The sequence below is a fragment of the Diospyros lotus genome, chromosome 14 (assembly GCF_014633365.1).
Source record: "Diospyros lotus cultivar Yz01 chromosome 14, ASM1463336v1, whole genome shotgun sequence".
In the NCBI taxonomy this organism is placed as follows: Eukaryota; Viridiplantae; Streptophyta; class Magnoliopsida; order Ericales; family Ebenaceae; genus Diospyros; species Diospyros lotus.
Window position 1 is genome coordinate 11,276,530 of NC_068351.1, and position 71,854 is coordinate 11,348,383.

The 71,854-nt window shown below is 35.2% G+C and overlaps 2 protein-coding genes across 3 annotated transcripts; one reads left to right on the plus strand and one right to left on the minus strand.

Moving 5' to 3' along the window:
- The first annotated feature begins 3,148 nt into the window (after positions 1-3,148).
- On the plus strand, positions 3,149-8,119 carry LOC127790901 (protein STRUBBELIG-RECEPTOR FAMILY 2). Its single transcript, XM_052320631.1, has 15 exons — positions 3,149-3,279; positions 3,369-3,440; positions 3,532-3,597; positions 3,700-3,771; positions 3,846-3,917; positions 4,632-4,703; positions 4,797-4,862; positions 4,948-5,013; positions 5,104-5,438; positions 5,827-6,083; positions 6,160-6,422; positions 6,617-6,764; positions 6,941-7,080; positions 7,195-7,351; positions 7,728-8,119. The coding sequence occupies exons 1-15, from the start codon at positions 3,149-3,151 to the stop codon at positions 7,932-7,934; spliced, it is 2,124 nt and encodes a 707-aa protein (XP_052176591.1). The 3' UTR covers positions 7,935-8,119.
- Positions 8,120-9,429: 1,310 nt separating this feature from the next.
- LOC127789927 (uncharacterized) lies at positions 9,430-39,697 on the minus strand. 2 transcript variants are annotated; one of them, XM_052319029.1, is made up of 9 exons: positions 39,084-39,696; positions 31,636-31,782; positions 28,664-29,044; positions 26,994-27,098; positions 24,504-24,644; positions 23,061-23,264; positions 19,356-19,448; positions 19,085-19,196; positions 9,430-11,257 (listed from the first exon to the last, which is right to left on the minus strand). In XM_052319029.1, the coding sequence occupies exons 1-9, from the start codon at positions 39,558-39,560 to the stop codon at positions 11,214-11,216; spliced, it is 1,704 nt and encodes a 567-aa protein (XP_052174989.1). In that variant the 5' UTR covers positions 39,561-39,696; the 3' UTR covers positions 9,430-11,213. The 2 variants fall into 2 exon arrangements, with proteins under 2 accessions (XP_052174989.1, XP_052174988.1); XM_052319028.1 differs by lacking the exon at positions 9,430-11,257 and adding an exon at positions 11,483-11,547 and having other exon boundaries at positions 39,084-39,697.
- Between the last annotated feature and the right edge of the window lie 32,157 nt (positions 39,698-71,854).

The window sequence follows — 71,854 nt, forward strand, 5'->3', positions numbered from 1 at the left end:
ATTATATTATTGATTTTTCCTTGGAAATGATTGGCCATGAAGTGATTTGGCCAAGCATCTTGACGATTTGCATTATTTTCGAGGTTGACACACAAATCGAGGCGGTGCACATTTTTTGAGGTATTCCGAACTTCATGCTAAAGGTGAGTGGTTTTATCTTGAGAACCTATATATGACAGGTTTGCTTCATTATGCACGATATTTATTGAAGTTATGATCATTTTGTCATATTGCATGGAAAGTTATGATTTTTGCATGGCACGATATTATTGGCATATTGATACTCATGCATGGGATTGAGATGTCACCCTGATAGTGTAACCGTAAAATTCCCCAAGGGCGAATGATAGAACAACATTAGAATTATCCTGAAAGTAAGTTGGGATTCTGCTTAGGGTTCCGTGCCGAACTGATGGGGTAGGGAAGTTACACTAAGGCATATGATTGTTTATGTTATTACATAACGTATGCATGTATCATGTTTCTAAACCCTCACTAGAAGATTTATCTTCTAATTGGGTTATGCCCTTGGAACATTCAAACGTTCTAGTTAGGATTTTATGCTATGGCAAGGGAATGATTGATGACATGGCCGATGGGTTCGACGAGTTGTTCGGATATATGCTCCTTCGTTAGGATTTAGGATACGTCTTTAGCCATAGTTAGAAGATTATACTATATTGAAGATCATGTATAATTATGTATTTCTGATGAATCATTAGATTGTACAGATAAGTCTCCATATATTTCAGTATTTGAAGATATGATTGTACAGATTCTTATGCTATGATTAAGTAAATTCAGTTATGTACCATATCAGGTTTCGATTTTAAACTTCGTATTTATGATGATTACCTGTCTTATCTTATTGATTTTTGTTTAGTATACTGGGAAGGTAAAACGGAATTGTCGGGAAATGATTTATATTGAAAAAAAAAATTATTCCCGAAATTCTTAAGTTATTTAATGCTCAAAAAAGCAGGACGTTACAAAGAGAGTAAATAGGTAGAGTATCAGTAGGTTAGAGAATAACATACATTGACTCTGGAGAGAACTGGTTTATATAGGAGGAGATGTTTCTTTCTATATGCATGTGTCGTGCATTTGCAGGGTGATGGGACTAGATATCCAATGTCGATGAAGCTCCCTAAGAGTGGTATGGTACCGATGAGACCCTCGTTAATGTAGATGGAATCTGCGAGGATGAGATCTGTTATTAATAAGGATTGGATCTTGAGTGGACATGGAGAACCTAGCATGTGGCTGTAATAATGTTGTTATAGATTGGCGCAAGACCAGGATCAAGACATGGGCCAAAGGTCTAGATCGGCCAATGGCCGAGGGTCAGGATTGGGTTGGTATGATCCACAATGCAATGGAGATGTACATATATGTTCCATAATTAGTTGGATGTGGAGACTCGACAATGATATTTACACGCTTTCAGTGATTCATTTTTGTAAACTCTCCTAAATTTTATTCTTTGTAAATTGTTAGTCGTTATTTGTTTTAAATGCAAATTTTTATTTGTTAAAATTTGGACAAAACAAAAATAAATTGATATATTATTCAATCGTTTAGTATAACCATATAAACTTTCTTTGGAATTTCGTATATTATATTTACAATTCCTTATTTCTCAATATTTTTGGATTGTAAAACTAATTTGAGATATTAGTCAATACATATATTATAATGCATCATGTGAAATAGTGTATGATTTTTCATCTTCTTTCAAAGAAAAAACAAGTAATATGGGTTGTGCTTCCATCGTCTAAGTTTATATGATTTATTTTACATTTCTAAGTATTAGGCACATTAAATATAAAATTATATTGAATTATTATAATTTGATTAGATTCATGTGATTCGGTTAAATGAAAAATAAGCTTGAGTACGTTATTATTTATTATTAAAATATATAAACAATTGTCTCGTGATAAAATGAGTTAATTAGTTAAAAATAAAAATATAATTCCCAAATAATAGAAATAATTAATAGTACCGAGAGTCGTGACAATCAATCCAAAAAAATAATTAAAAATTTTATTTATTTCCTTTTACCAAGGAAAGATTAAAATAAAAAAAACAGAAAGCAACCTCGAGCTCGCGTGAGCTCTGTAACGACTTCAACCGTTTGAGCTCACGTGGCCGCTGACTCAGCTCTCTCTCGCTCTCTCTCTCTCTCTCTCCCCTTCACTACTTCAGTTCAGAAGAGAGCATTCCCTTCAAAAGCCACTGCTCCCTCTAAAAACACTACTCTCTCTCTCTCTCTCTCTCTCTCTCTCTTATCTCAGGGGCACTAACAGAGAGTATCTTCTTCAAAAGGTATACCAAAAACCCTATCTAATTCTCTTTCTCTACTTCAGTCTATCAATCCGCGCGATTATTTGTTCATGATGTTTGAGTTAATTTCCTCATTCCTGATAGTATCTATCTATATGTTCATTATCCTAGGGTTGCACAAGTCACTACTCCGCCTCTCGCAGAGAATGAAGTCGTCGTACGTATGGTTGGATTTCGCTGTGCTTGCCTTCTTGGCGTTTCTGGTTCCGCAGGCCTTCGCACTTACTGATTATCTCGACGGTATTTCCATCAATCTTGTCTTCTTCTTCTTCTTCTTCTTCTTCTTCTTCTTCTTCTTCTTTTCTTTCTTTCTTTAGTAATTTGTTCTGGCAATCTTTGATTCATCATTATCTTGATCTTCTTGTACTTCCTGATCACATCTGTTTTGGCGGGAAATGGAACCTATTGTTAGTGGATTGAGAGATCAACAGAGTGTACTACCAGATCATAACCCTCATTTTTGGATATTCCAAGGACTTGCATAGCCTTATCTCCTCTCTCTCTCTCTCTCTATATATATATATAGAGAGAGAGTATATATATATAGAGAGAGAGAGATAGCTTGCCTATTAAACCAAAATCATCAGCAGCAGTAAAAAATGGTTATACATTTGATTCTTTCACTTTTCACATTTCCTTCTTTTAACCATCAACTTAAAAAAGAAAAATAAAAATAAAATGAATGCTGATCAATTTTGGTCTTAGTGAATATCCAAGTATGCATTTATTCCGCATTTTCTGGAGATAGAAGCAGAAGGAAAATGCGTCCGCTAAAGGATTTTGTGCATTACCTCCTGCAGTCATGGCTCTTCAAGATCTGTACGCAGCACTGAATATGCCACCACAACTCAAGGGATGGAAACTGAGTGATGGTGACCCTTGCAGAGAATCATGGAAAGGAGTTTCTTGCTCTGGATCATCAGTCATACTCCTGTAAACTACAACTAGTTACACTAACCACGTAAGCTTTGACATAACAATTGCCAATTTGCCGAAACTGACCTGCTTCCTTAACCCTGCAGCGAACTTCATGGGCTTGAGTTGTCTGGACATCTAGGGTTCCAGCTCTCCAATCTCCACAGCTTGAAGAAGCTGTAAGTGGTCAGTCCTGCAAAGTCTCAATTTAAAGTTTGAGAAAGTTTATATTGTACTTGATTTTTTTTTTTCTTGTGGTTCTCTTTGTAGAGATGTCAGTTTCAATAACCTTCAGGGTGAAATTCCTTACAGCTTACCTTCAAATGCCACACACATGTAAGATTCATGTTTTCATCAATTTATGCTGTACAGCCAACAGTTCCTTCAATATGTATACGAAAGATTGATTCTCTCTCTCTCTCTCTCTCTTAACTACAGAAATTTAGCATGCAACAATTTTACTGCAAATATCCCATCTACAGTTACCTCTTTGGAAAATCTGTGGCATCTGTAAGTTACTTGACCCTTGTTGCTAATTTGCTAGTTTGGCCCATGATTATTTATCATAATCAATTTTCTTGTAGGAACTTGAGCCACAATTTTTTATCTGGGCCTGTGGGGAATGTATTCGAGGGGCTACAAAATCTTAAAGAACTGTATGATATTTAATTACCTTCTTTATTTGCTCTTGAAATAAATTGCCTAGTTCATCAGTTAGTATCTGACATTTTGTGGATTAGAGAGACTTGCATTACCTGAAAAGCTGTATAAAGCAGTTATGCAGCCTTGGTATTGTTAATTTATATATTCAATCCCACCTTCATGATGGTTTTACAGAAATGATGATATTTTGAACCTCAAGGCAGTTTTTTTATAAAATTTGAAAAAAGAAAAAAACAAAACAAAAGGGGATGATACAACCATAAGGTAGTTGCAACCTGAGGAAAGATACGACAGAACTCATTATCCTGATCTTTGTTTCTAACGAAGTTCTTCTACTAAATAATTGGAAATCAACTTGTAGAAAGCCTCTGATGCTTTATCATTTTTTGCAAATTGATTTTATTATTCATACTTGACTGACTCCCAACGTTTTCATAAGGAAGCATGACATCAAAGAAGTCTTAGTAAATTCAGAAGCTTCGGAAAATGTAAAACAAAGAGCAATTAGGAATACTGTAGCAGAAGAATAAAATTTGCCTTCTGAGATTATGTTAACATCACTTTTTAGAAAATTTAGATTGCATCTGTTATTCCTTCTTATTCTTCTTTTTTAATCTAAGCTTGTTTTTTCGCTTCACCTTCTAGACTATGCTAAGATTGCATTTTGTTAAGTCATTCCCTTACTAATATTCAAGCTAATGCTACAGGGATCTGTCATACAATAACTTCACTGGAGATCTACCTAGTTGCTTTGGATCTTTGACAAATCTTAGTAGATTGTGAGTTCATTTCTCTTCTTTTATTAGACAATCATGCATCTGCAGTAATTTCATTCTGTTGTTTCCCTTGCAGTATTTGACATGTATATTCAGGTTCTTGCAGAATAATAGATTTACTGGATCGGTAATGCTGTTGGCTGGTCTACCTCTCCATGACCTGTAGGGTTTTCCTTTTTATGGGAAGTTTTGGGCTTTCTTTCCACTTGCTTCATTTAATGGTTTACTCACCTACATCTGTTTTCAGGAACATTCAAGATAATCATTTTAGCGGTGTTCTTCCTAACCAATTCCAATATATACACAACTTGTGGTTAGTTAGCAAAATCCATATTTGCATTTTTTAAATCCTAAGACTGGCCACACATCCTGTTGTTGATTTCACCTCTTAATCTACGTTCAGGTTTTGGGGCAACACTCTCAAGCCAAGCGAAAATGATCCACCATGGAATTTCACGTTAGGAACCATCCCAACTGGGAAGAATGCTAGTCATCCACCAACTAATAAGTCGAGCGCTATTGAGAATTTTTCTTATCCTCGTGAAGGAGCTATCCACAAGAAGAAAGGACTTGGTCCAGCCGGAGTAGCCGGCATGGTTGTTGGTGGAACTCTACTGGTGACCTGTGCAGCACTGATCATTGTGGTCCACATTCATCGATCTCTAGCGATAAAACGTTTGAGTGTGGAGATCCGCAGCGATTGCTCACATCACTCTCTTCCACTCAATACCATCAGAGGTTAGATTTTGCTCACAAATATATTCTCTCATCTGGAAATTACATTCTTACTGTTGAAATTGTAAATGGCTGGATTGTGATGTGGAGACTCAACAGGAGTGAAAAAATTACTATGAAAATAATGTAAAAAAAAATTGATATTTTTACAGAACTTTTTGCAGAAGATGTGCCAACAGAATGATATTATTTATATATGTTTCTGCGTATGCTTTTAGCATTGGAGTTTCAAGTGGCCTTCCAAATTTGAAATTCTTGGTGTTTGTTTGATATAAGGTTCCTCTCGTTGTTTAAACCCATTTCAAAACAGCAAAGGTTATTCTGCATATTAATAAACAATATTTCCAACTGAATGTTATTTATCATTTATTTGTTGTTGTACGTGGAATAGATTATTGTTCTCATGCAAAAAAGAGCCTACAATCCTCGGCTCCTCCTGTGGCTGCTGCATGGCATGTACCCCCCACTTGCTCCAGAGGGAGTGGGAAGTCTGTGCGAAGTTTCTCCGAGACGCAGAAATTTCCAGTGGCTGCTAAAGTTTATTCAGTGGCAGAGCTTCAATTAGCAACAAACAACTTCAATGAGAAGAACCTTCTGGGAGAGGGATCTCTTGGTTCTGTTTATAAAGCAGAGTTTCCCAATGGTCAGGTAAAGAAGGTGAAACACAATGACAGATCAATCAAGATATAGAATTTATTGAACTCCTTTTCTTTTGTTTGGCAAGGTTTTGGCAGTGAAGAATGTCAATACGGTGCCACTGTCTCTCCATGAAGAACAATTCTTGCAAGTGATTCAGAACGCAGCCTGCTTGAGGCATCCAAACATTATAGCACTTCTGGGCTATTGTCTTGAGCGTGGACAGCATCTACTTGTCTATGAGTATGTCAGAAATTTCAGTCTTGACGATGCTCTGCATATCAAAGCACATAATACTCTCTCTTGGGGCCTGCGACTCAGAATTTCTTTTGGCATAGCACAAGCCTTGGAGTAAGTACTCAAAATGCTTTTAGCACTTAATCCAGCCACTGATTGCCACATTCTTTTGCAGAGATGCAATTTAAGATGGCAAAAAATGTGGATACTTGCATTGCCTCATATCTTCTCCTGTTTTTGTAATTGTTTCAAGACATGGTCCTTTTGGTCATGCATGCTCCACTTTCTACTTTCATGCAATGTTTCAGCTATCTGCATTCAAAATGCTTGCCTCCTGTTGCTCACAACAATTTAAAGGCTGCTAACATATTACTTGATGAGGAGCTCAAGCCCTGTATCTCTGACTGTGGGCTTAGCATTTTGAGGCCCCTTAAGAGCAACAGTGTTAAACTCAAGGTACAAATTGTTAAAACTCAGTTTTGTATTGCATCTACTGCTGAGAAACTGTTCCTTTGGTGATGCCAAGGGATAGACAATACAACAGCCGCCCACCACCTTCACTACATGGCGTCCTAACCAAATTATATTGACAATTTTGCACTAGTAGTAACACGTTACTGTTGTTAAAACAGGCTTCTGAAATGGCTATTTGGGATACCAGTTACATTGCACCTGAATCCATTCAAAATGGAGTTGATGGCATAAAGGGTGACATCTATGCCTTCGGGGTATTGCTTTTAGAGCTGTTAACAGGAAAGAGGCCTTTTGATAGGTCTTATATTTTACTGATTACCTGATTTTATTTATTTATTTATTTATTTTTAATTTTTGGCTATTGTTTTCTGTTAGGTTTCTCACTAAGCTTTTCTGTTCCTTCAAAAAGCAGTTCAAGACCAAGGGAAGAGAGATATCTGGTGAATTGGGCATCTTCCCGGCTTCACGATAAGGTGTCTCTGCAAGGGATGGTTGATCCAAGCATGAAAGGAACATTCTCTTCCAGGGTGCTCTCTCGGTTTGCTGACATTGTCTCCCTCTGCATTCAGGTAATACCAGATTGATTGTGCACAGTGGCATTTTAATGAATTTAACTTCCGTTTGAGAGTGAAAAGGTGACATGTGTTTAACTTTCACTCTCAAACAGCCTTGAATATTGGCCATTATTTATTAACTTTCACTAAGCCTTTTTTACTGCTTCTTGAAGAAACTATTCTTCCAACAGTAAATTTGATGTTCTTGCTAGCGGTTCAACCTCTCTAATGTCGGAGTGTGACAGCTCATTTTCCTCTGCTTCCCTAAAACATGTTAACGTGTATTTGAACCACTATAATATGCTTGTCATCATGTCATAATAATTGTAAAGCCAAAAAACTGACTGTTTATGCATCTGGCGATCTCTGGATCTTGGATTTCTTCAAACAGCCCGAGAAGGAATTCCGTCCACCAATATCAGAAATGGTGGAATCGCTCGCACATCTGATACACGACGAGGTCTCAACAGGAACTGAAAAATGCTCCACCACTGCAGATGACAACGAACTCGATCTCTTTGATGACAAGTCCTTCAGATCAACACACACGAGATTCTTTGGCTCGCCTTCGATGAGCTGCTATTCATCAGCCCCTTGAGGATTTTTGACGGGCTGCTTCTTGCATTTGAGAAACAAGGCCTGTGCAATTCCTGTTTGCACGTATGAACATGATTGACCATTATTCTTTCTCAACTCCACAGTGATATAATTTGCTGCTTGCAATTCCACCAGCGACTATTCTTCTATGAGTTACAACTACTGATAAACAAAGAATCAAATCTCCCCAATTATACGCATCACAGTCTAGTCTACTTTCTTGAATCTTGATTGGAACATTAACATATAGATTATATTCGTGGGGTCAAATGAAGAAATAAAGAAGGGGTTAGAGTGTCATTATTTCTGAAATCAAAGAGAAGTTACACCCTAGATTTCAAAATTTTATATCTAGAAATATTGCAGAATTGGCAGTTGTAACTAACTCATGGTGCCAGAATAAGTTGAAAAACAATATAACTATGATGAGGAGACACGTGTTAATAAATAACTAAAGGGCCGAACCAAGAAAAAATGTGTGTCTATTATTATTCAGCAAAATGCTAGATTTGCCCTGAATTTCTGAATTTTCTTTATATATTCTATTTAAAGGAAATAAAATAGATCAAAATAGACATGAGAGCAACCTTACACAGCATTACATTTTCTTTTTATTTAAAATTTGGACAAACAAAAATAAACATTGAACTACAAAAGTTATATGTCACCCTTAAAGATGAGCCTCTGATTTAAATCTTATGTATTTTGAATAAATTGTCCCAAGATCCTTTTCTTTGACTCATTTGTACAGAAATCCTATATAATTTAAAAATATATCTTAATCTTAATCCCTTAAAAAAATAAAAAAATAAAACCAACCTCTAGTCATTATCAATAGCTCTTCCACACCTACTCGTCACTAGTTATAGATAATTAATGATCATTGTATCTTGATTGGTGTGTCTTCATCGTAATCGTTGATTACAGATAAATTTTACTCACTCAAATTCATCTAGAATAAATTCTAGTAATTAAAACTTAAGATAGGAAGCATAATTCATTATTTATTAGGTTTTAGACACTTAAATCCATTGTCAATAGATTCTAGTAATACTTTATTTTTTTACATTGAGCTTATTTTTAAAAACTTCTATGAATGTTTGCTAATTAATTAAAGAAATAACATAATTTATATTTATCCAGTAAATATCTTATGTCAATTATTAGCACCTTATTAACATTTTTTGTTTGTCTAGATATTAGTTTCAATCAGATAATTATATTTACAATTCCACTGTGCCTATCAACTTGAGGAAGAGTTCATGCCTTGATCTGATTCTAGTAGTTACAATCCTTGTCTATGTTAAAGAGAATTTGCCATTTGTGATGGGTAAGCAAACTTCTACATAAGCTTGAACTTAAGTTTCGTCTTAAATCATATCAAAACCTACATTTTTATTTTTTTTCTTTTATTTTTTATGAAAATAATTTACATAATTTGAATCTAACTATTCAGACACTCTCATTATGCAATTTTACATAAATAAAAAGGCTAATTACAGAAACATAAAGTGGCATCATATTAGATTTTTAGTAATAGACATTAAAAGATCTTACAAACACATGGCGATTGAAACTTGAAAGGGGGAGATGCAGCTACAAAAGAGGGAGATTTGAACGCACAGGGAAGTGTGGAACAACAATAACAGAAGGAGCTTCAGCTTTTGCTTCAACAATGACTGGTTTTCTGGCTAAGAAACCAACACTTGCAGCATCTCTAGAGACCACCTTGGAAGGGCGATAGAAGCAGCAACATATTGTTGACAGGAACCCCATGCCTTTTTCGTCCTCTCTGTCTCTCTTGATGTGCTTCGAAACTTTGCTTTGAGTTACAATAGAAGATGATGATGAAGAGCATTTGCTAAAGACTTCCGTGTAGACTTTGAAGACTTCCATTATTTTATTTTATTTTTTATTTGATTTGAGTTGCTGCTTTCTTGTGCTCGGTTGGTAGAGTGTTGACTTATGGGGGATTTGTATGGTACGAAAACCATCTGAGGTTGCGTTTGGATAAAAGGAGCCTTCTGCTCCAATCTTTTCAATTTTTGTATTTTCTTTTAATCAATTTCTCAGAAAAGGCTGATGGGCTAATGCTACTGCGGATGGTAACTTCTGAATTGAGCAAATTGGGCTGCTCCGAGTGTTAGTAGTTCAATTTTTCGATGTTTATCAGAGATACCATCAGCCAAGCACTTGTCTTGCGACATCCCATCCCTTCTTATTGGCCAAGCACACGTGCATCCCATGCAAGCCGCCAAGATCAATAAGTCAATGAAACCAATCAACCCTGTAAATCAAGGGAGTCCACTGCCTAGATCTTTAATCGTAGGCCCTAAACCTTCAACTTGTCCCGTTGCATCATCCCATTTAAGACCATGATACCGTAAACCAACACAAGCACGCCCAACTAATTAAATTCCCTAACATACACCCGAGGGCCATGGCCATCCAAGCAAAGCCACGAGGCCGGCCCATGCGAGGCCAAAAATGCCTTTCCAATTTTTACTTGCTACATGCAAAGGACCCTAATGCATAAATGAGCTTCGGATGATGAACACAGATCAAGGGTCTCAAAAGGGCTATTATCTTATAATCTCCAAAAAGGAAAGAAAATAACTAGCCGCATCAGAAGGAAAAATATCTCTTCATCTAGTTCTCCCTTTAATGCCAAGATGATTTCGAGATCAAAATGCGCATAACAGGGACTCAAAAAACAAAGTTGCATGCTAAAAGCAATTAATCAAAAGCCAATATCCTCACCAGAAATTAATTCTCCCAAAAATCCAGATGACCTGGTCACTTTAGTTTGCAAATACAGAGGATTTGCACCCTATTGAACCTTCCCCACTACAAAAATTCCCATTTCAATAACTAGTAAAAAAATATCAATAAAGAAAACCAAAAAAAAATCCTAAAATGGGAAAAAGACTCATAAAAAGCTAAAAACTAAAAGTTCCAAGAATAACTATATCTAAATTCACAATGACACAGAACAGGCTGTAAACTAAGTATTGCAGTAAGCTACTAGTCATTGTAATAGGAGAAAAGAACAAACAAATACAGGGAGTTATTTAGCAACAGCATTCTGCACAACAATTTCAGTGCATAAATAGGCTAGGCTCCCCACAGTGAAATAATTGATGTTGATTCTCAGTTATCTGCAATACTGACGGGAGGCAAGAGGAATTTGCACGTGTTGGAACTAGAAATATACAAAAAGCTGGAAAGCTCCATGATTCTTCTTCTATCCTTTATTCATAGCACGTCACTGACACATATTTCAATCACCTTGTAAGCAATAAAGCTGCCGGATATTCCCTGAAGCTGTTAACACATTGAAAAAGAATTAATATAACAGAAACTTGTCAAACTTTTATCAAATCCTTCAGGGACTCATACAGAATAATAGCTGTGCAATCATCCAAAAGCACCTTATTGAATAGAAGGGAATCTTAAACATCAATTTTTATCGAAGGGCAGGAGTAGCAGTCATTTCAATAAATTGTTGTTTTGATCAGGGACACAACGATTTGAAGCCCAATACAAATTTAAGAAATGAGATATTTAAAGTTCACCTTTTGGCTTTAAAAGACGGGCAAGGATTGCAACTTCCCCTAAGAATTAAATAGAGGAACTGTAAGGACACAAATGTATGTGAAAATCTTCTTGTATATTCTGTTTCTGTTAAATTAAAAGAGTAATGAACAATGCCTATAGGGCAGTCATCCCCCAACAAGTGTGGTTGAGATTTCAATGTAGGATAGTTCAAATTTAATTTTTTATGCACAAAATCACTTGAAAGCTAAAAGGGTTTTATTGGATTATCCTACCTTGATTCTGAGTATCATCATCCTCAATCTCCCATCTTTTTGAGCAGTTAATCCATGATATCTAATTATTGATCTTTTCTTGTAAAAACTTGATCTCCATGTCTCATAATGGCATCATGCACACTTCTATTTTATTGTACGTATTCAGTTTTCAACCTACTCACTTAAAAACTTCAGATTTTAAGATATTTTTCTTAAATTCAAAGTTATTATTTATGCCTTCTTTTGTCTTATCCTGTAGAACAAGACTGAAAAACTTGGTATCTCTCTCATTTACATCACTAGGATTGATTACAGTATATAATAGGAGAAAGAAAACAATGAAATCCCTATAACTAAGGAAAAAAAGAAAGGAATTCCAATTACATCAATTACTAATTTACATCAATCAATCAATCCCAACAATTAAGGTTGATTATAATAAGTCACATAAATTGTGAGATAAGATTGATTATAATCAATCCCATAGATTATAGGATAATTGGGATTGATAATCAATCCTATTGATTGTGGAATCTTTTCAACAATATTAATACTACTTTCATGCTCATGCACACATATTCACAACCCCTCAAGCTATTGTGGAGTGGATGTCAATCATACTCAATTTGCTTACTAGAGTTTCAAATTGAATACTAGGCAACCCGTTGGTAAGAATATCTGCTACTTGATGATTGGAGAGAACATAGGAAATTTGGAGAAGAACGGAATCTAATTTTTCCTTAAGAAATTGCCAGTCAATTTCAATATACTTTGTCCTGTCATGCTGTACGGAATTATGAGCAATACTAATAGCCAATTGATTGTTCCCCAAAAGTTCAATAGGTCTTTGCACCAAAACTTTTAAATCTTCTAGGATAATCTGTAACCACAAAAGCTCACACACACCAAGGGTCATGACTCGATATTCAGCCTCTGCACTGGATCTAACCACCACCCCTTGCTTCTTACTTCTCCAAGACACCAAAGTCCCCCCTAGGAAGACACAATACCCGATTTTGGATCTCATGTCCACAAGGGAACCACCATAGTTAGCATTTGTATATCCTTGGATCTTCAAACCAACTCCTTGAGTAAATAAAATTCCCTTACTTGATGTAGCTTTACGATAGCTTAGGATCCTTCTCACAGTATTCATATGATCTTCAGTCGGGTTATGCATAAAGTGACTCACTAGGCTGACAACAAATGCTATGTCAGGCCTAGTATAAGAAAGATAAATTAATCTTTCTACTAAATGCTGAAATCTCCCTTTATCCATTACCTTTCCACTAGAATTCCCCTACAATTTTGTGTTAGGATCTACAAGTATCCTTGCTCCTTTTCCCCCTAGCAAACCAGTTTCAGCAAGTAAGTCCTAAACACATATTTTCATTGGGACAAGAAAATCCCTTCCTGTGAGTAAGCTACTTCAATGTTTAAGAAATATTTTTGTGGTCCAAGATCATTTCTTTCAAATTCCCGAGTCAAATTCTATTTTAGAAGACCTTATTCATCTAAATCATTCCCAATTACTACAATATCATCAACATAGACAAGTAAGACAACATTCTCTTCTATGTGGTTGATGAAGAGGGTATGATCCCCTTTACTTTGACGATAACTCATAGATGTCATAGCCTTTGAGAATCTACCAAACCAGGCCCATGGGGATTGCTTGAGCCCATACAAGGCCTTCTTAAGTTTACACACTTGCTCATGCCCTGCTCCCTCATGCTAAAATCTTGGTGGTATTTCCATAAAAACATATTCCGCTAAATCTCTATGTAAAAAAGCATTTTTAATATCATATTGTTGTAACTTCCACCCATAATTGGCTGCCAATGCTAGGAGAACCCAAACAGTAGTCATTTTGGTCACGAGAGCAAATGTTTTAAGATAGTCTATGCCATAGGACTATGTATAGCCCTTGGCAATAAGACGTACCTTATACCTGTCAAGTGTACCATTGGCTTTGTATTTCACATTAAAGATCCACCTGCAGCCTACTGGTTTTATCCCCTTGGGTCTAAATACCAATTCCCAGGTATGATTCTTTTTAAGAGCTCTCATCTCCTCTAACATGGTCTCCTTCCATTTGAGATATTTCAAAGTCTCTTCCACTGATTTAGGAATAACAATTGCATCCAATGAAGTGAGAAAGCCTCTATGGTTTGGTGACAGGCGATGGTAGGATAAATAATAGGCCAATGGGTGTTTTGTACAAGTTCTAACCCCTTTCTAGATACCAATGGGTAGGTCTAAATTTGTAGGTTTAGTCTGAGGAAGATATGGGTTAGAAATGCTGGGAGAATCCTCACGATGTGCTACTTCCAAACCAGGATAGGGGGTTGATGTTGGTGTTGGATGTGGCTCATCAATGGGTTGTCTTCTCTTGTACACATAAGGAGAACCCTTGTATCTAATGGGAGATAACAACTTAGTTTCTACATGTTCCTTGCTGGGAAAAACAGAATGCATCGAAGAAGCATGCATGGGGAAAGTAGAAAGAATAGAATCAACAGGCTGATTAGATTGACTAGGACCCAATGGTGTTGCTTCAAGGATAGGGACTAGATGCTCAAGTTCTAATCATCATGTCTAAGAAATTCCTCCTGATGTCTAGATGGAGGACCAAAGAATGATTGGAATTCAATAAAGGTCACATCTTTTGAGACATTGAACTAGCAAGTGGTAGGGTGATAACATTTATAGCCATTTTGAGTAGGAGAATACCCCAAGAAAACACATCTAAGAGCCCTAAGATCTAATTTGTCCCTATTTACTTTGGGTATGAGGACAAAACATACACACCCAAACACTCTAAGAGGTAAGGGAGTATGAAGATTAAGATTAGGGAAAAAAAAATGCTAAATACTAGAAAGGGCTTTGATTATTGAGCACCCTAGAGGGAAACCCTATTGATAACATAGGTGGCTGTTAACATAGCTTCACCCCAAAAATGTTTTGGGACATGGTGATGATGGAGAAGGGTTCAGGTGACATTGAGAAGATGTCTCATATTCCCTTCAGCTACTCCATTCTATTGTGGAGTATCAATGCAAGTGGATTTATGAATAATGCCCTCTTGTTGGAAGTAATGATGCAACTGATTATTGAAATAATATCTTGCATTATTAGTCCTAAACTTCCTAATAGGAGTGCCAAATTGAGTGTAAATCATTTTGCAAAAAGAGAGTAAAACAGACCCAATGGTAGCCTTATCTTTTAGAAGAAACACCCAACACATACAAGTACAATCATCAATAAAAGATATGAACCATTTTGCCCCGGAACAGTTTGATATCTTAGATGGCCCCCAAACATCAGAATGAATCAGATTAAATGGTTTTGAAGAAAATTTATTGCTAATTGGATAAGAGACTCGATGATGTTTAGCCATAATACATTCATCACATTGAAAGCTACTAGGATCTAGAGTATTGAACAAAGTGGGAAACATTTGTTTTAACAAAACAAATGGGGGATGACCTAATCTAAAATGATGCAACCAAATAGTAGAGGGATCAAAAGCTGATTGGGAGGAATAAGCCATTCTATGTTGTCTCCTTTTAGAACAGTTTTCTTTCCTTCCAAGATATAGAGCCCATTGTATTCCTTAGCCACACCAATCATCCTTCTTGTATCTTGGCCTGAAACTTACACATGTGAGGAGAGAAAATAGCAAAGCAATTCAAGTCTTTAGTCAGTTTATGAATAGAAATCAGAAGACTTGTTAAACTTGGAACATAAAGGACTTGATTAAGTGGTAGCCAAGGGTTAAAAAGAACGTTGCCTTTTCTGGAAGGACTTTAGTACATTGCCCGAGGGCTTCACATTCAGCTTCACACACACGTGCAATGACGAAAATACCCCTCACCCTTAGCCACCTCCTCTCTTCTCCCCTTCCCATGGCCGCTACTAGCCGCCTTCTTCGTCATCGCCTCGCCTCACGCCGACCACTGCTACATCCTCCCTTTTCATGGTGGAGAGGGAGGATGCAGCGGCGGTTGACGCGAGGCGAGGCGGTAATGAGGAAGGTGATGAGTGGCAGCCATGGGAAGAGGAGAAGAGAGAGCAAAGAGGAGGTGGCCAAGGAAAGGGGTGGGGGGTATTTTCGTAATTTGATTGTAAAAATATTGCATTCAATCATCCTCTCGGTCATGGAGTCAAGCAATGTAGTAAAGTCCCTTCCAAAAATAGGAAGAGAAGCTCCGTTTGCAATAATAATATGCTTGGTATTATCATTTGGTGGTTTCAAGGGTTTCATAAGTTTCAAAAACATGGAGATGAGGGTCATATGGTCAATGGCTCCTAAATCAAGGATACACATATTATTCCTATTAGATTTAGAAGCTAAAAAAGTCTCATTAGTTAGGGTTTTATCTTACTGCACCAGTGAGCAGGATGCTCCATCTTGGAATGTCTGAAGAAAGACCTTTAGCTTGCCTAGCTCCTTTGGATTTAGCTGACAAGGATCAGCCTCAATTGGGTCTCCTTTATCAGCTACTTCCTCTGGATCCTTATTGGAGAGATAACTTCGATGCTTTATGTTTTTGAAGCCTCATATCTTACTCGAGACTATTTCTTTCCCATGTAATTTGAAGCATGTTTCCCTAGTATGTCGTGGCTTCTTGCAATAAGCATATCATTGCCCCTTACGATTAGAACTACAATTTTGGATTGCTAGTTTTCCAAATTTGACTCCCCCTCCTTCTTTGTTGCTAATCATCAGTGCTGATCCTTTAGAGCTATGCTCTGTAAGCATGCCACATCTTTGATTTTCCTCACTCCTAATGATTGCAAAAATCTCATTTAAATTAGGAAGTTTGTTTCTACTAAGAACTTGAATCCTTACTTGATCAAACTCAGGATTTAGACCTACTAGAAACTCAACAATCTGGTCTCTTTCGAAGATTTGATTGAGGGTGGTAGCATCCTCACAACACACCATCTTTATAGCTTGATAGCGATCAAGCTCCAACCATAACCCTTTCATCTTATTGTAGTACTCAGTGATTGTTGACTGACCTTGTTTAGTAGAGCTTATCTTAGTTTTTACCTCAAAAATCATCAAAGCATCCTTGACCTTGGAGTATGTTTGTTGAACTGTCTCCCATATCTCCCTTGTCGTGCTCAAGAACATAAAATTCTTGCTGATTTCTAGTTGTATAGCACTCCACAACCAAGACATGATATGGGAGTCTTCCACATCCCAGGCTATGAAGGTTGGATCTACCTCCTTTGGTGGAAGTCCTGTTAGGCTGTTGCCTTTCCCACGACCTTTGAGAAACATCTTGATAAGTTGAGCCCATTGAAGATCATTTCTACCGTCTAACCGATAGGACTGATGAACACTAGGTAATTCACCAGCTACATTGGATTGATCAACTGGAACTACATCTCCAGATGTTATGGTAGGGGCAACAACTTCAAAGGTTTCAGACACAATCTCCATACAAGTTGAAAGAAGCAATAAAGGCTTTGATGAAAGGAGAGGAGCTTTAGAAAGAACAAAGAAAGGGTTGTGCAATAAAGGCACTAGGGTTTTAGGCGTATCAGGCTGAGATCGAGGGCTCTAATACCATGTAGAACAAAACTGAAAAATGTAGAACAAGACTGAAAAACTTGGTATCTCTCTCATTTACATCACTAGGATTGATTACAATATATATAGGAGAAAGAAAACAATCAAATCCCTATAACTAAGGAAAAAATGAAGGAATCCTAATTACATAAATTATTAATTTATATCAATCAATCAATCCCAATAATTAAGATTAATTATAATCAATCTTATCCCACAATCAATCCCATAGATTGCGGAATAATTGAGATTGATAATCAATCCCATAGATTGTGGGATCTTTCCACAATCTTAATACTACTTTCATGCACATGCACACATATTCACAACATATCCACTAAGACAATATTGTTCGTAGATAGCATACACAATGCACTTATTTTTGTACATGTTTTATGAGTCCACTGATGGCAAGAGTAAAGAGGCAAAAGCTTAACGCAAATCCTCAATCTAATCTACTTGCAATTTGATGTGTCTCAATACTTCTCCACTAGTCCCAACATTCTAACACACTTTTCTGCTTGATGATGCATGTCCTTAATAAACATACATATAAGTAATCCGGACTTCTTTCTTCTTTAACAATAATAATAGAGAAATATAACATCTACACTCCTAGTAAGGCAACAATTTGAAGTGCCACCAAGTACTTCCCACTTTGTGAAGCTCGAGGAAGAATCATCTTTGTATGCAACCTTAACCTTGCTTTATATAAAGGATGTTTTGCCAACTCGAACCCATGACGTTCCAATCATAAAGGAACAACCCTACCATTGCTACCAAAGCATGCCCCCAACATATACAATGAATAAAGAAAAACAAAACTAAAAACATAGATAAGAAAATTTCATCTATTAATTAAACTAGAAAATTGATCTAATAGGTCGACTGAAAGATATGAAAATGGACCAAAATGGAGTGAAGTTGATTGGAATCAATAGCGTGCCTAGGTGCTAGGATGTGCCTCACCTTGAAGTGCAAGGCGCATGCCTTTTGCTCTGTAATTTGTTTTGTTTGTTTTTTGATGGACTTGTTAGAAAAGAATCAAAAGAAATTTGAGAAAACAATAAAACACCCCATTGTTTAGTTAAATACTGTTCGTTATTTGTTATTTATGATTTTATAAGTTTGCATTTACCACTTTAGAGGTATATATTAAAAATAACGAGGTATTAAGTATATTGATAGAGATTTCTTAAATGTGTGCCCTGCGTCCAAAAGGCTTGGCCCTGCACCTTGAGCCTTGTGCCTAGGCTCCAAGCACTCTTGCGCCTTGAGCCTTTGAGAACTATGGGTTGGATCTAGTTGACACTTAGTGTTGACTCTTTGAGTCAGGTAAACTATGTCCTCTTCCATAAAAGTTGGCTGTAGATCTTTGCTCACCCAGTTGGATGCTTTAATGAACACATAAATTAGTGTAAGCATCTCAGGTTGATCCCAAACTCTCTCATATGAGAGAGATTCTCTATCATGAGAAAGGTGATAAGATCAAGTTGGGTCAATTCAACACATCCAAACTCAATTAAGTAGTTCAGCAACATAAATATGCCACCTCCAGTTGTCCACATCTTCAGCAGGTGAAAGACAGTATTACATTAAGAAAAACGGTGAAAAATAGAACCTAACAGCTTGGAATTCAATTTAGAATTTTCACACTACTCTAGTTCCACTATATAGATATTAGAATAAGAAGCTGATTCATGCATCAACATACAGTATGTGGTCTGTAGAAAATATGGGAGCAACAAAGATTACCATATAACCAATCCTTGAAGTATATGTGGAGTGCACTTGATAATTCACGCTTCCGGTTTTCTTCAAGCTGTGTTTCCCTCAGCATTTGTTTAATCTCCCCCAAGTTATTGTGCTGAAATACATAATTTTGTTTAATTAAATACTTTTCCAATGTAACTAGGAATAATTTAAAATTCTATAGCATTATTTCAAAAGAAAAATATGAAATCTGTTGCTAGAAACAGAAATTAAATGAGCAAATATAAAGATCAGCATGTCTCAATGAACATACATTTTTTTGCTGAGATGACATATAAACATCTGGTAATGGAAAAGGATTGTTTTTTGTGGACCCAGAGTTTTCACTTTCAAACCAGTTCGGAATCTGTGCATAATGAACAAATAAACAGGAGATCAATACAAAATAGGACAAAGCATTTAGGTTAAGATTGAACTCAAAATAAAAAAATAAAATAAAAGGTGTAACATAATAGGCAGATATCACGGTTCATGCATGTCACAGCCCTAGGGTTTGGCTAGGGTTGTGATAGGAATTTGGAGGGATTTAGGAAAGAGAAAGCAGAAAGGGAGGGAGATATAGAACTGAAACAGAGAGAAATGGGGAGAAAAGAGAAGAACCGAGAGAGAGAATTAAGAGAGAATAGAGTTTGAAATTCATTCTTCAATTCAAGCATCCCAACAAACTCCTAACAACAGCCTTATATAGGCGTCATTGCCTTCTAACAGCCTAACCACTTGCTAACAAAATATCCTAACAGTTATTATAAACCTATTACAAGATTACCCGCTTTATTATATTCCTATTACATCATTGACCATTCTATACTCCTAGGTACATGACAATTCCCCCCGCCTTAAAATGTTTCTTGTCCCCAAGAAACTTATTATCATTGAGCTGCTCTTTCTTCATCCCACTCCTACCTTCATTTTCTGTTCAATCTCTTTTTCCCTCTTTCTCCTTCTAGGCTTCTTCTTCTTTGTTCTTAGGATTCCAAGAATCGTCACCGGCATAACTTGGACTAGCACTTCAATAGGGGTAACCAGATTGACCTCAATGGCTTTAGATTCAAATCTAAGTGCTTGAATAGCAGACCGAAACTTAGAGTCCTCAACATTGTTGTCTATGTTTCTTATGAATAGAGTTTGAAATGGTTGTTCCCCATGAGGATGTTCTCCATAAATCAAACTAATAGATCCTCCAGAATGACAATAAGGGAAGCTATCTTTTCCCAAGTCCAAATCGCCAATACTGCCCAAAAAATCCAAATCTTTAGTATCATCTCCAGCCTTGAATTGGGGCACATAGTCAACCCCATCAGTCACCCCCGACAATAAGTCATTGCCATTAGGGGAAGGTTTTCCAATAGTTTGTGCCTCAATTCCCTCAAGGGATTCAAAAGGTTCCTTGTCCTCATAGTGAGATGTTGCAGCACCAATAGAATGGCTACCTGAATCAGAAAGTTTAAAGAACTTCACTATCTAGGATTCCACTAGCCTCGGTTTCTCTAGGGTCGATGAAGCAATTGAGTTTCTGTATTCTGTTCCTATTCTTCCATCCATTTTCACACCAAGCTTCTGACAAGATAAGGAAGGAGTTCCAACAGAGTCATGATAACCAGGCTTTGATGCCTCAATGTTGTAATTCCTATCATTGTATTGAGGTTCCCCAATAATTAAACCATCTGCCCCTGTCAGTAATTCTGCCACATCTTCATCTCGTTCATCGAAATTTTTCTGAATCTCACTCTCAACATTTTTCTCCTCCACATCAGCAACATCTTCTTCTTTTAGCTTACTGGGATTCACTCCTGCTGAATGGTTGTCGGAATCCATCCTCTTCTGGTTAGAATTTTCAGAATGATCATCTGCCACATTCCTTCTCGGTTTGTCGAAGAATTTTGCTGGAAACTTGTAGTTGTACTCCTTCTTTGGCTGCTCTATGTTAAGGAAATCCTCTTTGTTAAAACTCCCATGATAATCCTCAAAATATTCGGTGCGAAAATTGTAATGATACTCCTCAGATAGTATCATTGCAAACTCTTGCAACTTTTCACTTATCATTTGGCCGAATTCTTTGCTTGATTCATGTACCACACTTCTTGTTCCTTTGTCCAATTGGCGGATCCCCATCTCCAACTTCTTTTCCCATGCATAAGACTTCTGGCCAAACTTCCCCTGATGTCTATCTCCAGCTGAACATGCAACATCCTTCTGTTGTAAGTTAGGCTCCCATGGTCTCATGCAAGCTTTGCTCGTCATGGCAGAAATTTCACGAATTGGACAAGCCACAGGCCACAAAATCGAAGTGTTGTCCATCCTAAATCCCCACACTTCCGTTTTGTAACTGTCTCACCCAATCACCTCTAAAATTGATCCAATAAGTGGCAAATTGCAACCACTGTTATGCTTCAAGGTAAGTCTATTGTAGCAGCGGAAGAAATCGCACACTTATAGCGATTCAATCGGCCTTCTAGAGTTCCCTAGATCTCCATCCGAAGTGTGAATCAATCGCTACAATGGTCACCTTCACAACTAAGATTGACGAAGTCACGGAATTGATCTAGATTGCCCGTTGATCCTGGTTTCCGTAATCACCTTTAAATTCCGAGAGTCAAGCTCCTTGCGTCGGAATCAACTGGCCAAGCCGTCTTCCAATTCCAAGCCTCAAACATCAGCCGACCTCACCTCCTTGTGCGCCGGATTCATTTCCCATTGTGCATCGTAATCAATTCTGAGATTCCACTGGGGATCTCCTGGTTGCTTCTTTGTCTTGAACGCCCAATTCACTGGAATAACCGTAATTGCACCAAAAGAAGAAATTGAAGGCTAAGGTTCTGCTCCAAGAGTCGCCCTTACCTCGTCTTCTCGTCTGCGCACTCTGATTATTACCTCACCTCCTTTCGCTAGAAATCACTGCTCCAAGAATCGAACAACCTTCCAGATAGATGGAATTCTGCCAGATCGCTGAAGTTTCCCCACTGGAATCGTCTAGATTGCTCGCCTTCCTTGAGCAACTATGATGCAACCAACGAAATTCTACAGAATTGAGAATTCGATGGTTACAATAGCATATGACTTGGCTTCCAAATCCGCTGAAGTTGCATCACTTTGATCTGCCTCACATTCGAAATTGCAACTGCAGCGACTCGGAAAAATAGCAGCAAATCAACCTACTGCTCCGGAACTCAATAGTTGAACCTTCTACTTTTCTTTCACAACCGAGGTCGCCTTCCTTGATCGATTACTATGGAAGGAGGTTGAGGATTGTCGCTAAGATACAATGGCCAAGATTGCCTGCCCGACCAAACCGCAATTGCAAAAACCCCGCAACCTAACCGCAATCTCTTGGAACTCTCACACCAGTCGCGACATCCTGGCTCGCCTTCTGCCAAGCCGCATATTCTCGCCTCAAACGCCTGATAATCATCGTCGGAACTCGAATCAAAACCACAACCAAGGATGGACTGCTCTGATACCAATTGTCACAATCCTAAGGTTTGGCTAGGGTTGTGATAGGAATTTGGAGGGATTTAGGAAAGTGAAAGCAAGAAGGGAGGGAGATATAGAACTGAAATAGAGAGAAATGGGGAGGAAAGAGAAGAACCGAGAGAGAGAATTAAGAGAGAATAGAGTTTGAAATTCATTCTTCAATTCAAGCATCCCAACAAACTCCTAACAGCAGCCTTATATAGGCGTCATTGCCTTCTAACAGCCTAACCACTTGCTAACAATATATCCTAACAGTTATTATAAACCTATTACAAGATTACCCCCTTTATTATATTCCTATTACAGCATTGACCCTCCTATACTCCTAGGCACATGACAATGCACTGTTCTGGTTAATCATAAGGACACGCACAACTTGAGAAATTTTAAGAAATGCACAGATATAAACCAACTTCAGCCAGCAAATGTATAAACTATATGCCGCTACTAGTGAACCTAGTCTGCCATAACAACGCAAAAACAGTACCAAAAAATTTGTGAACTGATCAGGATCTACACAAGTAGCAGACTCAGCTTGTACGTCAGACACTCCTGCAGGATGAGATAGCGAATCGTGTGGATCAACCACTCCCAGTGCCACAGGTTCATCCCATCTGTTGATAGTTGCTTCAATACCAACTTGGTTCATGTGCTCCTCCAATTGAGAATAAAAAGTGTTATACGGTGCCACCTAACACAAAATTTGTCACAAGGGCGAGAAGAAGTTCCAAGAGTCAGTATTAAATGAAATGGAGAGATAAGGTATTTTATCAGAACAAATTGATTGCACCAGATACAGAAAGCTTAAACATCAAGTAGACCATTAAGAGTACAGAAAACTAATCTTAGAATTTTAAGGTAGTGATACTATTGAGATGATTAGATTTAAAGATCAGTCCAGTACATAATTGGAGCCAAAAGTGAATTTCCTATAGTGGCATAAGGATTAAAAATATACATTCTAGGAATGCACCATGAAGCAGCTAAGCAAAAGAATGGAAACTAGAGCTCATGAAGGCTGAGATTTCCGGAAAACTTGACAGGTCAATTGTCAAAAGTATATGCAAGTCTAATAGAAACATAAGTTATACATCTGATAGCATTAATATTCAAACAGATGCTGCACAACATAGACTTTGAAGGAGATTTATTCTCATCCCAAAATTGAAAACAGGATTTGACCAAAAATTTGACATAGCAATTTGTGGCAACTTCTATGGATAACCACCACAAGCTATGGTTTGAAGAAAGGGGGGTAAAGACTACTAAAACACAAGCCAGGGTAAATATGTCTGTGAGGGCATCTGTGTGTGAGTGTCTGAGAGCATGTGCATGTGTGAAAGAGTGTGTGTGTGTGCGTGCATGGGGTGTGTGCGCACACGCGCGCGCGAGAGAGAGAGAGAGAGACTTAGGCAGTAATGATATGAAAATTGTTGCTTATTAAAATGGAAAACTACAGCTCAATTGAGATGTTTAATAGAGTTCAACATGCAAACTCAAAAAGCTTGCTCAGTCTTCTAGTCATTTCCACAAATCTTAGAACTTTGCTGGACTGACAACCATTGCTTGAATTTTGTGAAACAGAATAAACTGCTTCCACTAATTTTTTATGTCATTATCATTATTGTCAAATTTCTGCTTCAGATGTGCATAATTTTCCAATGGAAGGACCACATGCCTACATATCTTAATGCTAAAGCTCTGAGGCAACCAGACATCTCCTACCATTTGATCAATCATGTAAAACCACCAACAGAGGTTTCTACTGGCATATAATTCTGTTGTTTTGGAAGTGAACATTGGAATTGAGAACATAACCATATTTTGGCAAAACAAGACACAAGCCACATAATTCTGAAGTACAAGAAGAATATAGTAATGGAGCAAATTAGTCTGTGCAAAGCAGAGAACAGTGGCATGCATCACAGACCTGCAGTTTATGATTGTCACCAACAATAAGAGGCCGCTGGTTTACCCCCAAGAAGAATACACACTCACGGCAATTTGCAATACAGATTCGCTTAGCTGCTGCAATGACATGAACACGCTCACAGTGTTCAACTCTCACAGCCTGTACAAAAGAATAAATACCTAAATAGAAAATAAAAATACAATAATACACGTTCAGAGTATTTCTGTTAAAGAGATGGAAGCATCTATAATTCATCGCACTGAGCGAACAAATGGCCAACTAGAACCAGGGTAATGATTTGAATGCCTGTGATGCAAACAACACCATGAATGTAAGAAAATAAGGCTAAATTGGTTTACCATTACTAGACTCCATGAATCTGAAGATAGATAACCATAGGAATATAAACATAACCTAGAATACAAGGAAACAAATCACATGAACCAAAAAATCATTAAAGCAATATATTGTTTTATATAATTGGCGGGCGCTTATTCGAAAAGCAATAAAGCCTACAAGATTAAGTGAGCAAAGAGATGCAGGAATCAATTAGCAGTTAGCATACGACACTAATTGGTGCTTATGCATCTGTAATGACCTTTACATTGTCACGATAGTATTTAGGAACAAAGGTCCAACACAACCAGCCCGAAAGTGGAATTTCTGATCACGGCAAACTTAAAAATAGAGAACAAATTACAGAACAATTATATTTTACATTTTAAATCAAAGGTGGCAAGTCACTGCCAGAATATTATTAAGAAAACTAAGATATAAAAACGGTCAGAATACAGAAAATATATGAATACAAATATACAGTAACACAATCACAAGATCAGAGCCAAACTATAAGCCTTCCTTCTTGAGGGCTCTTTGCTGCACAGCTTATAGTTTTCTCTTTGAATTCTTTGTATGACAGAATTTTGGTCAGAGTTTCAGGTTACTCTAAACATTAATTTTAATAGTATGACACTAACAAATGCTTATGAGGAAAAAAGGAGAGAGTGGCATATCCCTTTTTTAATTTTAGAGCATATTTTTGTCTTAGTTTTAACCTGAGATCATGCAGAAAACAGCTTGCCAAGATTCTTCTTCTATCCACTTTATAACACATCTACTTGAGAGATAGATATGTTGATGATGGGGTGAAGAAACTTATCATGAGGAAGGGTCAAAACACTGCAAAAGCACAGGTGCATGCTCCTGGATTATTTTGTGCTCACATGCCCAAATGTATTTTGTTTTTTAGCATGTAAAGCACAGTAAAGAAAACAATAATGATCACTCCCCCTCAACAAGAAACCATGAACAAGTGCATAAATAAAAACAATTCATTACTGTCAAGCCTTTATCATACAAGAGATGCCAATCTAATATTAATTCTTTGTGAGGAGCCAATTACAAATCTGCATCATTATCAACGTCTTCAACTGCACCTTATCCTAAACAAGATGGGGTTGGTGGCAAGACATTTATAATGTCAACTAATTTCTAAAATTCACATTGACAATACAAATAAAAAAAAAAAGAACAAAATGGCAAAATTTTACGTTGAATGTCCCTCCTAACACAACCCTCTAGCAAGGGAATGGTAAGATGAAGTTTAACACCAATCCATCTTCGTATGGAAAAGTTCAATGAGATGGCAGTGTACAAAGATAATTATAATTGATATGGTTGCATTCCATCACATAGTTGATATTGTAAAACCAACCCGTACAACATGGAAACACAACTTCGAACTACAAGTCCTAAAGGGACAAAAAAAAAAAGATAAAACTATGGAGAATGTTCAAAAATGATGATATATAATTTAGATTGATAGGAATAACATATTCACAGGGAAGATTAAATTTGCAAAAGCAACACAGTGGCACAATAAATTGTCAGAAAGCTGGCACAATAAGCTGGCATTTCACAGTTATGAGCTATTTGCACACTCCAGAGTTCAATAGCCCTATATGGCATCAGAAAGAGTTCTGGCAGATTAGACTGACCTCTTTCAATAGACATCATTTAGGTTGCTGATCAGATGTTAGGCTAAGATTTCAAATATGCTAGATAACAATACTATTAGCATAATTGCCAGTACCAATTTTCCAGAGATGAATATTATCACTTGTAATAATCAGAGATGCTCCTTAAAAGGACAGAAGACCTAAGAAAAGGATATTGTTCAAACACTCATTTCACAGTGATGAGCTATTTGCACGCTCCAGAGTGTTTGAATAACCCTATATGGCATCAGAACAAGTTCTGGCAGATTGGACTAACCTCTTTCAATAGACATCATTTAGGTCACTGGAAAGGATACAATGCTTAGATTTCAAATATGCTAGATTACAACATAATTACCATAATTGCAAGTACCAATTGTCCAAAGATGAAGATTATCACTTTGTAATAATCAGGGATGCTACTTAAAAGGAACATAGACCTGAGAGAATAGGGACATTGTTCCAACACTTGACAGAAAGGAGCAATAATTTCCTGCATTTCAATAACTACCTTGCCAACAGCTCCGACAACTATAGTCGTATCAGAGCATCCATAGATGGTGGCATATCTCAATGGTGCTAAAATGTATATGACAGAATCGTGACAATTTATGACCTGCAAAAATTACAGAAGTTAGAAGCACGCAAGAGCTAAAGCAACTAAAAGATTAAATAAATAAATATTCAAATTGCCCTCATTGAATGCACAAAGCATGAGAGATAGAATAGCAACAACAACAACATATCCAGCCTTTATCCCACTATGTGGGGTCGGCTACATGAATTCTAGACTTCCATGTATTTCTATCTTTTGTCATATCTTCGTTGAGATCCATACACTTCATATCAAACTTTAATGTCTCCCCCAAAATCTTCTTAGATCTGCCTCTACCTCTTTTTTTGATTAATTGTTCCATTTCATCAACTCTCCTCACAGGAGCGTCTCTTGGTCTCCTTCTCACATGACCAAACCATCTTAGTCTAGTCTCTCTCATCTTCTCCTCTATTGGCACTACTCCTATTTTATTACGAATAGCATGAAGAAATTTTTAGACTGACTGCAAATAATGCTTCCTATTTGGGGTCTTGTCAGATGGAAAGGAAAATATCTTTAAAAAGCTCAAGGATTGCAAACTTGGATCAAATTATTGAGAAAAATCCACGCTACATCTGGTTTGGTTTAATCAACTCTAGTATGAAACAAAATTCAAGCCCCAAAGAGGTGCCTTACCTTGAAGACTACCATAAACCACCTAGATTACAGGATATGCCTTTACCAACATACGAAGATTAACAGGAAGCTGAGAACTAGTGTAGTAGGCTTGCTTTTTGATAGCCCAAACAGTAAAGCCAATGAACTTGTACTGAGGCCTGAGCTATGTTCTTGATTGTTGCAGCATAATGGCCATGATTCTTACATTTGAACTGCTTTTGTCTAGTTGACATGACTCAAGTTTCTCACAAGTCAATAGCCAAGCTACATAAAGTGCAGATACTGGTGCCTCTTAAGCACGTGTGCAAAAATTAGGATTTAATACAACTGTAAGAGGAACAATAGTGATAAAATAAAGGCACAACTACCCTGAAAATATTAAGCAGAAAAAGAAAGATAATAAAGAAAATTATCTTTCCATTCAGGGGGGAGTGGGGTAGGTAGTAGTTTGCAGATATTCTTAGCCACCAACTTCTCAAGTCATACTCATTCCCATGTCCATTCTTCACAGGCCAGAATTAAGACTTCACCCAGTTCAAAATAGTAAAATGTAAAAATTCATCCAATATTTCCATGTTCCAGATTAAGAAGACATGAATAGAACACAAAAAATTGGGTTCCGTACAGACATTAAACAAATAAAAGCATCACAGTCCAGCACAATACATCAAAAAGGAAACAGTTCCTGCAAAAGCTTTCAATATTCTTAAACCAAGCTCAACCAGATGGTGATAGATTTTATCGTCCAAATAATGGAATATTGAAAGAAATAAATAAGCAACTAGATATCAATAGAAAATTAAGTAGGATGTGCAAATCCCATAAATTGACAACTATTTCAAGAAATCCCAGATTCCGGCTACCTATAAAAATGAAACAATATAAAATCAAGTAGGATGCTCAGATGATAATAATATCACACAAACCAAACGCCCAATAGACAAACTCTTTCAAGATAGAAAACAGACCTTCACAGAAGATCCTTTTAGATCAGATGCATGCTTCAAATATGACGACTTGGATATACCCTCAATAAAACTAGGACCCCTGGTGCTGGTTGATGTCTTTATTGAACTTGCACAAGCATCAGACATTGGAACATCCTGATCTGAGGCAATGGGTGACCCATTTTCTTTTGCAGAAACTCTTTCAGAAATATGTTCCAAAGCAGAGGTAATGTTCTGTAGAAGCCAGTCATGAACTTGCGATGCAGCAACAGGAGCAGCAGGCATGTCAGGATCTGAGTTAGCAAAAAACAGGGCAGCCTGCCTCAAGGGAATTCTTTCTGATGCTTTTTCACCATAATAAAGTAGAAATTCAAGGTGCTCAAACTTTTCCATAGTCAAAACCTGATGATGCAAATAAGCAACCATTTAGAGCAAGGACATAAAGCACTTAAACACAAGTGTCCAGTATATGAAAACTGCAGTTGAATGAATAACGCAGACAACAGGAAGTGAAAATAAGCTTAAATAGCCAAGTGCAATTGATATCTCTGTGAGAATGTTTACACACCCAGAGAGAGAGAGAGGGAGAGAGAGAGAGAGCTGATCATGCAGAAAGAAATGGTGTATTTGCTGACATAAATTACTGACACCATAATCAGTCAGATTCTTGTTGGATCCATCCTTAAAACATTTCATTGGGGATTGAAGTTTCCACTACCAAATTCAAGCAGGTTAGGAACAACTCCACTATAGCAAGGCAGGCACATGGCACACAAAAGAAGCATCAGCAATATGTAACTGATCTGGCAGTTCCTAAGATTATAAGCACATGTAACTGAAGAATCATAGACTGTATGGAGAAACCCAATACTCCTGAAAATGGAATACATATTAATATTAAAATGGTTGTTCATAACTTTTAACACACAAAAAACTTGATTAACACGTATGTGCACATACATATATACATAAAAATTATTTAATACACTACACACTACTGATAGATAAGGGTAAGAATCAAAAGAAGGCAATAATTATCATCAGAGGCTTCAGGGTTCACTCCTATCATACAATGTTTCTCCATAAATATAATTATATAATTTGATCAATGGATGGACTTGCTTTAAAAGTAAATTCATAATACAATATTATTAATTATTGGACATCTATTTTATGTTATTCAACACAAATGATTATCCAAAATAGGGCTTAATTGCAAAACAAGAGCCATTTTTTTTCACCCACTTTAGCAGCAGCATCTTGATTAGAGGAATCCGTAAAGTAGCCAAAATGGGCACAATATAGGTTGTAAATTGAGCAGATTGAAGACCAAATAAATGAAATGTAAGTTTAATAAAAATATAAATGTGAATGATGTTATGATGAGAATTGAATATCAAGTCATCCCAAGAAAAGATCAGTTATCTTGGATCAATCATTCAAAAAGATGAAAAACTTAATGAGGATGTTATCTATAGAAATAATTAAGGCAGACTAACTAAAATGAAAAAGTACATCCAGGGAATTTATGTTATAGAAAGATTTCATTAAAGCTAAAGGTAAATTTTATAAAATGCCTGCAAGACTAGCTTTGTTATAAAATACAAAAATGTTGGATAATAACGCACCACCATGCTCAAAACACGAACATAATGGAAATGAGAATGTTACAACGAATGTCCAGCCATATAATAAAAGATAGAACTAGAAATGAGGTAAGTTGCACTTAGATCCCCTGTGGTTTCGGTCATCCGCAAGAAGATCTGTGGTTTAAAATGTCTTTGAAAGTCCATGTGGTGTTCTTTTATTGCACAAACCTCCCTCCTTTAAGTCAATATCCCAAATACATTGTCTTTGATATGAGATTTGAATTATAAAAAATTAAAGTAACTCATAGGGGTCTATGTGAAAATAGGCAAAACCATAGTACCCAATGAGGACTTTTGACTTAACAAAGGAGGATCTATGCACAAAAAAAAAACCACATGAACCTTCAAGACAGTTTTAAACTAGAAGGGGTCTTCTTGCAAATGGCTCAAACCACAGGAGGAATGGATGCAATATACCCTTGGTAATATGGTCAAAGAAGCCTGCTGAAAATAAGTTGTATGAGAAATAATTAAGATAGTTTGGTCATTTGAGAAGAAAACCAATACAAACTCCAATGAGGTAGAGGAAGACTAAGAAAAACATTGTAGGAAACTCTTAGGTTTAATATGTTGTAAGGACCCTTCAAGAAGATATGCCTGCTGATAGAAATGATTGCTGAGGTAGAATTCATGGACCCCACCTAGTGGGATTAAGGCTTGATAGGAATAGTAGCATTTACTATTTACATTGATAATTAATACACGAGCAATCAATATTGATTTTGGTTGGAACTGGAAAACAACGAAACACCCCTTTTTGAAGAAATTAGTGGAAAACAACCTAAAGATATTTTCCATCCTTCAATATAAATTTGAAACATAGAATGTTCTAATTTTTTTTCATTTGAACAAGATTTTCATTTTTCTAGTTTTTATGAAAAAAATGGGAAACAAAGATCCATTTTCCAGAACTAGAGTACCACTGGAGTTCCTAACACATGAAGAAAGAGTTCCTAAGATTGCATTAAATTTCTACAAGAACTGGCGCAATATATTGCATAATGTTAATGCAACATTCAAATGTCACATAATGTTAACTACTCTGATTGCAATAACAGATCAATACAAAAACCAAAGGCTAATAACAAATGAGCACTAAATTAAATGGTTTAAAACTGACACAAATATAACTTTTTAGTGAACAACACTTTTTTCTCTTTTCCAGTACATGAATCACAGATTGAAAGATCAGATCCACATAATAAAATTGAAATGCATTAGAAAATACAAGTGTGCTATAATTAGCAAGTATATATAAATCTATTTTATTTAAAAAATATCAATGGTCTATATATGCACAAAAAAAAACAGAGAAACAGAAACACTGCAAGAATATTAACAGACCAGAGATTCTTCGCCTTCTCCTTCTCCTTCCACTTGATCTGCTAAAAGAGACAAGATGTTGGACAAGTGCTTTTGTAAGTAGGATAACTGGTGAGCTTCTTCATCAGCTTGTGATGGCATAAAGCGACGGCTATTACTGCGCACAAGCTGCAATAAATGGACAAACTTATGGTCAGGTCAGATCTAAAACCAGAATATGATATACAGAAACCTGACCTGATAAATAAGTAAATAAAACCCAGGCATGTAAAATTAGCAATAATTTGATAGTGTTTCACAACAAAACACACAGGAAATAAAACAAAATAAAGGAAAACTAAAATGCAAGTCCACCTGCTTTGCAAGGTAGCTGAGGGTCATATCTGTGTGCAATCTTCATCTTGATTTTTGCATAGATGTTATTTCCACAACTGGAACCTACGACCTTCCAGTCACAAAAGGATAGCCTCACTGTTGCTACTAATGCTCAACCTTAAAAAATTGAACACTATTGTCAAGGCATGTGATTCCCAATGCTGAAGGCCAGCCGTACACTGACGTTGGTGTCCATTATTCCTGTGGGTTTACTGATATAATGGCTATGGATGCAGGTATGTGTTTTCAGGTGCCTTAAGGTTAGTGTTTTATGATTGCAGCCCAGAGAGTAAAGCTAGTGTCAGAATCTGATTCTGACAAGGTGAATTCTCCCTTGATCAATGGAGAATTGAGAATTCTCGAAGAGAATAGAAGGGATAGAGAGGGAAGAACTGAGAGAATATATATATATAGAGAGAGAGAGAGAGAGAAACAAGAGAGAGGCGGGAATGATTCAATTCTATTCACCCATGCCTCAATTAGCTGCGGGGTTCGGCTTATATATCGATCCTGAGAGGATTGGCGCCAGAAATTTAAATTATACACCTTCTACACACTTCTACATAACTGCCTCTTTTCCCTTACTACAATAAGACCCTTGATACAATCCATATTACCCTGCTTGAAACCTTGCTTGTCCCCTAGAAGGTTAGAGTAAGCCTGCTGCCTTGGGAAACTGTTTTAGGAGATCAGGTAAGTATTCCCATGTATTATTTTCCGGGTGTAGATTAGACCAACGGACTAGCACCTATGTGATTGGTGCTCCCTGTTTACATATGACCTGCTTGCCCACAATGGCTATAGGCTCAGCTTCTTGTTGAACTCGTTGGGATGTTGGGGGTAGAGTAGAGCTCACCGGGTTGTTTCTGGTAGAGTGCTTGAGGGACACATGAAACACTGGATGAATGTTGGATCTTTCTGGAAGTTATAGTCTGTAGGCAGCCTTCCCCACTTGAGCTATCACCTCATAGGGACCATAGAATTTGGTACTAAGCTTAGTAACTTGTGTTTGGGATAGAGTCTTCAATTGGACTAACTTCAGATACACCTTGTCTCCCACTAAGAACGTCCTTTCACTTCTCTTTTTGTCTGCAAATTGTTTCATCCAGTTCTATGTGTTGGCTAACTCCTCCTTTAAAGTCGGCATCATCTGTTGCCTCTAATGCAAATAGGTATCCATAGTAGCCACAGAAGTTGTTTCCCTCCCCGTTGGTAATAATGGTGGCTTGTACCCATATAGGGCCTCAAATGGGGTCATCTTTAGGGCAGTATGGTAATTGAAATTGTACCACCATTGGGCCAAGGGTAGCCATTTGTGCCACCTGGTTGGATGCACAAAACACAAACACCTCAAATACATTTCCAAGCATTGATTTACTCGCTCAATCTACCCATTTTGTCTCCAACTAGTAGGCTAAGGACATGTGCAAGTGTGTTCCCAAGGACTTCATTAGCTCTTTCCACAATAAACTTGTAAAACATTTGTCCCTGTCTGAGACAATCGTCTTAGACATCCTGTGTAACTTCCCCACTTGATCCAAAAATACCCTGGCCACCTCTTGGGCCGTGAAGGGATGGGTTAAGCTGAGAAAATGGGCATACTTTGTCAGTCTATCAACCACCACTAGGATACAATCCCTTCCCTCGGACTTAGGTAAGCCTTCCACAAAATCCATATTGATATGGCTCCACGCCTATTCTGGTACGGGTAATGGTTGTAATATGCCAAGGGGGTGTATATTCTCATGCTTGCATCTGCTGCAAACATCACATGTCATTACAAACTCCTTAATTATCTTCTTCAACTTAGGCCAATAGAAAAGCTATTTAATCTTGCAATAGGTGTTTTGTACCCCCAAATGTCCCCCAATTGGGGAGTCATGTAAGGCCTACAATATCCTCTTCTTAATGGAGTCACTATCAACAATAACCAACCTCCCTTTATGCCCGGTCAAACCATTGCCAAGTGTGTATCCTTGTCTATTAGAGGGATCAAGGATTAACTGCTCCATAAGCTACTTAGTCCATTCTCCCTTATCATAACTGGTTGACACCTCCAGGTACCAATCTGGAGTGAGAGAATGATAGGCCCTCGGTTTACTTGACTTACCAAAGAAGGTCCAAGAGGCAGGGGCAAGGGGGTAAATTGGATGGCTGGCATTACAGCCAGCCATGTGCGTAAGGATAGAGAAGGGAAATCGTTGGGTTGTGTAACGACCCAGCAAGTGCGTGTAACAGATTTCTATTGGGAAGGAGTGGGGGAAGAATATGTATTTTGGGGGGGGGGGGGGAAGAAGTTGGGGAGATAGACATCATTCTTGTATTGAGTCTTGGGAGAGTTAAAGGCCTCTCGAACGCCCAGTTCTTCTTGTAATCGAATTGACGTGAGAATTTGAATTCAGTTTTTAGTGAATTTTCTTTGGGTTCTCATCAATTTGGTATTAGAGAATCACCGATCCTAATGGTGAACTTGACGGACCAAGTAGGAGAATTAGAAGGGAGGATGGAAGGCGTGTAACTAGGAGTTGAGGCCATGAGGGGTGAGATGCAATCGGCGGAGAAGAATGTCGCGAACTTGTTGGAGCAGTTCACAGTGATGAGAACGAAGTGGGAAGAGCAGGAACCGGAGCGAAAAAATAAGGAGAAGAGGGGAGGCCAACCTATGGAATTCATTCAAGATTCCGAGGCGACCTCGAATGTGGGAGTGCGGCGCGCCAAGACAGGGGGTGCTGATGGGAGTTGGAGGCCGGAAATCAGAGGGCGACAATTGGAGATGCCTTTCTTCAAAGGCGACGATCCAAACGGCTGGATATTCAGAGTCGAACGTTATTTTGCGGTGACTGAGATGACTGATGAGGAGAAAATAGATGCAGCTGTTTTGTGTTTGGAGGGAGCTGCTTTGTCGTGGTTCCAATAGGAGAAAAAGCGACAAAGGGTGAGGGGTTGGGAGGACTTCAAGTTTCTGTTGAGGAGAGGTCTTCATCTAGGAGGTCTTCAATGAAGAGAATGGGAAATTTATCTTTGACAGAAAGGGCATTAAACTGTCGGTAATCCACATAAAAGCGCCACGACTCGTCTTTCTTTTTTTACTAACAACACAGGGGATGCAAAGGGGCTATAGCTGGGTTGAATGAGAGAGTGTTGCAACATTTCTTTGACCGTTCTCTCCATCTCTGTTTTCTGTGCTGGGGGGGTAACAATAGGCTCGAGCATTACAAGGTTCTGATTGAGGTTTCAGGATACTGGAGTGGTCGTGGGTTCGGGTTGGAGGTAAGGTTTTAGGCTCTTTAAAGAGATACTCATATTCAACCAAAAGTACATTGAGTAAGTCAAGTTGGTTTACCTCCCATGTGTTGGACTGCTGACCACCAGCATTAGCTCACTCTTTGCTCATGATTCCTCCTCTTCTTCTTCGAGTGCTTGGATAGAGAAGAGCTAAGCCACGTTGCTCATCTTTTGCTTTAGTATCCTCTATAACCTTTTTCCTGTGATCATCTTACACATCCCCACTTCTTTGGGGCCCACCAATGTCATTCTTCTTCCTTCTTTCTCAAACGTCACCTCCATCCTATTGAAATCAAAGCATACGGGACTCACATGCTTCATCCAATCCACGCCTAAGACCACATCACATCCCTCCAATTGGAGCAGTCGGAGGTCAATCTCGAAATTCTCTCCTTGCATTGCCCAACAAAACCCCACACACGTTGATCTACTCACCACCTTACTCCCGTTTGCTACAATAACTGTGAGAGGTTGTGTACTAATTAGGGGACACTTTAACTTTTTAGCAATTCTTTCATCCAGGAAACTGTGAGTACTCCCACTGTCTATGAGAATCATTAACTTGTATTCTCCTACTCTTCCTTCCACCTTAATGACCTTATTATTGGTCAATCCCCTCAACGCGTGCAATGAAATTTCACCATTATCTTCCTCTCCTTCATCATGTATTTCCACCACTTCCACTTCTTCCACATTCTCCTCTTCGCCTTCCAGCAGAAGCAGTTGCTTCTTGCATTGATGACCAGGGAAATACCTATCCCCACATTTGAAGCAATGGTTAGCCTGCCTCCTTTGCACCGTCAACCTATCTCCTTGTAATTTAGGGCCCAAAAGGGGTACGCTCTTCATCTCTTGCACTCCCCTAAAAGCCTCCCTTCCTTGATTCTTTCCAATGGGAGTCAACACATTGTGTGTTCCTCCCTATTCATCAACCTTTGCTTCTTCATAAGTGCTTTCACTGTCAACTCATGTCACCTTGCACCGTCGGTGGCATGCTTGAGGGTCCTTGGTTGCAAGACCTTCACCATAAGTCTTAATTCTTCACTCAATCCACTTATAAAACTCGAGACAAAATAAGCCTCTGTGAGAAAAGAATTGTGGTTAAGCATAAGTGCCTTTAACTCCTCAAACCTCCTCTGATAATCTGCCACTAATCCTCCTTGTCGAATCTTGTTGAATTCTTCTACTACACCGGTCATTCCCCTTTCTTTGAACCTCTCACATAATTCCTCCGTGAACTTAGCCCAATGGCATTCCTCTTTCACCTTGGCCCATCCTCGATACCAATCATCTTCGGCATCATTGAGGTAAGCCGCAGCTAGAGTCACCCTCTGCTGCTCCGGCACCCCATACCACTCAAAAGCTCTTTTACACCTCCTAATCCACCATCTAGGGGTGTTCCCATCAAACATGGGAATATCCAATTTGGGCATAGGAATTCCCAGATGGCCTTGGCCCCCAATTATTCCCAAGCTCCTTCCAACTACATTTTCTCCCATTCCCACTGACTCCTCCCTGATCTCAGACGTTTCCGGCCTCCTCTGATTCATCCCATGACTGGGAAGAATCGATTCTACTCTTTCTCTAGGAGGAAAATTGAGGGATAGACTTACTGAGTTTTGACGAGCAAACAACACCATAAACCCTTGCAATTGCTCCCTGATTTGCACTCCCACTTCCTCACGAATTTGACTGACCGCTCTATCTAATTTGCGATCAATGGAAATGATCGCCTCATGATTGCGATTGGATCCGAGCTCCAACTGATCCACTCTCGACTGCAGATCCGACACTATAGAGCCAAATTGTTGTAACTGCATCTCCATGTTCTTCATCCTCGTTCCTTCCTCGATCTAACTGAATTTACGACGATCGGAATTGGCCCGAATGAGCTCTAATACTAGAATTGTTAGGTCTAACGGATCCAACAAGTCTCAAGAATTCTGCAAGGAATTCTAGAGAGTTATGTAGAAGTCTTGATCGGAGAGAGAGAAGCAAGGAGAGAGAGAGATAGAGAAAGAGGAAAGGAATTGAGAGGGAATTTTGAGATTCAATTCATTCATATCCTTCTTGGATAAGATCAGTCTCTATTTATACTGATCTTCCCTCACTCAATTGAAATTCTCTCGCCTAGAGCAACTTGTATCCTAACTGTCAGCGCCACTTGCAACAAGCATGAGCACATTAGTTATTCTATTTCCCTCCCAATCTCCCAAGTTACAATTAGTTATTTTAGGCAGTACACGACAGTCGCACAATTACAGCGACTTGATCCGCCTTCTAGAGTCACCTAGGCCTACCAATTCTCCTGACTCGCCTACTGCAATAATTCCCTATACCTGCTGGAATCGTCGTCGGACTCACCTTATCCAACCACTCAATTGCACTTCCAAAATCCAAGTTTAACAATTAAGAAATTACCGAGAATCAAGTGTATTCCTTCCACTCATCAGAATTCCCTAAATCGCTGGAATTCACTGCTAGAATTGCCTAGGTTGCTCGCGTCCCTTGCTCGATTGTGTTGCAACTAACAAAATTCTCCAGAATTGAGAATTTGATGGCTGGAGTAGTTTATGAATTGGCTTCCAATTCCGTCGAAATTGCTTCACCCTTCCACTTCGACCAAGAATTATTGCAATTCGCCGCCAAGCATCACCTCTTGCTTCGCCTTCCAAGTTCACCTAGCTTGTCGAAATTCACGACCAAAATCGTTAGCCTGTTCCTCCAATCTCTACGAGTCTTCTCTGTATCAGCTTCATTAATTCACCTTCATCACCCTCTAGGATTAGGTTGGATTCACTGTTCGCACTTGCCTAACAACATTGAGGCCTACAAAAATTGTCGACGCTCTTGAATTCGTTCGAATCTCTTGAAAGCATTGCTTAATCAGTTCTGCACCTAGTCGTCTTACTCTGCCTATCCTAACATGCTATTGAGATCGCTAGAATTACCTTTGGAACCATTCATCTTCAATTCCAAACAGAGTTACCAACACTCTTAGCCGAGAGTCACTCCTCCGTGCGTCAGAATCAAATTTCGAGAATCAATTGCATCGGACAGCATCCGTCGGAAATTAATCAACAAAGAAAACCGTCGATGAACGATGCTCTGATACTATTTGTAATGAACCTAAGGTTCATAACAAGGTTGGAATTGGCAATCGGAAGGATCCGAGAGGCTTAGGATTAAGAACATAATATTTAGAAGGGAAATTGGACAGAAATGGGGAAAGATATCATATAGAATTGAGGGAGAGATATTGAGAGAAGGGGGGGGGGAGAAACAAGAGAGAAACGTGAAGAAGATTAAGAGAGAGAATTTTAAAGAGAAATGAGAATATCTATCATCAATTCAAGCATGGTCCCCAATCCCTTACAAGTAGCCTTTATATAGGCCTTAGCTAGCTGTTAATTGATTCCTAATAGCACCCATGTGCTTCTAACTTATAAAAATATCCTAACAAACCATTGCAATCCTATTACAATGATGCACTTCTATTATTTCTTGACTCATGACATAAACTAACCAATTCCAAAATTACAATTTCAAATGTACTAGTCAACTTTGAGAATGCATAATTCTCAATTAAATGCCAAGTTAGTTTAGATGACTAACAATGATAATGGAAATGAAGTATGTCGTCCTATAAGAAAGCCATATCAATAGGCACCCTTTCCTTCAAAAATCACACGCCAAGGCACACAATTAACCAAAACGTCCACAAACCCATTCCAAAATTCAACAATCCAGAGCATCTAATTAAGAAGAAAACCAGCATCATTGCAAACGAAAATGAGAGAGTGACCCACCTGCAATGGAGAAAGAGCCGACAAATACCCATCGAAAGCGGAAGTCGACGGCCAAACATCCGCCACAGCGGCAGCGTCCTTGTGCGTTCTCGGGAGCAACCGCTTATACGACTGGATATACAAAAACAAAACGAGATCATAAACATCAACGCCGACGGAATCGACCTCAGAGGGCTTGGCGGAGACCAGAGGATCGGAATCGGAGTGGAGCACGGTGGCGAGGGTGTCGAGCACGAGGCGGCCATGGTCGGGCGAGATCTGGAGAATCTCGGAGATGACGGAGGAGTCGAGCCGGGCGGTGGAAGACTGCTTGGATCGCTCGATGAGCTTATCCCTGAGAGGGATTAGGGTTTGGGTGCCGTCGGAGAAGATGAGTTTGGGGATGGGGATGAGGCCGTGCTCGAAGGGCTCTCTTCGAGGGTGTACGTACGACGCCGTATTGCTGGATGAAGTTGAAGGTTCGATAGAGTCCGCCATGGCTATGCATGTAGAGAGGGAGGGAGAGAGAAAGTGAAAGATTTAGCGACAGAGAGAGACCGAGAGAGAGAGCAACGGACGTCGAAAGAAATGAATGAACGCTGAGAGACGAAAAGGTGAAGGGAGAGAGACAGTGAGCGGGTAATGATTGGAAGCGGTGGGACTCAGGGAATGCAATATGGAGCCGATGCTTTTGCTGACTTTTGGTCAAACCCATCCATTCTCTTGTGGTGGCCGCTAGGCATCTCCAACCAACGGGTTTCTAATTTACATCTTATTATATTATAAATAATTTATTTTTTATTTTAATTTTATTTAAAAAATTATACATACTCCAATTATACTTTTTATTCTTCTCTCTATTACATTTCCTACTCCACTTATTTATTAATAAATTTCAATTCTATTTATTTTATCTCACTTATAATTTTTATTATTATTATAAAATTTTATTATTTATTTGATAATTTAATAATAAATATGATAGTATTAGATTTTTATAATATTTAATATATTTATAAATAAATTTACTAATATTTTTTAAAAATAATTATTTAACAAAATTATTTAAAATATTTCCATAATTCAAAATTTAATTGGTCAAACTGTAAAAATCACAAAAATAAATATTGTTCTTGTGATGTAATAATAATTATTTTAAATATAATATTAAATAATCTAATTAAGTAACTTTAACGTTCATTTTTAAAATCAATTTCAAAACATTACATTAAAACATATAAAAAAATTATGTAATACACAAAATAAATCAAATACACACATACACATTACATTAAAATAATAAGATACCCACATACACATAATCAATAATTAAATATATAAAATAATCAAATACACACAAAATGAATAATCAAGTACACAAAATAATTAAATACATGCATACACAAAATATATAATCAAATATACAAAATAATTAAATATTTACATACAAATAAATATATAATGAAATATACAAAATAATTAAATACACGCATATAAAAAAAATAATAGTGAAATACATAAAATATAATTCACTCAATACTTCAGTACATATAAAAAATATATAAAATGGAATAATGAGCAAATTTCAGCTCCTCATCTATAAGGAGCCATTTTAACCACAGCCAAATTTTGAGGAGTGACAAGACATAGATAGGTGGGTTGGAGCTAAATTTAAGCACTTTCATCGTATTTTTTGGCTTAAGGAGAATTCTGACCATGCGTTGGAGATGGCCTTAGACACTATTTTTTTTTTTTTTATTACTATCCTTACATGATTTTTCGTTGCTCATGTTCTTAATTAATTTTGACAGATGAATTAAATCGCAGGTAAAGACTTTGACTTATTGCCCAGACAAATAATCAAACCCACAACCTATTAGTGCGAATTACAACTTATCATGGGCTAACCACTTAACCCCCTAAAAGCACCATGTTTTTTTTTTCTCTTTCCCCTTGGAGCTCCTGCTGCCATCCTTAATCCACCTAATTAGTTAAAATGATTTGAAACAATTGGATAATTTGAATTTTTTGATTAATTAAATAAGCTTGTCACCCTATAAGATGTAGAGTATTATAATATAACAATGATAACAAGAGGATTCGTGTCCCTAAAAATGTCTCTTGATAATATTTCAAATTGAAGATCGAACTTTAATTTTATAAATACAAAAGAAAATTATTTCGAGATATATTAGGAAAGACACTCAAATATTTAAGTTCTTCTCTCATAAACCTAGAAGTTTTTGAATTTAAATGCGTTGACGACAATATCCTTTACTATTTGTGGATCGTCACTGAATTTTCTTTTTTCTTTGATTTTCTAGGGTTTGATGTAGTTCCTGCCATTATAGCTTCTCCTTTATCTGTCCAAATATGGACTCTCCTTCACAGTCATCTCTCTTCCTCATTGTCACCTCCTTTGAGCTTCTCACAATTCACTACACTCATCGTTGTCTACCATTAACCCGTTTTACAGGACCTTTGTTTGGATCTAATAACCCCTTTCCCCACCAATTAAGCTCCCGCAACCACAATTTCATGTCTTCACCCTTGTGTGCCCAGCCTTCTTTACCCTTCCACACCTTTGTTATTACTCCACCTAACATCATCAGTAACCTCTATTCACCCCATCTCTTGCACACCTTTGCATGTTTGCCCCAACCCTAGTCCAAATTCATCATTGCTCTACTTCTTCCCTTGTTACAATTTTTCACCCTAACTCATCTCTATTCATCTCAGTTAGCTATAACCATTGTTTCTAGTTGTTTTTGCTTGGACATTTGCTCTCCTTTAATTAAGAAACCCTAGTGTTATTTCTACTAGCCATTTGAAAGTCACACGCAGTATGTGTTCTAAGCTTCTTAGCTTTTTGATTAAGGGATTTGGCCATGGGATCTAAAGATAGATCCAAAGAAATGGCCCTGACAATCAAAGCCTAATTCAAACAACCACCCTTTTGAGCTCTTCGTATTCTCAAACCTCACTATTTCATTGGTAAAGATGAACACTTCAAGTGAGGTTACTTTGGTACCCATGGGTTCTTAGCAAGAGTGCATTAACGTACAAGTGCCACTTTCATCCCTTTTTGAGACTTTCAAGCCATCCAGAATAGCCTCTTCCCATGGACAAAGATCCATGATCTTTAGATTGTGTCTTTTCAAACCAATGGGTTTGTGATTAAAGTTGAAGGTTAGGTTTTATCTTGTTGGGTCCATATTTTCATCATCTTTGGCTTCTGACTATTTAAAATTTTTGGTTGATATGGGTTTGATTCAAAAACCTTACTATTATTGATTGTTCAATTCCTGCAAGCTTCTTTCTCAATTAGGGGTGCTCATTTGGTCTAGACTGGACCAAACTAGCACCAGACCAAAATAAACATTTTGAAAATACATGGACTTAAGATCAAACTAGGGTAAAGGTTAGTAAATTTAAAGTCTAAAATGATTGGATACCTTCTGTTAGGCATATTATATATGCAGTTCATAGGACTTGAAACAAATAAGGTTAGGGAGAAAATGACATCTCTCTCCCCAGGTAATGTATTCTTATTTCATAGCTCTTTAAATTCAAAATACTTTTTGTTGATAATTTTTTTTTTTTTTTTTTTAGTTATTGCTCAACTAAAATGCTCGCTTTAATTATGCATGTGATTGAATCTTGCTTAATTAATTCTTAAAATAACTATGTCTGTTTATTTGATGATTGTTATGATAAATTGTAGGTTTGATGCTTTAAGATACAATTAACTTTTGTTCATTATATTTTTCTTTGAATGTGACCTTGTGATTACGTGTGTTGATTAAGGTGTCTCTATATCTAAGTACATTCATATCTCACTACAAAAAAATCATAATTTAATGACAGGATTTGTGACGGGGGCCCACCTATCACTAATTTGTGACGTGTTTATTAACGGAAATCCGTCACAAAAATATTTTAGCGACGACTTACCTGTCACAAAATTTAATAACGGAATCAGTGACGGAATAATCCATCACAGAATCTAATCAGTGACGAAATTTCCATCATTAATCAGTGACAGGTCACGAATTCCTATCACTAAATTGGGATGGGACTGGAAGTCCCGTCGTAGATCAGTGACAGGATTGCTGTATCTGTTGTTGATCAATGATGTGACTACTATACCCGTTGCTGATCAGTGATGGGCATGCCGTGCCCGCCACTAATCAGTGATGAGACTGCAATGCCCGTCACTGATCAGCGATGGGCATGACACGCCCATCACTGATTTAAGTTTAAAACCCCCCTCCCGAACGACCATTCTCCACCTTCCCCTTTCTGGTTCTCATGTCTTCTCGCCCCTCTCCCCCTATTCTCACGCCATTTATCTATTCCCTTTTGGTTCTCTTGATTTTTCTGCAACTGCTGTCTCCCACCGGTATTGTTACTACTCCGGTGTCATCGCCACCACTCTTTCAATCATTAAGGTAATTTTTTTGTGTTGTTTAGTTTTAATTATTTTGTGTTAGTTCAGTTTAATGGTTATTTTGTTTTAGTTTAGTTGTAGTTATTTTGTTTTAGTTTAGTTATAGTTATTTTGTTTTAGTTTAATGGTTATTTGTGTTTTTTTATTTTTAATTGAAAACAATTTACTTTTAATTAAAATATAATACTGTAATTTTAAATAAAATACATAATAAATGTTGATGTAATACTTTATTTTTAATAATTTACTTTTAAATGTAATACAGTTTACTTTTATTGTTATAAATAAAATATACACATTAAAAAATACAAAAAAAAATTATTTGACATAAAACATTAAAAATAATATATAAAATTTAAATTCAAATATTTAAAACTAACATATGAAATAAATTAGATAATTATTTTAATTCAAAAATGTAGGTAATTAAATACTAAAAATTAAAATAGTATTTAAGAAAAATATTATTTTGTTTTTATAAAATATGTAGAGCACACTAATAGATTTTAAGATTTTTATCTAAAATAAAACACTAAAAAGAAGAAATAAAATTTCAATTCAAATACTTATAATTAATATTATAAATTAGATAAATATTATTTTATTCAATTTTAAAATTAATTTTAATATTTTATTTTATTTTAAAATTAATTTTAATATTTTTTTATTTTTTAAAACGATCTGTGATGGGATGGTCCAACTCTGTCACTAAAATTCAGTGATACTCTTTTTTGTGATGAATTTTTACGGCCATCACTAAAAATTTAGTGACGAATTTTTTATTTTTAGTGAGATTTTTTCGTCTCTAAAATTAATTTTTCTTGTAGTGTCTGATTGAATATTCATGTTTTGGATGAGTTTGCTCATTGAATGCTATACTCTAATGCTTTGATGATGTGTTTGGTATCTCGTTTGAAATCCTTAAGAGTGAAATGATTAATTTACGTATGAGTGAATTTGTTTAAGAGTGATGATACTCGTATTTTTTAATATATTTGTGAATGATTGATTCGTGATTAATTTTTTAGTGTACATGAATTGTACAAACATTATATGAAATATTTTTTTGATTTATGTGCATGATTTGAATTTGAAAATGCATTAAACATTTTAGGACCCTAAGTATTCTTTAGATGATTTGGAATTCATAAGCATAATTGAGTATCTTTAATACTCAACATTTTGTAATAAGATTTTTTTTTTTTTTGGACAACATATGCTTAAAATATTAACTTAAATGAGCCTCTCTTGAGGCGTTTCATGGGTATACTCAAATTCTAATGCTGAATTTCTAAAAACAATTCAGTTGTACGATGAACATTGCTCAAAGAAATGTATCATGGGAAAGCTTATAATTTGAAATAAAGATTGAGAGAGTAATAACTGAGTAATTTATTTCTCTAATAGATAGCTTATGAGCAATTAGGAAGAAAGCTCTTCTAATGATATGATTAAATTCACAGTTTGCCTTGTCTTTCAAATTTGTATTCATAAATGAGTGCTCTCATAAATTGAAGTGTGTTGGCACTCATTGGTTGTGTAATCATGTAAGCTTTAAAATTCTGTAAAGCGGTTGTTTATATGTTGAATATCTATCTGATGTAAATTTGAGAATGACAAGAATGTTCAGACTTGTGTTCATTTTTTCTTTCTTTTTTTTTTTTTGTGTGTGCTTAAGAACAAAGTATTTATTACTTATGAAGTTATTTGTTATGAAAAGTACTTGCATAATATTAGGCTTAAATTGAAATCCTCGGAATGAAATAAATCTTTTAGGATTGAATGAATTGAACATGGAATGAAGTCTTAAAATGTGATTTTCAAATTTATCCATATGGTGCTGTAATTTTAGCAAGAATTTCAAAATATTCGAGTAACCTATAAAGTTGATCAAGTAAATAAATAGATGTCTATAGAAATTTAGTCAAGTAATAAGAAATATTACTCGAGTTATTAAAATAGAATAGATATTTTTAAAGAAACTCGAGCTTATCACTCAAGTAACATTAGGATCGCTAGAGTCCAAGTACTTAAAAGCACTTTAGGCATTTGGTATATTTTAATACAAATATTCGTAAGTTTAATCTATTATTCTTGACAATTTGAAAATTGAAGTATGATTTTGTGTGATTTGATTCGCATGTGTGAGTAATAAATTTCTTGAATGAATTTGATTATACATGCTTTGAGAAAATGTCTTTTGTGATTAATGTTATATGCAAAGCCTTGAATGTGGTAAACTTGTTTTAAATTTCTTTTGCTAAGTCGTGAATTTATCTTGCTGTGACCCTGTGTTTGGTTGAATAAATTGTTTGAAAATGTTCATTTACCTAATTATAATTAGTTTCTGAATCAAATTTTATTTAAATTGCCTCTTGATTGACCAAGTTCATTTTGGTGTTTGTCTACCAAATACTTGCTTGAAGTGTCATGTTTGAAGTTTGTTTAAATGTAAATTTTTCTTTCTTTTTCAGGAAAAAAATTCTAATTAAGTATTGCTGTTAAAAGTCATTATTGCTTATTTGTAAGGGGAGCATGCCCTCGATTTGATTTTGTCTAAGGCTTTCTCTCTTCCATATGCTTTCTAAAGAGGTATTCTCCTTCTTGGAAGAGAAATTAAAGTTTATATTTTTTGAAGGATGAATTATGTGTCTCTCTCTTATAAAAAGGGAGAACATTATTTAAATAGGGAGAGAATCCAAGCTTGTCTACTCTCCTATATAATTTTCAATTTGGTTCCCTCTTATGTATCTTTCTATTGATATTTTTTATGATCGATCGAGTGATACTTTTTTTAAAAAAAATCATTGAGTTTTAGACATAAACTCAAGGAGAGTTTTGTCTCTTGATGACTTATTTCTCAATGAAAAAAAAAAATTAAAAAATGGGGAGAAGGCTATTCTCTTTTTATTGGTATCATATGCTTTATGTGATATCAAACTTCTTATCTTTTTTGCTAATAACAAAAATGAGGAGAAAGTTTAGTAGAATATTTGTGGTAAATATTTTCTTAAACATTAAAGTTTTGTCATAAAAAAAAAAAGGCAGATTGTTGAGTTTGTTCTTGAATGTTTTGATGATGATAATTTTATGCAAAACTTTAATATAAGACATTTTCTATGTTAAGGATACTTTGAGAATAAACTCAATAAATCTTGATATGTTTATCTATTAATATAATTATATATGTGAAAATATTTTATTCTCCTTTAAGATATATTAAATCCTCATGATACTTAGAGCAAACTTAAAGTTGAAAAATATCTTAAGTGCTTAAAATATGTGAATCATTACTCAAATATAAGAGTAATGTGTTTTATTTGATGTTTAAGCATCAAACATCAACACTCTTGAGTAAATATGTATGTACTTAGGCCACTAAGTTCTAATTCATAGAGATTAAATTTGTCTATTTGATATTTAATATCAAATTTCTAAAATCCTCAAGTCTTGAAATTTAAGAAGGAAATATTGAAGAATTTTTAAAGTTGAATGTTTGTTGCAATGATGTCAATCATTTGAGTATTTATAGTTTGATAAATCAAGCAACATTTGGCTAAGTTGCTGTAAATCTATCTTCTCATACTGATAATCAAGTGATCGTTAAACACTTGAATAAAAGAGTATATGCAATCAAGTGGTATTGTTTTAAAACAAATAGATATAGCCATTTGTCAAACTATTTTTTGAAAAATCAATACTAGTGATTTAGATTTTAAATAATAAAATTCAGATAAGTTTTACTTTAGTCAAGTAATGGTGAGTTGCTTGACTTATGAGTGTTTCATGTGAGTATGTTTCATAAGGTAAATGTGAATAAAAAAGCATGTTATTGTGTTTGCTGCATCTTTACGTTACATGCATGTTGTGATTTGATGTATGAGCCTAATAGAATTATTCTCATTTAAATCTAGAAAATGAAAGTTTTTAGTTGAGTAAAATATATTATTCTTAACTTATTACCAAAGTTAGGTGCTTTAAACATATTTCATTTATCTTCTCAGACTTCTATGTAATCAAGTGAATGTGATTATAAAGTTAGTTTTAATCAACTTTTACAAACAATTGTGTTTTATATATTTGAGCTTAAGGTTTATGTTATTTATTTAAATGTTGTTGTTGATAAAAAAATTATTTAGATGATATTCAAGACAATATATTAAAAATGAAAATTGATAGAGTGATCTAATAAAGTGTATCATAGTTTTAAACGAGTACAAATTCCATGTTACTCTAGTAAGCTATTGATCTAGGTAATTGAGTCTTTAATTTCATCATTTTAATTGAGTATAAATCCTTTTGTAATTGAGTAAGTCAATTCTCTGTTGCATATAATCGATTGTAAGTTATAATGTATTCGAGTAACTATGAAATTGTACTTGACTAAATATGTTCTTGTAATCAAGTATTTAGGTCATGTCTTTAGTGTAGCAAAAGCAATTGAGTACTCAAGTTTATAATCGAGTAAGTGTCTATTTATACTCAAGTAAAGTTATTTTGTAATTGAGTAAATTTTAAAATTAGTTGATTAAAACTGTTTGTACTCGAATACTGTAATATTCTGAAATTTGAAAATAAATAATAATTATTCAAATCGGTGTTTGAGGACATTATTGAATATTTGAGAATTTAAGAGGAAGTAATTATTTTTGTGGTTTTGAGAAAAATAAGGAATTAAAGGTAATTAATTAAATTATTTGAAAATGGTTAATCATTATTAATTATTGTGTTTGTGGAGATGGTTAAATATTTGTGGGTTCAAAAGAAATATTGATTTAATTTTTATTTCGATGATTATTGAGTATTTATTGTTTCAAAAAAATAATTATTTGTTTTGGAGTTTAAAGGAAATATTAAATTATTTGGAGAGTTAAGGAAAAATAATAATTTATGTTGTTTCGAGGGAATAGGAAATTAAGGGTAATTAATTAAATTAATTAGGAATATTTATGGGAATGAAAGAAATAATTAGGTGAAGTTTTAGGAATGTTCGGGGTGTTAGTGTAATTAAATGTGGAGTGCAAGTGAAGTTTTCCAAAGTGTTGGGGCGCTAGTGCAAATCTCGAAAGTTGGTTGAGGGTCCCTTAAATTTAATTAAGAACGCTTAATGGATGAAGGAAGCAGCCAGCCCAGCTGCCACGTGGCTCACTTACAGCCGCACATTTTTGCTGTTTTATGTGCCAATTTCAGCGAGCTTCGGCCACCATTTTTGAGCAGCAACTAGAGGTGATTTTGCAAGGAAAATAAAGAAGAAACAACGCACAAAATGAAGGAATTTGGGTGAAAATCCAAGATCAATTGAGGTTTAATCGCGATTTAATTAGCCAGATACGTAGAGAATTATGTATTAAACATTATGTACGGTGAAAATTTCATTTTGGGTCCAATTTTATTAATTTTTTTGGAGTTTAATCTATTTTACAGCGTGTATTATTTTGGTGGCATTCAAGTGTATAAACGCTGTAAATGGCTAAATAGAGGCAAGCTTCTTTCTACCCATGCGATCTCTTTCCCTTTTGTGAATCTCACCCCTTCCCTTAATTCGTTTTGGTTTCGCGTATTAATTATACGAATCGATTATTTTATTGGCATGATTTAATTTAAAATAAATATGAGGCTTATTGAGATTTTATTTGTGGTGCACCTATGTGAGATTTTAGACGGTTAAATTATTTATATTACACGGTTAGATTTAATTAATGTGAGCCACGATTTTATTAATCATTATCAAACATTTTCCTTCGCAGTGGGAGTGCAAGAAAAACAAGAAACGGCCGTGCAAAGGCAAGTTCCTAACTCTCCCCTCATGTTCTTTAATTCCCATGAGAGACTCCGTGGTTTCTCGTATTTTATGTCATCCCTTACTCTAATTCAGCGCCTAGCCTTATTTATTGAATTATTGTTCATTTGTTTTAATTTAAATTAAATCTGAGACTTCTAGAGTTTTATTTATTGTGTGCCTACGGGGTTTGTATCGACCCCATTCCTTTCGGAATGATGCCGAACCCAGTTTGGGAACTAGGTTCCTAGACGTGCGGGTTTATTTATGATTTTCTTGATTTTATTTATGGTTTGATTAGAGCTATCGAGCAGTGGGGTAGGGGTCGGTTGTTGGTGATGTTAGGGTAGACTATTGTACGGCCCTGATATGGACCGTCGGGTGGACACTCCTAGTCACTGGTCGTTGACCGGTGTCGGGCACTGGTGACTAGCTCTGCCAGTATGTGATTTATTGCACGGTTAGATTCATTATATTGCTATTAATGATTTGATATGCACATGGGTATGGGTTGCATGTTGGGATATTCATTTATTGAGTATGCTTGGACACGGACATTCTAGCTTGGTTAGCTTGCATCCAGCACGGGCATATACATCGCGTGTGGTTTACTATGTGGGTGGAGCATGACTTAATGCCTGGATGTATGGGCGCCAGTGTATCACGTTGATGCTCATTACGCCATTGTATTTTTATGTGCATTGCATGGTTACTGGTAGTTATTAGTTCTCGGACGGGAGAACCGTTCCGAGGGAGCCTATGGCTCAGGTGTCGGGAGTACCGACACGGACACACGGGTGACAGGAGCATCGACCCGGGACAGTGCGCGCAAGTTTGTAGAGATTTATGTTGCCTTTCAGGGCAGCGACAGGTTCGTATGGGATTTGGGTGCCGTGTGTTTTGTGTGGGCCCCAATGACCGATTTGTGTTTTCATTATGCTATACTATTGTGTTGTAGCATCTCATGGCTTGTGTGTACTTGAGGGTTGGTGTTTTGGGGAAAATTTATTGGATTTATACAGCCTTCAGCCTTTCTTTTCTTATGCTTGCTGAGTCTCTCGACTTACTTTGCTTTTTATCATTCCAGGTAGTAGCAGCATAGGTCGTGGCAAGGGAGTCAGCTTTAGTGGCAGAGTCGGTATAGTGTACAGGCAGTCCTGTCAAGTCTAATGTCTGAGTAGGATTTACTCTATTATTTTGTATTGTGCCAGGTATTTCCTCGAGTCTCGTGTATGTCGACACATGAGTCTATATTTATTTATTTATCATGTGACCGTTGTACTAGCGGAGTACCCATAGTGCATGCATATGTTTAGCTTCACTTCCGCTGTTCTTATTTTTGTGTATGCATGCTAGGGTGATTTCTGTCTTGTGTCTCATTATTTTTTCTTTCGTAGGCGCTCCCGTTCGGATAGTCTGGGTGGTTGGGATATCCGAGCGAGGGTACTTACAAGTACAGATAAAACTTAGTCAATTACAAACTTTGTTTACTTGAGTAAAGATAAAAAAATACTCAACTACAAACTCTTTATACTTGAGCAACAATGTGCTAAAACTTAAAATTATAGCCGTTACAGACATGCCGAATAAATTGTTATATCCTGAATTTAGGGTCAATTTTCAATTTTATCCTATTTTGACATTTGCTTCAATTTGATCATCAAATTTTCATTTTTATTTCAATTTTATCTTTTATCCAGTATGTGTGTGCCCCATCTTACATGGTGGCTGATGTGGTGTGCTGATATGTCTAATAATGGACATACCAACAAAATGACATCGTTTTGCTTTTCTCTTGCCGCAAATCATGAAGCAAAACAACATCATTTTAGTGAAATTAATAATCGAATAAACAAACCCAATAATTAAATATACAAAATTAATAGTTAAATACATAAATTAATAATCAAATACATAAAATAATCATGCACACATACACAAAATCAATAATCAAATATACAGAATAATCAGATATGTATACACAAAATCAATAATCAATAATCAATAATCAAATTCTTTAAAAATTTGTTAGCCCAAAAGGCCTGACCCAAAAAATAAATAAATAGTAAAATAAAAAAATAAAAAAGTAAAAACTAGCCTAAAAAATAAGAAAAAAGATAAGAAGGAAAAAGGGCCCAACACCAGACAGCAGCCGCAACCACCGCCACCAATCTGTCATCAGATTTGGCGGCCGACTCCGCTATCACTTCTTCTCATAGCTGTCGAGCGCTAGGAACGGAAAAGACAAAGGGTCTTTTGCCTCCATCATCACCTCCATTGTTTCCTTGTTTTATCATTGTCCACTGCTTGGAACAAAGAAGAGTGGTGACCAGCAACAATCTCCTACCATCAAGCACTATAGAATAGAAAGGTGAAAAGTCAGGGTTGCAGCGGTTGTCTGTCAAGCAGGCCACCCAAGTTTTGTCGTTGCCATCTTAGACCTGCAAGTCGCGATAGCTGCTAAACCATTATGCCCAAAAGGATTTGGGCTATTGATGGTTGTGTGTCACCTTCTTCGTCACCCTCGAACCTTGTCCATCACCATCGAACCCGAGCATCGCCTTTGATTCCTATGCTTCTCCGTCGTAATCGCCGTCCTCCTTCTCTTCGGAAACCCTAAGTCACCAAATGAGGGTGGTGTTTTATGCACAAGCAAAACAACATTGTTTTGCCTTGTGCAACAGCACGACAAAATGGTATCGTTTTGGCCGTGCTCATTGATGACCAGGCTTAGAAATGACACCGTTTTTACTGATATTTGACACATTAGTCACCACATAATGTAATACCCTTGATGAGTCATGATAAAATTGTCAATTAAGAGAATGATGGTATATGAAAATTTCATAATTGCCCTTGAATCAAAGAGAAGACACATAATATATAGGATGCCTTAAGAAGGGCAAAACGGTAATTTGGAGTCTCGTCCCATAAAAGGTAATTTATTTTTTGTGGAGAAAATATTTATATATTAGAGAATTGATTTTGGGAGAAATTAATTATTATTTAAATGCATGGGAAGATGAATGAAAAATGTGGAATTAAAATGGAAGCCAAGTAAGATAGATTGGTGACACTTGGCAAGATCTCATGGAAGGGATTTAATTAAATATGGGAATAAGAAATTAGTTGGATTAAGTGTAAGTGAGACACTTGGCATAATCTTGTGAAATAAGAGATTAAAGTAAGTAAAAAAGAAAAGGGAAATAATCTCTTAAGCATTAAGTGAGAGTCATCATTAAAGTAATTAAAGAAAATGACAAAGGAAATTGGAAATTAATCAATCTTGAAATTAGTCAATATTTCTTAATTTTGAAAATTGAGAATTATGGGAATTGGAGCTTTGATCCAATGGTTGAGGATTTAGTTTGAAAAGGATCAAGATCTAATGGCTACAATTGATTCTTGAAAGTGGCATGATTACCAAATTTGCAAATAAATAAATATCTAATAACCCTAATAAAGGAATGGATGATGGAGATTTGGTCTCTAGTTTATTATCAAGGGTGGAGATTTAAAGAGGCTAGATGGCAAGGATTGTGTCTTTCTAGAGAGTAGAGATTAGTTCTTTCTAAATCAAAGGCTAGGATTAAGTTTATCAAAAGCACAAGGATTGTGCTAGTTTCAAGGGTTAGGATTTGATCTTCAAAAGATTGATCAAGGGCTAGAAATTAGTCTTGAACTTGTGAGATGTCAAGACATTATATGTAAAGGAAGAGAAATTTCTAAGAGGAGGTTTTGCTTGGTGGAAGAAATTAGAGATCAATGAGAGTTCTCTTGTGAGCTTCCAAATGAGAGAAATGTAAGTCTTGATTTAAATCTCTTCTAGAAAGTAGGTAAGTCTTCATTCTCTTTCATTTCTCTAGTCTTCAAGATCATTAATGCTTTAAGAATTCTTTTCTTAAGATGGTTGAAAGCCAGAGAGAGAGTCTTGGCAAGTGAGGGCTTGAAGTTTCAAGGAAAAAGAGGTAAGGGATGACCCCTAGTGGTGGGGTTTGCTTGCATTTGTAATCGTTTGTATGAGTTGCATGTAGTGTTCATATTTACATGATTTGTGTTCTAGTGTACCTATGGCCATATGGAGAACTAGTGATGTGGGAGGGGTTGGTTGGTGCCTTAACCTATGTGGTTATGAGGGCATGGAGGACTACCCATTATATGCATTGCATTTGCATTACATGTTTATTTCTCATGTTACATTTACTTATGCATAGCACCCTTACTGAGTATTGGCTCATAAGGTCCTTTGACCTCTATGTAGGTGGGGAATCTTCTAAAGGACAGGGAATTTTGGAAGGTTGAAGATAATGAAGCAAGAAGAATGTATGTATTGGTGTATGATTTGTGTATGATGTATTTATTTTGTTAAATATGTGTGAATGCTTAATGTGGATGAATAGTGACAAACTTAGATGTTTTGGAAGGTATTTAATGTATTTAAGCATTCTGGAAAGTTTGAGTTAATATATATATATATTTAATTAAAAAAAAATTGGAGGCAGTGTGCCGCACGCTCATGGCAGGCGGCCAACGAGCGCGCGGCCCATGCGCTGGGCGCGGCTAGCTGCTGCTGCCTGCCCTCTGTTGCTGTTGATACTTTTTTTATTATTTTATTTTATTTTTCTGTTTATTTAATTATTTATGATATTCTTGGAATTTCTGAAATAAAGTATGTTTAAATAATTAAATAAATGAGTATTTAAGCCTTCAAATTAATTATTAAATTAATATAAATTTTGAGGCAATTGTGAGAAAATTCATATATTTTGGAAAATAAATAATGGAGTATTTTCCTTAAATTTTGAGAAATGAATAAGGATGCTTGATGTTTGTATTTCAAAAATTTATTTCCTAAGGGTTAGAAATTTGAGGTATTTTGAAATAATTAAAAAGAATAAACACCAGTGATTTGATAAGGAAAATTTTATTAAATTTTTCCAAAGAAATATTAATCCAAATATTTTCTAACGGATTTGAAAGTGAGAAAATAGATTAATAGTTGGGGCAAAGAAAAAAATTATTTTCTTATAATTAAAGCTGTATGCCATAATTTATATGAAGCAAGTGAGTTAGTTTATTTTGTCGAATCCTGGGAAGTCATCCTTAGCTCTTCATTAAAAGCTCGAGAAGGGGTGACACTTTGCGAGATTTCGGGTTTTATTTTCGCGGGGTCGTTTCAATATTTCCCGAATCTTGAGTGGAACGAAGGGAGGGCAAGGCCTAGTTCCCACCTAGGTCGTTTTTCATTGAAACATAGTCATCTCTTTATCTTTGTTCTAGCATGTGAATAGTAAGTTGATTATTCATGAATAACACCCGTAAGTGAGAGCGGGACGTTACACATAAGCTGGAGACACATTTGTTAGATCAAGGATAAAATTGAAACAAAAGTGAAAATTCAATTACTAAATTGAAGCAAAGGTCAAAACATTATAAAATTAAAAATTGACCATAAGTTCAGGATATAACAGTTTATTCGACCTTACAAACAACCAAAAAGTACATAGTTTTGATTCTAATAATTGTAAAAAGGCTTTCAAAATATCCTTTGAGCATAAATTAAATATTTAACCATTGGGATAAAATAAAATGAAATATATCTTTATTATTTTTCAAGTTTTACCCATAAGACAAAAAAAGGCTAACGGTTATGTGGCAAGAAAGGCTATAAAAGGTATATGGGTTTCAAGAAAAAAGTGAGATGTTGAGCTAAAATTTTGTACAATCATATTCAAGCAAAAGAGCCCTCAAAGCATTCATCTTATATCAGAAAGAGAGAAATTTTCAAGTAGAATCGAATGGATTTGAGGTCAAATCAATCAATCGGGCCTAAGTGTAATTTTCTAAAAATGCCCGAGGGAGGTCAAAAGGGTAAATTTTCAGAAATTTCAAGGGAGAAATGAAAAGTACTAATCTTGAGGGTCTTAGTGATGGTGCTAGAGAGATCAGGGGCTTGAGGGTAAGGGCCAAAATGCAAAAGAGAAATTTCAAAGGGCCAAAGTGCAATTTTCAGAAAGTTGTACAAGCATGGCCGATTTGGCCATAAAATCTAGCCATTTGACAGCTCAGGACTGTCAGGGAGTGGCCTAGAGTGGTCTAGGAGGCGTGGGGAAGAAGCTTTGGTCGGAAATTGGCCACGTGGGGGTCGAATTTTGGCTATAAATAGTCAAGGGTTTCGGCCGAATTTGAATAATCAAATCGCTCAAGTTTGAGAGCGAATCGAGGGAAACCAATAAGGGGCTTTTGATCCTTGAGGGAAGAGGATCATTTCTGGAGAGTTTTAGAATTTTTGGAGCGGTGTAGAGGTGTTTTTGCATTCGGCCGCATGTATATATATATATATATTGAGTGAAGGTGAAATCGGGTTGTGGAGTGATCGATTGAGCGATCTAATAAGGGGCTTTTGGTCGCAAGGCGATGGGTAATTGATCTGGAAAGTTTAGTGTCAATCGGAGTTCAAATCGAAGGTCAATTTGGCTCGCCGGAAAACGCAAAGCTTCGCCGGAGTCGGACTGTAAATCGTCAAATCGGGCAGCTTCCGGTAAGTTTTTCGGCCATGTGAAGATTCCATTGTGATCGACTTGAAGAGAGCTTCAAGATGGTGTCTTCAGATCAGCCATCGGAGAAGGTCGCCGGTCGTCGTCACTTGAGAAGATGACTGGAGGTATTTTCTGTGTTTTTTTAAATTCTAAAAATATAGAAAATTCGATAAAAAAATAGAATTAAAGGAATTAAAATTCTGAAAAAATATCCAGAAATTCAAGAAAGATGAATAGTTTATTTTGATGAATTTTTATCTTGGAAATGTTTTGGGGAAATAATTATTTTTGATTTTTGAAAGGAAATGTAAATAGAAAATAAATACGAGGAATTTTTATAAAATTATGAAAAAATTCCATAAGTATAAGGAATTTATTTGATGAGTTTTGGTGATTTTTATTTAAGTATATTCGAAGTAAATCGATGAGAAATAAATTTTCTCAAGGAAAAGTAATTATGGAAATTTGAGAAAATAGGAGAAAAATCTGAAAATTTTCATAAAATCCCAGAGGCTTATAAATATTGTTTTATGAATTATTATGTAAAAATATTTGAGAAAATAGTTGTGTAGATATTTATTTTGGATTATTAGAGAAGAAAATGGGAGAAAAATAGGAAAATTGTGAGAAAATTAAGGAAAATTATAATTTTTGGATAAATGTGATGATTAGGGTGCCTTGAGGGTTGAGACTAAGTGACTCGTGCGAAGTTCGAAGAAGGCACGCAAATCGAGGCAGGCACGCAAATCGAGGCGTACTACGCTTGTCGAGAAGAATTTGAAATTTCGCCAAAGGTGAGTGTTCGCCCCCAACTTTGTTTTGACTTGTGAGTGGTTCTACCCGAAAGGACCTTGAGTGACATGTGAATGGTTTACTGTGAATGTTCATCCCTATGACTTGGTTTATTATGGTCGTCCAAACAATTATTTACACATGCATTGAATTTCGTACGGTAAATTACATACATTGAGATGTTGATTTTATGCATGTTATGATTTTTCGGCATTGGCTTGTTTTGTGTCGTCCATGTGGGACGTGGGTTGGTAACCTGTGACGTAGCTCAGAGTGACAGCACTCGGGATGCGTACCTAGGATTAATGCTAGGTGACCTACTTGGGACGGGGCTGAGACGGACTTCACCCTACGAGACCCAAGTGGCGGGGCTAAGAGTGGACACCACCCCGGTTGTTGGCTCAAGTAGCGGGGCTGCGAGTGGACACCACCCCAGGTTCCTTTGAGCAATAGCATTAATGCCGAGGTGACGTCGATTCCGAGGATAGTGCTGATGTGACACTCTTGGGGCTAGGACTGCGTTGGGTTTTGGAATGCTTTTGAGTAGGAGCGTAAAGCCTAACAATGACAACGGGGTGATTCCCGAGTTCATATGTCGAGATTGTCCCTCTTAAGCAGGATTGTTTTGCCAATGGGCCGAAGTGGTCATGTCGCCTTTAGAGAGATTGCATTTTCCCCGGTTAGGGTTAAGTGCTATGTGGGATTCTCTTAGGCTGGTGCATGTCAGGATTTATCGATTTTATATATGATTTTGCATATATGCATGAAAATGTTTTTGAACTCTCACTTAGATGATTCAGCATCTAATTGGACTATGTCCCTGGAATATTCAAACGTTCCAGGTGAATGCAGTGGCGCCAAGGGAAAGAATATCATCGAGATGTAGCGGCTATGTTTAGTTTTCGTAGGTTTTGTCCATGATTACGATGTTCAGAGATTATGTAATATTTTGATATTTTCATGTGAAACATCGATTTGATTATTGTAAAAGGAATTGTCGGTTAAGAGAATTGTCGGTTAAATATTATTGAGGTTTCGATCTTACTTCCCCTGATGTGATTGATATTACCTGTCTTAGTCTATTAATTCTTAAATTTTGATATGCTAAGAAGGTACGATTGGGATTGTCGGGAAATGACTATGATGAAGGTATGTATGTCGAGAGGCTTGTGTTGTGATGTGAAAAAAAAAAAAAAAAAATTCCCGAAATCTCGAGGTAATGCACGTTGTGGGAAAACGGGGTGTTACATTTTTTCTTTTCATTGCAACTTGTTAAGTTTTTTCTTTTAGCTTTAAGATTTGCGATCATAGTCATAACATCTGATCTTATAAAGCTTATTCTTGTTTAAGGCATATTTGCATAATTTTTTAGGTATCAAGAGTTAAAAATTGTCAACAAACTCCTTAATTTATAACTATCTTTTTCCTTAAATAAAAAGTCTTTAATTCCAAAAAAAAATTGAAACACCCAATTCTTACAAATTGTTAATCATGGAATGTTATTTTAGACGCTAACATAATTATTCAATAAATTGAGGCTTGCAATATATTAAGATGATTTTACTAGGGAGCATTTTGACAAAATCTATTTGTTATTATAAACAAATATGGATTGTACTCTTAAGGTCAACATCTATTTAAATAGAAATCCAAGTCCTAGACGGGAGAAAGGGATCTAACTCTAGGGTTTCTTTAATGGACCCTTCCATTAAACGACCTAATAACTTGTAAACTCTCTATATCTTTTCATATCACACATAATTAAATGTTAAGATAGACCTAAACCTAAAAACCTATTTCGATTACTTTAAGTAGGTTTCACTAATTTGATCAACTCCTTTTTTACAACTTAAAATTCCAATGAATGGTAACCCATTTATAAAAAATTTCTTTCTCCAATCTTTCTCACTAGGCAAATAATTATGACTTGGATTTCTTTGTTAATATCTCAAAAACACATCTTTAAACTCCAAACGAGTTACTGACATAACATACGTTGAATTTCATCTCGTGTTGCTGTGATAATCATGACTCAAAATTCAAATTCATCTAAAATTGAGACTCCTAATTTAACTATGATTTAGACTTCAAATTTGACTATGATTAGGACATTAAATTTAACTGTGATTGAGATTTATCTCAAACCAAAGACTTATCTTCTTGGTTTATCTTCTAATTAAAATATATTTTTTTGTATATATCTACGAACAAGTGTTAGGTCTATAAATAGGTGACCAATGCCTTGGAATTATTGTACAACTATCACCATAGTGATATTTTGTTCTTTCTGCCTGTGATTTTTTCTTGATTTAGATTTTGCACATTAAATTTGTGTGTTTGTTTGTGTGGTTGATAGTTTGATTGTGGTTTGTTATTGATGCAAAATCCTAACAAACTGATATTAGAGCCGTTGGATCAAATCATCAACTTTTGACAGATCTTAGCCGTTGGATTTGTAGTTTCTTCAGCTATTGTTGTTGTTGTTGTCATCATCGTCGCTTGTGTACTTGTCCCCGTCGACCACCTGTTGCTACCAATTCGCCTGATGTCACCATTGTCGTCGATCATTGTGGTCGTTTTAGTGTCTTCTTTGGCCTTACTCCTCGCGCGAGCATCAACCTTCTCTCGTGCTTCTCCCTGTCAACGACTCACAACTATTTGATTTCTTCTTCTCTAGCCATCATGATTGCTTCGCGACTTTTTGATGTCTCCAGGCATTTGTTTGACTATGAGCTTTAGTCTCTTCTCCAATCACGACTGACTAACCGTCAGCCTCTCTTTTTCGACGTCCATTCGTCATTCTCTGACAAGCCCTCTACATTTTCCAGCCGACGACACCTTCTTCTTCCTCTATCGCCGACGACCAATTCTATCCTTGTCGAAATCTACCTAAATCCAGCTATATCTACACATATCCACTATGTTGATCTATTTTCTATTGGGCTTTTATTTATCTATTGTTTGACATTATTTGATCTTTGTAATGACTACCTTTAAGTATGATATTCCATTATTAGATCGAAATATTAGATTTTCTCTATGGTAGGTTATATGATTTGTGCAATTTTGGCATAGATGTGGAATATTAGATTTTCTCTATGTCACTTTTGGATTTGATAAAATGTCATAATCATAGAGCACAGAGGGAAAACAACATAAGGATCATAAAGCCTTATCTTAGATATATCTATATTTATCGAATCAAATTTTTAGAATGTTTTGTGTTGAGAAATTTGTGTTTTAATTTATTGAGAAAATAGTTTTTGAAAAAAAATTAAATGAATAAGAAAATATATTTTCAATAAATTTGATTTATTGATGATTTCCAAAACATTTTGAAATACTTTTAAGTTTGATAATTTTATACTCAAGTATATTTTCAAAATAATCGAGTATATGTTCATATTAATCGAGTATTTCATAAAACTTGTGAGAGCTAATCAAGTAACCTCTTTGTGTTAATTGAGTAAAACTTTTAAAAATATTTTGTAAAAATCCAAATCGAGTATGCTTTAAATCCAATCGAGTAATGCTCAGGTTATTTACAAATTAGTCGATTACATGTATTAGTTTAATCGAGTAAAAATGTTTTATAATCGACTATCATAATCTCATACTCGAGTATATTATGCAACTTTCTGTATTTTCAAAAAATTAATCGAATAAGGAATTTTTCTAATCGAGTATCAATCATTTGTACTCGAGTAAATCCTTTTGATAATAGAGTATTTATGTGTTAAATCTTATGAACATCTTTTTAATTAAGTAAAATTTTCTTGATAATCGACTAATGTAATTTTATACTTGAGTGTATAATCTTATTAATTGAGTAAAGATAGGTTGAATGCTGGTTAAGTTTATGGTCTTAAGGTTAATCAAGTATCAAGTATTTATACTCGAGTAAATATATTTCTATATCAGTCAAGTAATCTTAACCTTGTAATTGAGTGTTTAATGTTAGCTTTTGTGGCTCTATATTAGTTGAATAAGGACTTGGTCATACTCGAGTAAGCCCTTCATATAATCGATTACACAGTATATCCAATCGAGTAAAAATCTATATTAGTCGAGTAAGCCTAAAACTAAATCGAGTATCGTCTAATAGATTTTGAAAAATAAAGTTGTTCTGAGAAATGTCAGAGATGATAGATTTTGACCGTTAGAGTTTTATTTTATTATTTTTTGAAGTTTAATTATGTTCTCTTATAAAAGAATAATAAAAAAATGTCTATGTATGGTGTGCAAATGCTTTATCTTAATATCACACATATTTTTATTGACTAATTTGACTATTATTAGTCAAATAAAAAGAAGTGTGAATATGTGTAAATAACATGTGCTAAATTCAACTTTCAAAACTTCTATAAAATGCAAGTAATGTTGTCAAGTGAACATAAGACAATGTCAAGCTAACCTAAAGCCAGACACAACCAAGATAAATCCGTTTTCAGGCCAAACCTTGTTCCTTGAGTGACAACCTTTCATGCTCATATTTCTTCACTTCAAGCCATTATCTGATTAAGCCTTATGTAGATTTTCTTGAATCAGAAATCAGGAACAAGAGAGTGAAGTGTTTTATTATTTATAGTTTCCTCACTTCTCTTGTCTATTCCATCATGTAGTATTTCTTATTCTTTGAGGGAATCCTTATTATAAGTTTTTCTTGTAACTTTTCCTTCCAACAAATGATTATAAGGATTCTACCTCATCATTTGAAAATGTATGTTGGTTTTTGTTTTGTCTATAAAAACAAAACTTACGCCTCATTCTTGAAAGACAGTGGTTATGGTTGAGCCTCTTGAAAAAGTTATGGTTACTATTTAGCCTGCAAAAATGGAGGTTACATTTACTTTTATAAAAGTTGCGGTTCTTATTCAGTCTATGAAAAGTGAAGATTTTATCATGTTGGCTTAAGTTAGAAATCCACCATAATCTCATTTTTATGAGGCAAGGTGCCCTCAGAACCAATCAGTGCAAACGATTGTGCTATAATTGATATATGCTCTGGCCTCTAATAATTAAAGGCAAATTGCTTATGTGGACAAGCTTATATGTATCTTGATGGCAACAAATGTCAAGTTCTTTGCCATATTATGTATTGCAATAACTCATAATTTTTCTTCTCAATTTTGGGTACTTAAATATGCATTTTTCTAAAATATGTGCATTATTGGGAAATGACGATGCTATAAAAATATGAAACATTTGTAAAAAATTGGCCTGGAATGTGAATAGTTGATCAAACAGTCGATCGAGGGCTCAATTATGGCTTAGACAAGTGTGGATTGATTCTAGCTCAACTGAGGTAGGAAGGTTTTAAAGTGTACGTAAAAAGTTTCAAACAAAGGTTTCAAAATATTTGAGCAGAATTATAAAAAATGAAGCATAAGTTTTGGATAAGTGGGAAAATGTGGAAAAATTTTGGCTTGTCTTAAAACTTTCTAAAAGGGGTTATTTCAAAACATGAGAAAGAGTTTGAAACATTAAGGAAAAGCCACATGGACATTGGACAAAAGCCATGTAAGAAGTCGTTGGAGCCTCAGATGATGTTTTTGTGTACTTGAGGTCTGAGAAGGAACACGTTACCCATGTGAGGATAATGTTGGAAACATTGAGAGAATACACATTATACACAAAATTGTCAAAAGTATGATTTTTTTTGTTTTTTAGATTAAGCCCTATTATTAGCGTTCTTAGCCACCTTATCCCTAGAACTATACTGAGGAGATAAATCGAGAATATGTCTCCACTGATAAGACTCGAACACATGACTAGGGGTCGTGAAGCATCCAAGAGGCCTATCTTTGCCAGTGGAGATGTGCTTTTAATTAAGCCAAATGACATTTTTTAGACAAACAATCAATCAAGAGAATACACATTGTGATTAGTTGGGCATTATGGGGATTCACTGAGAAATTCTTTTAAGATTGCTATGCCCTGACTTAATTGATGTAGAAATGGGCTAGATTTTGAGTAGAATGAAAAGTGAAGACTAGCATTAGATTCAACTTTAGCAATATTTGATGGACACCCTTCAAGCCTCAGCCTCAGATCATCCGACCCGAGTCTTTTGCATTTGAGATTATCTACTTGAAGCTCGTGCAAGTTGAAAATCTTGAGTTCTAACATGGACCACAATGATATGGGCTTGATTGGGCTTGGGTTGGGTCTTGGGCTCTCTTGGAGTAACTTGGGCCTCGTTAAGTTGGGTTGGAATGAGATTTGATTAACAGGCCTAACTTTTTTTTTTTTGAACCCAATATTAATTTTACTTCATAAAAACAGATCGATTTATTCACATAAAAATATGGACAACAATATGATGTCTCATGTGACACCATCCGATTCAAACTTACCTCTGCAAAATATAAAATATAAAAGATTTCACTTTCTCAGCCGATTAACTTAGACAACCTCATCAGATAATGTATCACTATCTTAAAAAATATAATTATTATAATAATATTATAATTACATTAAACACTATTAATTTGACATATAATTCCACTCAAAAAGTTAAAAGAAATTATAAACTAAGGTGTGTCATTTTATAAAGTAAGATCTTGCTTGAGAAATCCATGGGATTCATAAATTTAAGGAGGTGATGGGTGATTTGGTAATAACATATAATTAGTTTAAATAGATGTTAAATTTTTAAATATTAAAATTTATTAAATCCAAATAAAATTTGAATTACCCAAACTTTTCCGTATAAAACAATGCTATTATTACATCACATTCACTTCTTAATTTATTTGGGTGCTGGGCTTCAAATACCATGTCAACTTTATAACATAGATGCCATCACCTAGTCCAAAACACCTGGCTCTCAATCCCAAAGTTAGACCATATATGAACTGAAATTTTGCACAGAATAACACGAGCTTTGGTTGATCACCATATATTAATATATATACTGGATATTGTCAGGGATAAAGTTTGAACTTAGTGACTTCTTTAAATTTATTTTAAGTAGCAATATAGGTTAGATTTAATATTTAATATTTATTAAATTAATTAAAATATGACACTTAATCTGTCACAACTCTCTGGGTTTTTCAATCATTATTTTTTTCTTAATGTACTCACTAAGATATATTTAATATATTTGATAAATATTTTAAAATATGATATATTTATGAATAAATTAATAAAAATATTCAAAATTTAAAAAATATATATATTAAGGTTCTAAAATAGGATTATATTAAAAATAAAAAACATTCATCAAATCCAAGAGTGTCATTGATAATATATTAAGTGGGAACATGGTATAAAATTATTTAGAAATATTAATGTGGTTGGGTTTGTTGGTCAATGGAAGAAACGGAAAAAGTAGACGCATTGAACGAGGCTGAAACGGAACCTCCAAAAATAGGCACATCCCCTGCAAGAAGGCCAACATTTCTGCTAAATATAGAAAGCAGAAGAGGCGCCTCCACCTGGGGATTTGCACCTTCTTCTCAGAAGTGTCTCTCTCTCTCTCTCAATTATTCATTAAGATGCCCCATTGCACACGCCACACACACACACACACACACACACGTGTTTATATTTTTATATAATTAATGTTATTCAAAGACGGACACTGTTTCTATATAAAGCGTTTATAATTTTTAAAAATTAATTCATATTTTATGAAAAATGTCACTAATTCCTTGTGCAATAGAATATATAGATAGATAGCATTACCATATATATATGAATATATATATATATATATATAAAGTATAAACACATTGAGGGAAAGAAATATATAGATGATGTTATTCACACTCCAAAATTTTTCGTAGTTATAGTCTAACACTGTACAGTGGAGTGTGGATGCCCTCTTTTAAAGTGAATTTTTCGAAGAAGAGGGTTGATTCTCTTTCTCTCTCTTTTATTGCTATATTTAGCAAAATCTTTATCTCCATGTAACCTTGTATATATATAAAACTAGCTAGCTAGCTAGGGTTTTTGAGTACTCTCTGTGCTACCCAGCCCAGCCCAAGTAGTTGATGGCTTTTCTTTGCATGCAATTCCGTACAGTAGATGAACACATGCAATTTGGGAGCATATATATATATATATATATATATACGTCCATCCGATCATGTCATGGCTCTCCATCTCTTTCTGGTCCTACCGACCTTAATTAATTTTTATATATCTCTATCTCGACACCTAGCATAACAAATTTTGCGCTTTTATGTCGAAAGAAAGAGTACAACTTGGACTTGCTTTTTTCTTCTTATTCTGTTTTGATTATATATATATATATATTATATTTTATGTTTTTGGCGCTCATCCATCAATTCTCAATTCTAAGATTTGGGAAACCGAAAACCAAGTTGAGCAGACGAGTGTGTTCACGTACGGAATTGACGGGACGTTAAACTAACCAAGTTTTCTCATTTTCCTGGAAAATTAAGCTAGAAGCCAGACAAAAGCTCTTAGACCCTCCCCACTAGTTACAGTAAAGCAATTTTGCAGGATGGTTAATTAGAAGATGCATATATATATAAGATTAATGCATGATCTAGGATGGTACTGGTTGAAGTTTGAACTCGGAGACTTCTTAATTGTAGTTCTTAATTTCTATACGGAAATGGCAGATATGAGAGTTCCCTAAAAGCTAAATTTGTTTCTGTATCTGTAGAGCTAGCACATGCTTGGTGACCTCATGCATCATCTACCTTTTGTTTGGCTTATTTATGTGAATGTCTAGCTAATATGGTTATGGTTGGTACGATCATGTACACAATTAATTATTACGTCGAGCTACAGCTCCCTACTTCAAGAGAGAGGCTTAAAAGATTCAAATTCCAGATTAGTTCTTTTTGATAAAATGTTATAATTAATTAACAAAGAAAGCAGCATCCATCCCTGGAAGAAGTCATACGACCTTGAACGAATAAAGCACTGCCTAAAACAAAACACACTGAAATCGCACAGAACAAGCTGCAAGTGTAACCACAACTGAAACACACAGAAAACTATCATCGGGCTTAATTCAACCAGTCCAGCCATTAGCCCCATAAGTCCATGACACGATGCTGCTGCATATAAAGCACAGAGAACCTTTCAAATAGCGAAGTATATAAACATGGACAAATCTCCCATTCACCACACCAGCTCCTTAACCAATTTGTGGCATTTCCAAAGCCACCCAGGACTTGAACAAGTACCAAAATCCAAAATTATAAACTTGAACTTGCGTCATTCCATTTACAAAGAAGCAATTTTGGTTGCCACCAAAGCCTATATGCAGAAAGCAGGGAAAATAAAAAACGATTGTTTTTATATAGATAATAATATCACAAAAACGATGTGATTGTAACATTTTGTAATAATGAATTAACTCTTAGGACATAAATATTCAGATTGGAAAGATAAAAGTGATAACTTTTAGGAGGAAATTAAGCAGAGGGTCAGGTGAAGACTTGTTACAGATATGACGATCTTCTGAAAATCATGCACGTGAGAAGAATTTTGGATACTGGATATTATTACGTTAAAAGGTACGTAAAGGTTGGGTGAGATGTTGAAGCCGCTGGCCCCATGCCATCAAACATTCACACACACGCACTTAGTTTAAAAATTCAATTTTACCAAATAATTAATGCTCACCCCCAGCGTTGTCTGTAAATTGCAAAATTAATCTAATTTCGGGTGTCTTTCTGATTCTCAGCTTCACCCTTTACCCAGAAAAAAGAACATAATAAAATGCTACCATGAAACCAACAAAAACAATGAAACTATTACCTTTCTCCGACATATATATATAAGTTGAAAATATACATTTGCTTAAATTGGATAACCTGATGAGGAGCTGGTCCTCAGCGACATGGATGATTATATAATTAAGGTTGTGTTGTTAATTTGTCATAGGACAGAAGCTGAGCCTGCAAGGTATTCCTGGTTGACCCGTTGCTCAATCATAGATATATAGTCAATAACAAAAATATTAGTGTGTGTGCGTGCGCGCGCGCACGCGTGTGTGTGTATATATATATATAGAGAGAGAGAGAGAGAGAGAGACCTGGCATTGGAAGCAAATATAAAAAATAAAAGAAAATTTCACGAAGCACACTAATTCAAACCAAAGAATCCTTTTGATACATTGAATCTGATTTCATACGTTCACAAACGCTAATCATTGAAACAAGAGAATATAAATCAACAGCATCTATCAAATTAAATCATTTTCCACTTGAAAGACCTCCTCCGCAGGTACATCTGAAAGATGCTCCCCCTGTTACTTCACAGAATTTTTATTTGTATCTATTTTTGCAATTTTTTTTGTTTTTATCTAAAAAGTAAACTTACAGCCTCCTATTTAGTTATAGAAAATATTTTTTTAAATCATTTTTGTAAAATTCCATTTTTTTATTAAATAGTTGAATCGTTCATTAAAAATACGAATATATTCAATTTTCTAATTTTTTAACTTTATATTATGAATTGAAAAATATCAAAAAATACTTTTAATTTTTTTTAAAAATAAATACTATTCTCTCAGTCTAGGATTAAATCGATTTTCCAGTCTGAAACAAGAATTTGATCACCCTATCATCAGCACAGGAAACTTAGGCATCTGTCCAAGAAGGGGAGGCATGCACAAATGGTTGTGAAGACTCTAAAAAAAAGTTATGACCTGTAACAGGTAGTCGACGACTCGACGCACTCTCTACACGAGAGGCCAGTACTTTTAAACCTTTTGCCAAGATGAGATAAATTAAGTTATAAAGGCTTATTTGAGTTGAAAACTAGTACAGAGGGTTTCTTGCTTTAAAATGATGATGTTTAATTTCCTTAAGCACCTATATGATAAAGAATGACGTTCATCACATTAACTTGAGCTACATGAAGCCACAGTAGCGAAACAATGACTAGATCCCATGCATGGTGGGATCACCTGAATAGGACTAATCTCTATGGGTGTGAGTAGATCTTGAGGGGTTGCTCATTCAGAAGGGTAGGGTGTTCACTAGTCATGAGAGACGTAGAAATTAAAGTTAGAAAATATTTTTCACAACTAAACGAGCCATTGACTTTCAGTTTGATAACTATTAACTTCTTCTTTTTTTTTTTTTTCTAATTTGTCTTTTATTCTTTGCATTTCCTCCTCCCCAATATATCTTCTTTGCCGTCCATGCACGGTAAAGAAAATAGGAGAAGAGGAAATGAAAATGAGATGAAAAAAGTGAAAGCATATTTTTTTTTTGTTTTTATTTTCTTTAAAAGATCAAAATCTTTAAAAACAAATTAAAATAAGTAATCAAACAATATTTCCTGCTTTACTTTAAAAATAATGAAAAAATAAAAGAAAAACTAGGAACGAACCTCTAAATCATTTCTTCCATGCAACAAAATTAAATTAATTCATAGCTTTAATTTTATTCTCTTTATTTAAGTAATTAATAATGTATAAATTAGGTTGATTTTGAGTTTGTTTTTGTTTTCAGGTCAAAATTGTTGACTCAGCCATTAGGAGTTGGTGAGAACCCTAGCTGCTTGATCTGCCTCAAGAAGACCTAATTATTTAAATCATATATATATATATATATATATAGTTTTACTTTGTTGATGTTTTCTGATACACCTAATCCAATTATTTTGTTTTCTTTAATCATCGATATCTTTATCCAGGAATAGGTTTTCAAGACTCAAGAGGTATAAAAAAACTAAATTAATTAAACAAATCTAAACGAAATCTTACTTCCACACACTGTTTAGAGGGTTTGTTTGTTCTTCTTTCCAACTTCTTTTCCATGAGAATATAATTGGAAATAGCAAAACTAGCTTGATGGCGATTTTTCAAAAAGCTACAAACTCTACCAACTTTCTTGATGCCTTCTCCTTGCCTTTATGTTCGTTATGAAAATAATTAGTTTAGTAATTAGCAAAGATATGAGTGGTTAACTGGCAATCTTTTCATAAGAAATATTATATGTTAATAATAGTAAGACAGTTAAGTGTCTTCTGGTTTATTACTTAATTAAATCCTTTATTTGATGTTACTTACCTTCAATAAAATCTAAATGACAAACAAGAGCAAGAACAAAATTAGAAATTGAAGATTTAACATATTATTAACAACTTCCTAGCATTCTTGTGTTATTTACAAAGGTAAGGATATATAATTTTGTGACCTGAAAACTAGTTAGTCTTGTCCGAAACAGGTATGAAATTGGCTCTTTCAAAAAGTTTTTAAGTATTAAAATGGTAAAAAAGATTAGAGGCATGAAGAAAACTTATAACCACACTACTCCTAAAATATATACCAATTATTAATATGTACCTTTAAACTCATTTTGGTTGGTTGGTCTTGATGTTTTTTTTTTCTTAGTGTTTGCCTTTATTTGTTATTATTGCGTGTTATTGTAGAATTGTTTTATATTAATATTATGGATGACACAGATTAATAATATTGTAGTATTAATATTATTAACTAAATATTGTCAATGTTGTTACTAATACAAAGTCAATGATATTGGTTAATTATAAATTTTAAAATTTTCATAATACTAATATTATTGTTATTATAAGTCAATTATATATCATTATAATTGCTATTTAATTATATTGCCATCGTTATTATTAGTACATTCTAAAATATTTTAAGTTTTTATTATTTATGTAAAATTAACATAAGTACGATTAATATTGATTTTGACAAGATTAAAAGGTCTTTGTAAGAAACTAGCGAAGATATATAAATATATATATGTATGTATATATATATATGTATATTTCTGCTAAGAATAGCAAGGATATTTTAAAAAGTCAATACAAATTTAAAAAAATCAGGAAAAAATGTTTAAGGGTTGATTTTTCACAAAATATATATTTTAACACTGTAGTTGTATTTTTTTTATTTAATTACTCAAATTTTTTGTTATTTTAAATACACCTCTAAACTTACAATTTCGCGTCAATTATATTCTTGAATTTTTTTATTATTTTAATTACAAGTTTAAATTAAAATAAGAAAAAATTCAGGAATAGTTTTGAAATAAAAAAAATTAAATATTTGAATAGGAAAAACGTAAAAATATAAGGGGTAAGATACGTATTTGGCCGCTGATTTTTCTTAATAATTTTGCAAGTTAATCATGCATTGGCATTGCATGCGTGAGAAGCACACGATCAACCCTCGTATTTTATATATTTTATTAATGTGAGAAATAATTAATATATTAAATCGCATCCTTTTCTCTGCAGTTAGCTGACAATTCCCTGTTTGGAGAGCAGTTGGAAAGCCGGAACGAAACATCGCGGGAAAGGTGGGGGCCGGTCTGACGTGGACCCCACTTTTTGCCGGATGTTCTTTTCTCTTTTTATAAAATTCTATAAACACCCATTTTAATTATTTTCTATAATAAAAAAGCTAAGTGCCTGAGAAAATATTTTTTAATTTTTGAAATTTAAATTTTATTGATAATTTAATTTCTAATTAACAATAAAAACTCATTTGTTTAATTTTTCAAATTAACTATGAATTAGAAAATATTAGAAATATATTTTCTAAATTTTATGTGAAAGTGAATGTTATTACTTTTCAGAATATAAAATGTTAAAGGATGTTTAATTATAAAATTAAAATTATAAAAATTAAGAAATGTTTTTTTATACCTGAACAGGCCAAGCTTTTATCTTTTTAAATATTGGGAATTTTTTTTATTTTATTAATAGTAACATTAAAATTTAATTTAATTTTTTAATTTGATTTTTTTTTTCTGTTGATAAAAACTGTTAAAAGTTGGTATAGCGTGGGAAATTATATTAGTTACATGACATCTTAGATTAATACTGTTGATGTTTTCTAAAGAAATATGTTTTTAATAAAATTAAAAAGATAAACTATATACTAAGTTTATAAATGTATTGAGTTCTTTTTTATTTCATAAATGTATAAAGTTTATAAATAAATAAGTTGCCCATAATTTTTACAAGCACACATATATATAATTATCTATTTTCTTTACCTATATAAATATTTAATTTATTCACACTCTAAATTATTTCTGTTAAAAAAATTTTATTTGATTCCCATCATGGTATTATTTAAGGTTTTCTTTTTTGCTAGCTCTTTAATTAGGGGTTAGTTGAGAGAGCCTTCACCTTTTAGTTTCAATTTTCTTATAATTTAATTTTGATTTTTCATTTTAAATAAAAATGACATATTGATTAACAACTTTGCATTATTTGCAATTTTGCATTTATTTTTTGATTTTTAATTTTTCATTTTACAGTTATTTTCATTAAAGATTGAAAAACATCAAAAATTACCAATAACCAATATGACAAGTCATCAACACAATTATTGACAACTCTCATATTTGTTTTTGGGTAGTCACCACTCACAAAATAATTAGTGCTAATAATTGCTCCAATAACTATTGATGGTAGAAACTTCAAAAATTGTATTTGACCGAAATAATCTTGCATTCAAATCATTAAGAGTTATTGACGATCAAAAGTTTTAAAAGTTGTAGCCAACCGAAATAATCTTCTAGTAGAATCATTAATGGTTATTGACGATCAAAAGTTCTAGAAGTTATATTTGATCGAAATAGTTTTGGAATAGAATTGTTAATGGTTATTAGTAGTGATTGAAATAAATTTAAATAATAGTTTGATTAAGTTAGGTTATTTGTAGTAGTGAGTGTTGAAGGTGAGCCAAAAAATGAAAATTAAAAAAAAAAAATAATATTTTTGCAGTTTCTAAGTTTTTTTAAAATTTAAAAAGTTTTAAGATTAAAACGAATGCTATTATCTTTTTATTTTTATTGTCAATAACCAAAATATGATTGTTGATTCTTTTCTATAGAAGGCGCAGCCGCCCGATCCCAATTAAAATACCTACCGTGGGGCCCCCACCCAACGCCCTCGAGCGTCCGATGAAGCGGCGATGAAACACATGCCCTACAGTCAACGGTTTTGCGAGCGACAGCTGCTGCTGATTATTACACGCGATACTTAATGACAAAAATGCCCCTGGAGATTGGGTAGCGGCTCAGAGTCCGGATGCTTCAGTACTGCTCGCCCACCACCAGTTCATGTGAAACTCCAGACGTGGCTTCACCTCATTGGTGTGCCCCTTTAAAGTCAAACTCTTCAATTTCCATTTTTAATTGGTAGACTTCTTTGATTCCCTTCTATAATCATCTCCCATTAAGTAAGAATCACTGCCTTAATTAATAATGGTTTTGATCCCTTAGATCCTCGCCCATTCATCATTTGT

Excerpts from the sequence above, each read along its gene's own strand:
- LOC127790901 (XM_052320631.1), top strand. The coding sequence starts at position 3,149 with ATGGCTCTTCAAGATCTGTACGCAGCACTGAATATGCCACCACAACTC. Across the intron at positions 4,704-4,796 it reads TTGACAAATCTTAGTAGATT|GTTCTTGCAGAATAATAGAT; the intron begins GTGAGTTCATTT and ends ATGTATATTCAG. Across the intron at positions 7,352-7,727 it reads TTGTCTCCCTCTGCATTCAG|CCCGAGAAGGAATTCCGTCC; the intron begins GTAATACCAGAT and ends TTCTTCAAACAG.
- LOC127789927 (XM_052319028.1), bottom strand. The coding sequence starts at position 39,560 with ATGGCGGACTCTATCGAACCTTCAACTTCATCCAGCAATACGGCGTCG. Across the intron at positions 29,045-31,635 it reads GAGAAGGCGAAGAATCTCTG|GTTTTGACTATGGAAAAGTT; the intron begins GTCTGTTAATAT and ends TTGCATCATCAG. Across the intron at positions 27,099-28,663 it reads TAAAAGGATCTTCTGTGAAG|GTCATAAATTGTCACGATTC; the intron begins GTCTGTTTTCTA and ends TAATTTTTGCAG.